General features: G+C 43.3%; 1 long non-coding RNA gene across 2 annotated transcripts; it reads right to left on the reverse strand.

The window, feature by feature from the left end:
- Positions 1–4,946: 4,946 nt before the first annotated feature.
- LOC131998858 (uncharacterized) lies at positions 4,947–23,795 on the reverse strand. Of its 2 annotated transcripts, none has more exons than XR_009398895.1 (3): positions 23,707–23,795; positions 5,406–5,532; positions 4,947–5,031 (listed from the first exon to the last, which is right to left on the reverse strand). It is a non-coding gene; the product is annotated as an uncharacterized LOC131998858 (long non-coding RNA). The 2 variants fall into 2 exon arrangements; XR_009398896.1 differs by lacking the exon at positions 23,707–23,795 and adding an exon at positions 8,559–8,673.
- Between the last annotated feature and the right edge of the window lie 48,294 nt (positions 23,796–72,089).

The raw sequence follows: 72,089 nt of genomic DNA on the forward strand, positions 1-72,089 counted from the left end.
AGCCGCTGCAGTCAATAAAAGCCAGCTGTGACAACATCGTAGGCCTGAAGAAAACTATGTTAAATAATAGACTGGAGTGATGGGAAGTCTCTGATATTTGCTAACAACAAATTTGGGGTTGTCTGGGGTAAATTTCAAAGCTATTTGTGTGTATTTCAGCTGCAAATTATGCAATAACTGCAGATGAGCGGCTTAAGCAATTTAATTATTTAATTATTTCTGTAACAGAAAACTCACAGGTAGGTGGCTCCAACATGGGGGCAGCAGCTGAGGGTCGGCAGAGATGCAGACTCTCTCATCTTTCTGCTCTGGCTTCCTCAGGAGATCAGCCATATCTCCCCTTGTGATGGCAAGATAGAGGCCACAGTTCCAAGAATCTTGTCCTTACAGAACAATATTCCAAGCACATGGGTGAGCGTGCAGAAGAGGACCCCCTTTCTCTTCCTTTTGCTCTCTATTTCATCAGACATGAAAACTTTCCCATGAGTAGCCAGTAGACTTCACCTCAGATCTCACTGGCCAGTCCGGTCACATGCCCATTCTCCCTAGCAGAGAGGAATGGGATACCATAACTGACCTAGACTAATCAGGAGTCATCCCCCTGGGGATGAGCACATTGCCCCTCTGCTAAAACAGAAGAAGGGGACTAGCTGTTGGATTGGCAACCAATGGTGTGTGTCTCAAAAATGTCAGACGCTGTTTATTTTTCAGTGTGCTAATACATAAATAGGTAGATTTCCATTCGGTACAAAGCAAGCTTTTTCTTTAGGTCTGAGATGCTTATCAGACTAATCTTCTCATCAATTGGACCAGAACAATTATGGTTCTAATATACAGAGTTACTCCAAACTTATCTAATTTTGTGTTAAAAATAAACAAAGACATTAAAATTTGTATTCAGAAATAGATTCTGATGCGGTAATCATCCATTACAAGTTTGTTTTTTGGGTTTTTTTTTTTGAGAGAGAGTGAGAGCATGAGCGGAGTGGAGGGGTAGAGGCAGAGGGAGAAGCAAGCTCCCCACTGAGCAGGGAGTCCAACACAGAGCTTGATCTCAGGACCCAGGATCATGACCTGAGCCCAAGGCAGAGAATAGCCAACTGAGCCACCCAGGCATCCCCATTATAAGCAGTTTATTGCATATGTATGATTATCTCTGGCATAGTAGCTAAGGAGTAGGGAACAAAGGGGAGGATGATGTGTTTTGTTATGTTGAAGTTCAGACAAATTTTGGACAGAAATGTAATACAATGTGGCAGGACCACAGCAATTGGTGGTGTGAGAAGAGAGAGAGAATAGAGTCACACCATGAATTTACACTCTCTTTCCAGGACCACGAGGAGTTACATAAGCAGATGTGCCTATCAGAAATCTAGCTGCAGGGTAGAAAATGGGTTAGAGTGGGCCAGTGGTGGATTACATTATTGGCTCCGCTGCTTACTGCTCTTCCCATACTCATGCCTGCATTCACGCCCTTGCCATGACCTCATAGTGAGCAGAGGGTGCTTTTCCAACTTTTCATTTTGGGTCAGGCCATGTGACTTGTTTTGGCCAATGGCATGTGGGCCCAGGCCTTAAGGGGCCTTGGGTGTTTCCCACTGCCCTTTTGTACCTCTACCTTTGCCTTGCAAAGAATGTGCCCTGGCCAGTTCATTGGGCCCAGGAGGATGAGAGGAGACAAGTGCAGCAGACCCACTCCAGCTGCTGCAGCCTAAAGCATTGCTTGCTCAGCTGCCCCACAAACTCACAAGAGAGAAATTAACATTTTTGTTTTTGTTTTTATGGGATATTGAGATTTTTCAATATGCAGCATTACTGTGACAACTGCTAACTAAGAGGGCCACACTACAAATGGAGTGGTGTTTAAGAGACTCTTGTAGCTATAAGGAGAAGGCTTATGGTCACCTGAACAAAGATGATGCCAATAAGGATGGAGAAAAACAGAGCCAAAAGATATGAGAGAACAGATTTGCTATGACTTGGTAGATATAAAGAGGAGTTACTTATGAAAGTCGTCTAGGGTTCTTCCTTGGGTAATTATTGACTGACATGGGGAACACAGAGGGGAGATGGTATTTTGAGTTATGTTGAATTTGAGGCAACTGTGAGGTGTCCCAAGGGAGAGATCCAGTAGACATGGGTCTAGAGCTTGGGAAAGGTCTCACCTGGGCCATAAGTGAACATACAGGTGATCACCGAAGACATAGGTCTGGACAGAGACTCTTAGGGAGAAAGTAAAGAGCAAAAATGTGGAAGATAGAATTCTGAGGAACCTGCATTCAAGGACAAAAGAACAAGAGTCTTCAAAGAAGACCAAGGAAAAGGACTCAAAGAGAAGGAGAAACACCCAGTGACAGTAGTGTCTGGGAGCAAAGAGTTAGAGGGCTCTAAAAAAGAAAGTGTGGTCTATTGTGCAGAAAACTGGCGAGCAAAGAGGCAAAGAATAATAAGGAACCACCAAGAATCTACCTAATTTACAAAGAAAGGAAAGAGATTTTTGGCCAAGAAATTTCAGACATTCCCATGGTAGATGAGTCAACAAAGCCTTAACCCCAACGTCAGAGATTCACTGAGACGTTCAGAAAGTGAGCAAAAGCAAGATTTGGTGCATTTTGCATCATTGTTCTTTCCTGGTCCCTCTGGGTGAGTGGGGCTTTGGAGCAGAACTTTGCTTTTCCTGCAGCAGGTCAAGTGACCCATGCCACTCCTCCCAGAGGCCTTGGCAGCCCTCACCAGTCCACAAGAAGCCTAGTCTGATAGGCTCCAGGGCTGCCTGCTGCCCCTCTGACTCATTTCCCATTGATTGAAGTGAATTTTCTGAATGCCTTGGAGGCCTCTCATCCACCCAGTCTGCCTTCTGCCATCAGGACCCAAAGCGGTTCCTTCTTTTAATAGCATAGTGGGCTCTGTCCCTTTGTGTTCTGGAGTCTAAGCTCTACAGACCTCCTGTGGGCTGAAATATCAACACCCCTCTGAGGGAGGGTGGAGGGGTGCGTTGGAGAAGAGGTGAGAGCGTGCGCATGCTGAGGAGTGCAAGGTTTTCACAGAACCTACACAAATGCCACGGCCACAGTGCCCAGCACAGGATTTGCAGGGGCTCTCAAACAATCACCGCATTTATGACCTCAGTGATTGCTCAGGCTGGGGAACGCCAGACATTTGAAGTCTGTTTTCTTCTTCAATTGGAACTGACATTTCCCCATGATTGGATTACTTTGAAATCGAGGAATAGCAGCTCGAATAGTTCATAAATTTATTTCTGTTCTACCTTGTAGCATTTATTTCAAAGACTGATCAGCCAAAGAATATGGGTTTTCTGCTTTATATTTCCTGCTTTATTGCAGTCACCTTTTAAGACAGGGGGGTGTGGTTATGAGGGTGGGGGAGGCTGGCAGGCCATGGGTAAGCATGGGACTGAGGAGGAGAGAAGCTTCCTGTTGCTCTCAGGGACTCCATCTGTTGCCTATGCCAACCAGCCCCCTGGAGGAAGGGTCTGGAAAAGATATCAAGCATCCTGGGGGAGAAAGGTGTTGAGGGGAATGGGTTAAAAGGTCCCAGAGACCGCACCTCCCCATTATCTCCCACCTCCACTGGCAGCAGCCATCTTGGAGGGCAGGTATGGAAATGGCCATTGGTCAGAGGGTTCTGGAGTGGCATTCTGGGATTTTGGGGAGCCTGAAGGTTTTAAGTCCTTGTGTGCATATGTTGGAGGGATACGAGAGAAAGACTTACTAGTTATATAATTGTTTACCTATGGTTGGCAGACCTTGGGTGAGGGCCTGCTCACCCAACATTGAATTGTCCCTATCCTCCAGAAGCTCCCAGCCATGTGGGGTCCCTGAGCTGAGAGCCAGAACAGGGTGGGCCCAGGGTGCCACAAAAGTAGAGTGCTGGGAAGAGTTTCCTGGGGGAAGCAGAGGCTTCTGCTTGGAGGGCCCCTTCGCTATGAGACCACTGCCTTCTAAGTTATTAGATCCCGGTTGCAGAATAGGAAAGAAGGCAGGGCTGCAGGGTCAAAGCCCATTCTGAGATTAGTTGTGTATTTGATGTTTTAGTCGGGTGGGAGAGTCCTTCTGGGTTGATCTCCTGGCTCTGTCATTTGCTAGCTCTGTGGCTATGCCCTTGTTGTGTCTCTGTTTCTTTCTTTGTAATAACTGCATAAAAGTGACTTGCCTCATAGGGTTGCTGAAGGGACTGAAAGAGAAAACCCAGTTAACATTTGAGGATGGTGCTTGCCCACCTGGAGCTCTCGGGAAGTGCCAGCTTTCCATGGGGTGGGACATGATGTTATGTGTGAGTTTCAGAGGGGACAGGGAAGGCAGGGAACATCAGGGGGCTGCACCTTAATTCCTCGGGCTCCATTTACACAGGTGGCTGACCCCATCAGCATCAACCCGAGAATTAACGCACAACTATTTTAAATGGAAAAGAGAGAGCAAAGATTTTCTTCATTGATCATATGTCTTATTTGGGGTTGAAGCACCAGCCATAATCCTCGTTCATTTCCTCATGAAATAGACAACAAGGAGCACAGTCTATTTCTTCTAATGGGGAGAGCAAAACCTCAAAATTGGTCAAATAACTCATCCCAAATCCCACACTGAGGTTATCGAAGAGTAGGGGCCTGAACTCTGATCCTCTAAACCACCAGCCCAGACCTTCTAATAAATCACAACGCTCCCTGTCATCTACTCCCCGGCCAGATCTGCCCTCCACTGTTATGGAGCTGCTCACACAAGGTGGAAGGATTTCATCGGTCAAATCATGCTCAGAAACAGAAAATGTTGCCTCAGGCATTTTCTTGGATGTTTGATTTTAATATTAAAGCTAGTTCTGACCATAAGGAGCAAATACCAATTGACAGCCTCTCAGGTTTCTCAGACAGCAGAGAATGGGGGCTGAGAAGCAAGCCTGCATTAAAGGGTCAGCAGAAGGGGATGGGGGGGTACCAACTGACTTTTCTTGGGGTGAGTGGGAACTTGACTTTGCAGTCCAACTCTGCTCCGCTGTTCACCCAAAGGAAGACGGTGGCTGGCAATTACAGAAAATCAGTAGCTAGAATTATTAATAATAGCAAAAGAAGCTGTTTGCACAGCAAGTAATTTGCAGTAATGTTTTGTAATTGATAGTCATTTCTATTATTTAAACACTAATTAATTCATGGACTCAGTAATGTATTGACTTTACTTACAGTGTTATGGCAGCCCTCCTCACTTAAAATCATTCATCATCATTTTCTTTAGATCATTAAAATGCACTGTTTGTTTGCTCTATTTGGGAATGTTTATAGGGCTGCACCTTCTGAGAGAGCTTTATGGGCAGTTTATATAAAAATGACCACTCATAAGCTCTGGTTCTTCTAAAGAAGGTCTTCCTAAAGAAGGCGGGCCTGATGTTTTCCTTACCAGTAGGATTCTCAGAACATCCCTTGGTAATTGGTCTGGAAGTCTCCTGTGGTTGGCTCCCTTGTAAAAGGGAACTCTCCTGTGGTTGGTTCTGTTGTAAAAGGGAAGTCTCCTGTGGCTGGTCCATCTGTAAAATGAGAAGGGGGAAATCTGTGAAAGCAGCCACCATCTTCAGCAATGACCTGGCGGGTCTGGCTTCTCTGCGGACAAGTTTCCCAGGCAAGTCCCTTCCCCTCCCCAGGCCTACAGGCCTCCTCTCTGGGCTGCAAAATGAGGGAGAAGGAAGTGGTCATTGTAACAAGTGCTTGAATCTCTAAGTTTGACTCTGCTAAGAGTATCAGTTAATGTGCTTTCTTGCAGGTATATTAAAGGTTCTGACTGCTGGAACCCAGGGAAAAACACTGGGGCAGATGAACAGGCCTGTGTTACTAGAGGATTCACTGTGGACAGACACGAGCTGCCTGTTCCTATTTAGTATCTCGGCGTCTTCCTGAAGGCCGAAATTTACTATGTGACTCCTATTCCTTTAAACCATGGGCTGCACATAAAATAAAATTTACTTAATCTCAACTATGGTTCTCGGCTGATGTTTTGTAGAAGAGGTTCCAAAATATATTTCCAAGTTTATTTACATGATGGGAGTCTTTACACCCCATTTATTGGACATATTAATTTTGGTCTTGTTTTTGTTTTTATCTCAGAAAGACAGAAGAAGGCATTTATAAACATCTAGGCCTCACCTCACAAGGTCAGAGCTGAAAGGCGCAGTTAGGAAAAAAATCAACTCTAGAATGCAAATATGATGTATCCTTACTGCTGGCCTGTGGTGGTGAAAATTAGTTGGTTTCAGCCACCTCCAGAGATCAAGATCATGGATTAGCATTCTTGTGATTGCATTAGCTTTGTTCTGTTCCATGGTTTCATACTGTAGTCCTAACTCCACTCGGCTCTTAACAAATATGGGTTAGTGGTTGTAAGAAGCATTTGCTCCAAACTGAAGATTGGTGCTGGGTTTTGGTTACCTATGGATGGAACTTCTCTATCTTGGACTTACCAACATTGAGCACCTTCCTGAATCACACCTGGAAAGGTTAAAACTCTTGTCATGAGAAGTCTTGCCTGCCTGGTTGAATCCTGCCTTTCAGATGGCATCCTCCTTCTCAACAGCAATCTTACCTCTCTACTAAGCAGATCTACTATTAGGCCTAACCCTTCCCCAACACTTCTTTGCCCAGCCTTGAGTAAGCTATCATGAGCCTTGCCAACTGATTCTGAGATGCAATGATGCAACCATGGACAAGACCTCTTGGGATTTTACATGACATTTGAAAGAGGTCAAACAAGTAGACATGATTACATTTTAAGTAAGGAAATTGTCAGAGAACCAATGGGTTGCCCAAGAAATTAACTTTGGACTTTCACTTTGCTGGAATTCGCTAAGAAATAATGTGGGTGAAAGCAACTAAGCTTGTTTTTTTAATAAAATAAAAATAGTGAGGAGGGACATGTCCTAGACTTTAAAATATACTTTTAAGTTGAAATAAATGAAATAAAAAAATACATAAGCATTTTGGTATAATTACAAAAATAGACATACTAAGAAGATATAGCCTACATATAGACCTTGATATTTATATCTGATCTATACTAAAGGAGAAACTAGAAATTCAACAAATGGATTTGGAGAAATTTGATGTTTGAGGAGGCAAATAATTAATTTAGCTATTCCTCTCATAGTATTTTGTAGAATAATTTCAAATGAGTGAGATGGGGGCACCTGGGTGGCTCAGTCAGTTAACTGTCTGCCTTTGGCTCAGGTCATGATCCCAAGGACCTGAGAGCAAGCCAGCATCATCAGGCTTCCCGTTCAGCAGGGAGCCCGCTTCTCCTTCTCACTCTGCGGCTCCCCCTGCTTGTGCTCACTTGCTCTCTCTTTGTGTCAAATAAATTAAAAAAATCTTTGAAATAGATGAGAGAAGTATATATATACACACTGAAACTTAAAATATCATAAGAAATTGTAAAAAGGTTTTTATGTAACATATAAAGGGCAAAGGACTTTTTACACATAAAAATAACAGTGGAAGATCAAACAGATTTTACTAAAAATGTAAAACATCTGTATGTATGTAAAAAAAATTAATGTCAATATTAAAAGACCAACTATGAAAAATGGTTATCAAATGAGGGATTCTGGGAAGAAAGCAATGACAATGACCTGGTTTTTAAACCTCCCAGAATTCCCACACAAACACAGATGGTGCAGCTAGACAGCAAAAAATTAAGCAGCCATGGACAACATTTACAACAAGTTTAAGTGACAAGTTATCCCCCCCAACCCCAAAACACAAGTAGGCAGGACAAACCACCAATAGCGTCAAGATTTGCCCAGTATTAGCAAGTAAATCAGAGGAAGCTGAAGGAGGAAGGAGGAATCTGACAGAAGTCCAGTAGACCAGCTTGAGGACAGCACTTGAATTTGAATTGCTCAATCCAATAGCGGTGAGTGCAACGGGGTTGGGATGAGATCTCGAGGGGGCCCTAGAACAGTCTTTCCACTGCCAACCCTTGAAAGTGAACAGTCAGAACTCTTCTCTGGGAGATTTCTCTGTAATTATATAGGTTGTGGCAATTTTTGTACTATTATTCTGAGGCTGTTTGTGTGTGAGAGATGAGATAAAGCAAACGAGTAATTATGGAATATTCTATCACGCCCTGCATCCTTGAGAACCAGGATTTGGGCTGGGAGGAAAGGAGATAGCGATGTACCACAGATGATGTTAAGCAAGTAAAAATCTAACAGTCTTGAAACAGAATTGGAATTGTCAGTATGAACTCATGAGGTGTGTGCATGTAGAACATGACATATGTGCTCCAAAGAATTACCGCCGCACGAAAAACCACTCGATGAAAACCACAAGGCTTATGGCAAAAAAAAGGAATAGGGGTACAACCCTCCAAAACCTCAGCAGTGACAATTTTTTAAAAAGGACTGACATTAGCATAATTCTATACATGTTAAATGGGTAAGAAATACATAAATAATGACAATAAATATGGCACTTTGCCTTGGAAAGGACCCGAAGATCGCTTGCGGAATTGGGCAGTGGAAAGGTGTGGCTTGTTATTGTAAAGTGGTGAAAGGACACTTACTGGACATTGGGTAGAAAGTTGGAAAACCTGCTGTGGGCGGCTGTCTCATTATCCTCTGCTGGGCATTGGCGCTGAACACCAGACTTACAAGATCTTTTGTAGCCTTAAATTCTGGGTCATGCTTTCCTGCCTTTGAGACGGAGGCCCTCTGAGACATGCAGAAATGATACCTGTCTCATCACCATCGATAATGTTACCCGGAGCATAGCTTCTTCGGTTAGCTTCTGTGTCATTGCTGGAATTTCTTTTGCTGCTTTCTCATCTGCACCTGACAGCCGAAAACTCTCGAAACTGTAGATATTTGAAACCACCAAACCAGCCACTCACACTTGGCAGAAAAAGGTGCTACTTGGGCTGGATTTGGCAGTTTGGATTTAAGATCTTTGTAGATAGATGTGCTTCCTCTTCAGTTGTTGGAAAGATGATTCCTGAGATTTTTTCCACTGTTTTGTGTATTCTTAAGCAGCTCGGATCGGCTGGGTGCAGTTTTCTGCCTTCACCTCTTTTTTTCTCCTGTATATGAAATCACCCATAGCCAAACACAAAATCTGTATTAGGCTCAAACCATTCCTTAATATACCAATTGTGTTTGAACAAGCTTACATTTTCAGAACAAGCATTATAGAACTGTCTATAGATTCCCCTTTCCCCCTCTTAACTCATTAGGTCTGTCCACTGAAAGGACTAAAAACAATGACTGATATTGTAGCAAATTAGCAATGAGAACCCCCAGCATCATATCCCACTAAAAAGAATCAGGGCTTTTTGGGGGAAGGGCTGGTTTCAGGTCTGGGGCAGAGGAAGATGAGCCTTGTCACCCCAGATAGCAGGGAAGGTATCAGAGACTTAACGGGGCCGTGCTCACAGCACTCGGGAACCAACCGTAGAAGCTCCCACGGCCAAAGATGGCACAATTTATATTTAGTAGGATAAATAATTGTATTAATGTATTTAAATCTATCAAATATGTTTAAAGCCATAGATTCCCAATGATATCTGAAAAAACTTAATTGATCACTATTGAAGGATGAGAAGCATTTATTCAATAGCTTGAAAACTGATACATAAAGACAAAGAATCGATCACTTGCTTTGTCTTTCCTTTGTGAATTACAGCACTGGATAACCAAATTGTAGATGAGAGGAAACATCTCTTTGTGGAAGTATGCCAACAATAAATGACAAAGAAATGATGAAACATCACCATTTTGCCACCCCAGTGAATGAGTGGATCTAGGCATTAACCATCAACAGCTGCCAACATCACATAAAGGCGACGTGCAGATACTATGTGCCCCCCGATGAAAAACGCACCACATCTATAATCTCGCCAAAGAGATCAAACTTAAGCCTAATCAAGCCTTTGGATCCTGCTACTAATTTGCTGGAAATACAGTGCTTGTTGGAACATACTGAACTCTTCCTTGAATATGCAATCAGCAAAATCCAGACTGTGGGAAACTTGACAGGTTAAAAGGCTCAGGTTCTCAAACAGAAAATTTATAAAAATAAGAGAGCGTCTGGGCGGAATTTGCAGGTTAAAATGATCTTAAAGACATGGCAGTTTTAGAAGCTGGCAAGGCTTCCATGGTAGTGTTTTAAAGAATATATATATATATATATATTTTTTTTTTTTTAAAGATTTTATTTATTTATTCGACAGACAGAGATCACAAGTAGGCAGAGAGGCAGGCAGAGAGAGAGGAGGAAGCAGGCTCCCTGCTAAGCAGAGAGCCCGATGTGGGGCTCGATCCCAGGACTCTGGGATCATGACCTGAGCCGAAGGCAGAGGCTTTAAACCACTGAGCCACCCAGGTGCCCCCCTAAAGGATACATTTTTTAGCGAGAGGGCGATCAGAAAAAACACAAGAGTGTGGTTGCTGCAAGAATCAGGAGAATCAGTAATTAAGCTATAAGAAGTAACAGAAACCGTATTCCCTGTGCACCTGGGTGTGTGGACTCAGGTTTGTGCTCAGGTCCTGCCTTCTTGGCTCTGCCTTCCCTCATGGGCCTGGTCTCAGGATCCTGTGTGGGTTTTGCCTCTCGAGCTGGATTGGATTGGCACCCCGGCGGGAGCAGCCTGGGGGCTGCGCACGACTGGGCTTGAATGGTCCTCTCCACGCCGCCGAGCCCTCACCATCCTCCTGTGGGCTGAGGCAGTTCCCTGGGTGGGGGAAATCAGAGCCGCTATGCGATCCCGGATCTCCTCTCTAAGACTGCAAACTCAGCGCTTGCTTTTCTCCTTCATCCATCCAGGAAAACAGCAAACACAAAGGCTGGACCTGTCTGAGTCGCCCTCCCTACCGTCCCTGCAAGAGCCTGTGAGTCCCACTTGGGGGTTTCAGGACAAGCCAATTAGATCGCTACTGTTAATCAGAGTAATGAAGGGAGAAGGAACTTGAGGGAAGGGAAGGCGGGAAGGGACGGGAGGCAGAGGCAGTCATGGAAGACCGCAAGCACTGCCCCCTCCCCGCTCTGATGTTTTATTCAGGCTATTTGCAAACGAGCCCGTGGAAACAGCATTAACAATAAATGAGGCGCAGGATGCTGTGGAGAGGAGGGAGGGAGGTTGGAGCGGCTCTGCTCTGTGCCGCCCTCGGGGCTCAGGGGCACCCTGTCTTACCCACCAATGTGGGCCCTTCTTGCTTCGCACCTGGTGGGCCCTGCTCACCCACCTGCACTCAGGCCTTCTGAAGGCGCTCATATCCCATTCAGCAAATAGTATGAAGATGTTTCTAGCACGCAAGAGCCAACCCAAAAGATAAAGCCAATACAGCAAGTGCCTGAGGACAGGAAGCCTTTCCTCTCAGCCCCAACACTGAAGTTGTCACACCTCAAGGATCTGTTAGGTGGTTGTCCCACTTGATTAAAGTGGCTAATATTTGATTTGTGCTCGACAATTAATGAAGCACTTAGGCATGCATTGTCAAGAGTGTCTCATAATAACCTTGTATGGTAGTGGTTTGACTCGTTGTATAAATAAGGAAACCAAGCAAGGCTACTCAGGGCCCAGCAGCCCTCACTTTAAAGAATTCAGGTGTCTGGGGCACCTGGGTGACTCAGTCGTTGAGCATCTGCCTTTGGCTCAGGTCATGATTCCAGGGTCCTGGGATCGAGCCCGGCATCGGGCTCCCTGTTTGGTGGGAAGCCTGCTTCTCCCTCTCCCACTCCCTCTGCTTGTGTTCCCTCTCTTGCTGTCTCGCTCTCTGTCAAATAAATAAAAATCTAAAAGAAAAAAAGAATCCAGGTGTCTCCGTCATTCTTTCCCTCTGGAAAAGTACCATCAGCTCAGATCCCCCCACCCACTAATTTACCTGGACTTGTGTAATTCTTTCCTTCCATCCAACAAATAGGAACTGATGTCTCTGAGGGCCAGACTCGGAGCTGGGCGGAGAACAGGAAGTCCCAACAGCTAAACAGTCCCTCTGTTTTATTCTATAGGCTATCAGCCTGCTCATTTCCCTCTCATTATGGATTCTGATTCTGACTAGTCCTTCCTGTTAATAACAATACCTGTCATTCATTATGCACTCACTAGCAGCCAAGCACGGGATGAAAATGGTTTACAAATGCTATTTCATTTAAATAACAAAGCCCAGAGCTCTTGCTTTTAAAGGATACCCTGGAACACCCAGTTCTTTTACAAAGGGGAAAATTTTACTTTTCCACACTGACTCCCTACACTTTGTACAGCTTCAGTGAGACCGGACTCCCAGTAGAGAGACTCTGTCCACCTGTCTGAGCTGGCAGCATGATTCTGCCCTTGTGGACATACCCCATCACACTCTGCTTTGCTTTATTGCATTCGTGGACGCTGTGTGTTTTACAGATTCAAAGTTGGTGGCAGTCCTGCGTAAAGCAAGCTTATCAGCACCATTTCCAAGAGCATTTGTTACTTTGTGTCTCTGTGTCACATTTTGGTAATGCTCACAGCATTTCAGAGTTTTCCTCATTCTATTTGTTACATGCATACTTATATTTGTTCAGTAAAAATGACTTGCTGAAAGTTCAGATGATGGTTAGTGTTTTTAAGCAATAAAATATTTTTAAATTAAGGGATGCCTGGGTGGCTCAGTCAGTTAAGCACCTGCCTTCGGCTCAGGTCACGGTCCTGGGGTTCCTGGGATAGAGTCCTCCATCCAGCTTTTGCTCAGTGGGGAGCCTGCATCTATCTCTGCCTGTTGCTCCCTCTGTCTCTCTCTGACAAATAGGCAAAATATTAAATTTTTTTTCATTAAGGCATACACATTGTTTTTTGGTCACTATTATAGCAGATATTTAGTAGACTATAGTATAATGTAAACATAACTTTCATTTGCACTGGGAAAACAAAAAATTTATTTAATTTTTAATTAGCCTAATTGCAATATTCACTTTGTAGTGGCAGCCTGGGAACTGAACCCACACTATCTCGCAAGTATGCCTGTATATCTCTTACGCTGTATTTCCTCTTCCCCGCTGTCAACACTCTGGGGAAGGGTCTTTTCAGCAAAGAGGGATAAAGGAAGGCCAGGTTTGCTTCTGAAGCTGAGATAAACACTCCCTGGCATGCAGACATGGGATTCCTGTTGGCTACCCCAGTGAGACCTTGGAAACTTAGGTGAGAATGACCCTCCCTGGCACCGCCTTCTTTCAAAGTACATGATCCTCACCACACCAGCATGGGTACCAAGCTCTATCCCAACCTACTTGATCAGAGTCTACGCTTCAACAATCACATAATGAGGATACACAGAGAAATCAGAGCGTGTGGGGAGGCAGCGCAGCATAGTGTGGCCATTCTCAAGGTGGGGTCTCCACAGACCAGCAGCATCAACCTCACCTGGAAACTTGATAGAAATGCAGGTTCTCGGGTTCCACCATGACCAACTGAATCAGAAATGTTGGAGGCGGGGCCCAGCCATCCGTGTTTCCTAAGCCTTCCAAGTGACCATGGTGCACACTGGCTTAGACAATTACCTCTCCCAGCCCTGGCTCCCTTCCTCCTCATACACATCATTTCTTAGGCTACAGTCTTGGCTGGCGCTTGGGGGTTAGAAGGAAGATCTTGTGTGCTTGGTTTTCCCTTTTCCATTTTATTACCCTGGGGAGGATTTTGAAAACTCCAACTTCTGAACAAAACCTTTTCTGCTTGTAATTTAATCCATCATTTGCATTGCCAATAATGTGGGAGGAAAGAAGTTCCAAGATAACAACTGGCTTTTAAGTGCTTTATTGTATGTGCTCAGAAGCAGGCTCAGGACTGGCTGGCCCATGTTCCCCGCCCAAGAATAAGCAAGGGCTTGGAGCTACAAGGTTGAGGGGCTCTTATCGTCACAAGCTGGGTGTGTGTGCAGGCATGGACACGCCAACAATAGCACAAGACAGAGCCAGATTTTGGGAGCGTCTCCACAGACAGGAGAGACAAGAGGATATGAATATCCCCCAAGTCAGAGAATTGCTGGCTGTCAGAAAACAATCTAGTCTACCCCCTGACTCTGGAATCGGTGCCATGTCTACCTCTCTCCAGATCCCAGACCTCCATTTCTTCCATCTGGGAAGGTGCTGGCACCACTAGCTGATATTAAAGAAAGAGCATGATAGCATCCATTAATTTTTTCTGCAAATCTTTTTCTTTTTCTTTCTTTCTTTCTTTTTTTTTTTTTTTTTGAGATTGTCCTATATGCTAGGTACACAAAGACAGACTCTACTCCCCATCTCACATGGTATACAATCTAGTGGAAGAAACAGGCATCAATCTCTCAATTAAGTGTATAATTACAGCCCATGAACAGGACATGGGAGTGTGCAACAGCGACTGGCCTTGTCCATGGGTGGGGTTGGTTGGTTGAGTCAGGGTCTAAAGGAGTCTACTAGGCAAAAGTAGGTGTTGGAGTGGGAAAATCAGAGGCAAAGGCACAGGGCATGAGCCGAAATGGAACACGGCAGGTCTGAGGCTCAAAAAGAAGACCCAAGAAAGGGACCCAGATCATGGCTAAGGGAGGCATGGCATCAGATGATACAGGAGGGTTGGGTAGGGACCAGGCTGTGCAGGCTTATAAAGCTTTGGGTCTTTATCCCAAAAGTGAGGGGAAGCCTTTGAAGTGTTTCAAGCAGAAGGGTATCAGGGATAGGATCATAGTTGTAACTCTCACTCTGGCTGTGCCATGGAGAGGGCATGGAGATGGCAGGAGAATATGCCAGTTGTGAAGCGAGTGCAGTGGTCCAGGGGGTCCTGACCAAGTGCTGGGGGTGGAGGTGGGAGAAGAATGCAGAGTGGGGAGACTTAGATGAAATCCACCCTCCTTGGGCATGGCAATACATGGGCCAGAGGAGGAAAAAGCATCAAGGGCGTCTCCTAGGTCACTAGACAAGGGCTGTGTTTTGGGTGAGGGCTGGATGGGGAATTCGGTAGAGTGGATCAGCTACAGGGGCAGAAGTGGTGTGCCCAGAAAGGACAAGCGATCTAACTGGAACAGTCTGCAGTGGATAAGCCTCACTAAGTGTTTAATTAAAGTCGGTGTCCAGTCCGCTGTCAGTATCCATGGTGATCTCAGGTGTTGATTAGGTTCCCTTCCTCGTAATGGAATCTCTGGGCTTTATTCCCTCATGTCTTAGCCAGCCGGTGGAAGGAGAGGGGAAGGGATGGGTTGGGGATCAGGTCATGTGGATCTGGGGGAGAGATGGGCACTAAATGTCCCCACCTACCTGGATTCCCTTTTTATGGTGACTGCATAGCTTATAGAACAGCAATCCTCTCCCTGAAGGGCAGGGCTGCCTAGAAATGCAATAATTTACATCGCTAGCAACTTTCTACAAGCATCCCCCAATGAATTAGTCAAACCATCAAGGCATCCAAATTGGTTCCTGTGATCCTTTCATCTTCCAGGTTGCTTGCCTTTAAAGTTTAAGATGGAATTAAAGAGTATTTACAGCAGTGAGAGTTTTCTATGAGCCTGGAGGAAGGGGTCTTCAATAAATATACACTAGAGAATTACAGAAAATGAACCCCTCTATTGGGGTATAGTAGGCAAGCCTGTAATGACTTGTGCTGTGTCTTGGAAAGGTGTGTGTCTTGGAAAGGCAGCAGCCACCACTGGGCTTGGAGACTGCGAGTGTGGCAAAGGTGTGTTTTATTGTCAAAACAACAATAAAATTTTAATTATACATTTGATCTGCTTCAGGGTGAAGACTCCAGATAGATTTAGATTTCTGCAATAGTCAGGGTTGGGGCAGGGATCAAACAGTACACTCAGAGAGATGATTGAAGAGAAGTTAATGAAGGAATAAAGGAGGCCAACACAGGGTAGTGAAGCACCCAGACTATCTGGAAAGCTCTCACACCCCAAGGCATGAAAGGGGAAGAAGAGAGTGTGGTTAGTCTTTCCTATAGCTGTAGGATTACCCTGAATCTGCAAAGAAATGAAGCTGCTGCCAGCTGCAGCCTGGCAGGGAGGGAGCCTGGGGAATAAATATGCAAACTTCTCTTCCTGCAAGTACTTCTCATCAGTCTATGCAAACCTGAAACCAATGAACAAGGGACTGTGACTCCTCCCACACAGGCAACCTTCCTGGGCATAAAGCAGGGCAGGGAGAGGTAGAGAGTGGATGAGCAGGAACAACAGGGAGAACCCAGCCCATGAGCTGAGAGACTGAGTCAGATTTGCAAATTCATGTGGATCCATAGATTTACGAAAATCTTTGCGTCTCACTGCCAAAGCGCTTCCAGGTTCATGATGGTACAGTTAATCCTACATTGATAGTATGAAACACACAAACAACAGAACACCTGCTAGCCCAGGATATGCCTGGGGTGAAATGGGGTGGGAACTAAACTGAACAGCGCTATCTGTCTGTTGTTTCCTCAGTTTCCCCTCTGAAGGAGCCAGGGCTTGCATTATTGATGGAATCAAAAAGGGGAAGTTTGGGCATTGCATGTTCCATCCTGCCTCATGTTTCAGTAAATAACAATTCCTCTGTAAAACTTGAGCTTTCATCTCAAGTGTGTGGACCAGACTTAAGCAGACATCAAAGCTTGCCTTAGAGAAAACCCTCTGTGATCCCAGCTAACTTTGATCTGTTCTCTCCTAGGTGTGGTCATAACACACAGAGTACACCAGGACACTCTCCCCTTGGCCCTGTTTTATTTCCCGCTGTGTAGCACACTCACAACAGACTTTGCTCCTGGTCTTTTCCCCGACTAGACATATTTTCTTTTCACTGGCACTTGGTAATTTTAGAACAGTTAAAATGTTCCCTTTGGTCAGTCAGGGAACCCAGGAGGGCCCCAATACAGGGAGGCAGACCGGCTCAGACACTGCCCTCTATTGGAAACTGTTACGATTGCTCAAGTCTTCTGTGAGGGTTGAGTTAGCCAGTTCTGAACCATCAGGGCCTGAGCCTCCTGTCTGGGCTGTGGCTACACCTGCCACATAGATAATGTGTTACTTACCTAGAAGACGCCTCTCAGTAACAACCTAGATGCAAGGAAACATTTTAAAATGATGCAGGAAGATTTTTTTCAAGACTTGGTATAGAAAAGGATTTCTAAACAAGGCACAACAACACATAAAAGACTACAAATTTGACTACATCAAAAACCAGAACTTCTGTATGACAGAAGACACCATAAATAAAGCTAAAGAACAAAAGGAGAAAATACTTGTGACAAAGGAGCAGTATCTAGAATACATAAAGAATTTCTACAGATCAAATAAAAGCCAAAAAATAATCCAGTAGAAAAATACTCTAGATATAAAATTCTAATTCATAGAAATATAAATGCTAAATATAACTATAAAATTTTTATGAGATAAAAATGTAAAATATAAATTAAAAGAAATATAAATGGCCCCCAAATGGGTGACCAAAATACTCCATTTTATTGGTAATCAGAAAAATGGAAATTAAAACATGAGGGATTTTTTTTTTTTACCTACTAAATTTGAAAAGGTGAAAGAGGAAAAAAAATTCCATGCTGTATAGGTGGGATTCTAAACAGGTATGATCACTTTGCAGAGCAATTTGACAGTATCTGTTAAAGTGAAAAACATTCATGTACTATAAGTCAGTGATTTGGCTTCTCCATATCTCCCCCAGAAAAACTATTATCCATGTGCTCAAAAGGCAGACCCAGGGATGTTTGTGGCACCTTTGTTTGCAAGAGCAACAAATTGGAGATAACAAATGGCCATCAAAATGGGATTGGCTAAATTAGGCGTAGGTCATCTACACCATACACACATATCCGTATAGCAGTTTTTAAAAAATGTTCTATATGTGCTGACATGGAAAGATCTTCAAGACCTACTCTGGTGTGTACAAAAACCAAGCTATAATATGACACATAATGTAACAGCTTAGGATAAACACACACATGCACATTAAATAATATTATATTTTTTTCTGTGGGCATTCGTTGCATGGTAAAATGTGTAGAAGATGACACAGCAAACTGATGGTAAGAGTTTCCCCTGGGGTGGAGATGAGGGCTGGAGATGGTGTGTGAAGGAGACATCAGCCTTTTCTGGAATGTTTACTTTTTTAAAAAGAGAATATATTCCTGTATTACTTATAAAATTAAAATTAATAAAATCTATTCTTGTATTAAAAAGAAGGAAACTTTCCTTAATCTTCATTCAGAAAGCTCCTGGAAGGGCCAGGGAATCTTTGAGCTATAAGCAAAATGGTGCCTTGGGTGATTTGTCAAGAAACCTGCTAAGTGGAGGTCACTGTGGTTGTCATGGAGATGGCTGTCTTCACTGCAAACCATCCTGTGCTCCGTCTCCCAGTTAGAGTCATGCTTTTAAATCTTGGCTTACAAACTCAAGAGTAACAGTGCAGTCCCTAACACTTACAGAGGGCGTCTGACATTAAAATGTAATATCTTATTTAATCCTTTATTTTCTCCCTCTCTCTTTGTCCAGATGAGTTTACATTCTTTCAGAGATGTAAAAAAGCCTGTCCCAAGTCTGTTGACCAATACGTGGTAGAGTTTGTTCTAAACCCAGGGGCCATACTTCCGACCATTTAACTGTGTTACGAATTCACAAACATCTTTGTAGTTTTGTTAACTTCAGAACATCAACTTCCTGTCAGGAGCTTTCCTGGGTTTCTCTGCCCCACAGGTCATGCCTACCTGACACACTGCTCTGTGACAATGACAGCTGATTCATTCTGGGAGAAAAATCTACCACAGGATGAGGAATTATTCAAGCCAGTGCAACCAAGAAGCTCAAAGACGGAAACACATGAAAGGAATTTCTGAGAGATTAGGAAAAAAAATCATTAATTATATAAGACTACTGCAAATATTTTTAAAGTTGATTTTAGGAACAAACCCAATCAATAATAGCAAAGGTTAAAGTCTGACAATAATGTAAGCCTTGCAAGATTCTCCCAGAATACAATGTGCTCCATCTTCTAAATTCTGGAAATTAAAAAAAAAAGATTTATTTATCTATATTAGAGGGCGGAGGGGCAGAGGGAGAGGGAAGGAGAGAATCCTCAAGCAGACTCCACACTGACCATGGAAACCAATGATGATTTGATGACGGGGGCCTCAATCTCACAACCCTGAGATCATGACCTGAGCCGAAATCACAAGTTGGATGCTTAACCAACTAAGCCACACAAGTGCCCCTGGAAATTTTTTTGTATCAGAATGAAGCAATTTCCAGTGATACAGGCCTGCTCTCATAGCTGAGCCATTCCTGTCAGGCAAAGAACACAACTGAGCAACATTAGGGATTGCAGAGGTATGCCTCTGGGCAGAGGTGCCCCCAAGAGAGCTCTTGGGGGTCCCCTTTGGAGAGGAGGCAGCTTTTTGCTATGGAGTAAAAGGCTTTTGAGAGATGTTTTGGGAGTAGCTTATGGGTGGAGGGGGCAACAGGTATATAAACTAGAGCTGTGATTCCTCATCTTCCAATTAAAAAAAATTAATAAAATAAATTAATCTGTATTTGGTTTCCTTCTTGAGAACAGGTGTGTGTATGAATAATACATAGATGGACAGGCCACACATGGATCTGAAGGCCCAGAAGTCTGAAAGCAAATGAGACCCAGACTGTGAAGATTGCACAGTAGATTTTAAGTAGCATCACGTAGGCAAGAAAAAACCTGGGAGAGCACAAAACACACTCTGGAAATAATAAGCACATCTAAGCCCCTGGCTATGTACGCAAACACATCTCCTCTCAGATAATGGTAATTGCAAGTCACCGGGCTCCCATTTGAGGAGGGGGGAGATCAATCAAGGAACACAATCTAAAAAAAAGATTGAAACATGAGGGTTTTAATGAACGATGTTTCAGGGCAGAGAATTAAGGATATTTAAATCTTCCTATCTGGGTTAGAACTGCAGCTCCTTAAACTCAGCAGGGATGAACATAAGAGAGCAATGGTTAGGGCAGCAGACACAGGATGGAGTGAGAGGCGGCAGAACTCCCAGGACCATTCCAACATCTCACTCCTGGTCTCCAACAGCTTTCCTTGGACAGGTCTGCCCGCCAAGGCCAAGATGTGTTGTTTTCATTTGTTAAACATGAGATAATGCCATGGCATCATATGGATTAGGGAGATTAAACGCCAGAAAAGCCTTGTGATGTAGGATTCCTAACCAGCAGGGTTTCAGCCTAGAGCTCTCTTGGGGAAACAGAAAGAAGATGTTCAAAAATGTGCCCCAGGCCGGCCTCAAGAGCATGAGGAAGGATCTCCTATGGCTTGATTTGGTCCTTCAAAGACCTACAGTGTTCCAGATAAAAAGGAAGCCTTGGGCGCCTGGGTCGCTCAGTGGGTTAAGCCTCTGCCTTTGGCTCAGGTCATGATCTCAGGGTCCTGGGATTGAGTCCCGCATCGGGCGCTCTGCTTGGTGGGGAGCCTGATTTCCCCTTTCTGCCTGCCTCTCTGCCTACTTGTGATTTCTCTATCTGTCAAATAAATAAATAAAATCTTTTAAAAAAAACAAAAAAAAGGAAGCCTTGAGCATCACTGAGATTCATCTCTCCAGTATGGAAGTACTGCTGACCAAGGAGGGGTGGTTTGAAATCTCAACAGCTTGAATGTGCAAACCTGCATAGGCACGTGCATGTGCATGCACACACACACACACAGACACACACACACACACACACACACACACACACACACACACACACACGTGCTTCTTATCAGCTCTGTTGAGCAAAGCATTTTCATAGGTAAAGGATTTGGGTGTTTATCTTGTCCAAATCCCTTCAGGTATTGTCTCGAGATAGGACAAGTCCCTTTAACCTTGCCCCATTTGAAAATGTAACAAGCGACATATTATCTCCTGTCTACCCCCAGCCCTTAAGTAAAATGGCCCGCATTTATGAGCAGAAGATATTTGGAGCTGTGGCAGGAAGCAGATTAATATGGAACTGAAAACAGACAGATCCCTTAAAAGTCTGCCCACAGTGCAGAATTGGAAATAGATGAACCTCTTTCCCATTACAGCAACAATACCACAAGGCAGGATTTGTTTGCAAGAGAATAAATTGGCAAACAAGCTGGGACTAGAAAGCAGGTGGCTCCCACCTCCCTCTGCAGCCTGAGCAGGGCTGAAGACCAAGGGAAGCCCAAGGCAGTGGCAGGCTCCCAGGGGAGGGGAAAAAAGAGGCTGGACAAACGACCACACCCCATTATCTCTCTCCTGACGGCTTGGCCTTACAGATGGAACCCCCAATCCAGTTACTCATGGTTGAGCCAGTAGGGTTGGGTTGGGTCGGCAAGTAGCTTGCCCTTTGTTCTCACCCTGATGGGATCATTTGTCATGGTGACAGAGGCATAGTGGTGGAGGGATAAAGGGCAGACTGCCATACACAGTCCTATACATATGACTTGATACTCTGGTTCCATTGTGCACGAGCTGTGTGACCTTTGACAAGGCAGAATATGGTGTGCCCGGCAGATGGGTGAGAGTAGTAGGTAGGAGCCCCAGAAAGAGCTTCAGAGCCTTGGATGCCAAGGTAGGGGTGGCCCTTCATTCTGGGGGCACATACCATGGGTCCTTGCTGGGAAACCCTCCTTCTGGCTCCCCAGCCCCAGCCTGACGGTCTTTGCCCTGGGGCCTGTGAGTCACTCTCTAACACCTCTCTCCTGACACTTCTCCCAGCCCTCCCACACACCCATTTAGCACTGCCCCAGGCATGCCACCCAGTCACGGTCACACAGGCCTTTAATAGCAAGTGAAACAGTAGCAGGTGTCAGAGCTGAGAGAGGAAAAAAAAATCGCAATCCCCACTGGAGGGCAAAGATCATTTTCTGCATTTCCATTTAAAGGGAGAAGTGAAAAGCATGAAATCACATGCCAACAGGGAGAAAGAGTTTAAACCAGAATAACCTTGACAGGAGCAGGCACCAGCAGCTTCCAGGTCACAGTTCCCAAAACAGAACTCCTGGGGAGAAATGGGACATGCATGCAGGGAAGCACAGGTAGAAGTCACCCAGGCTTCCAACCTAAGCGCCAGCCCTCCACCTGCTGGCCTGCCTGACCTTTCCACTTGGCCATGCCTCAGGCTCTTAAGCTCACTCTGCTCCAAACTCAGCTTGCCATCTGCCTTCCCAATTTGTTCCTCTTAGGGGTCCCTCATCACATAATGACTCCTACCCAAATCAGAAGTCCGAGAGTCTCCCAGAACTGCTCTCTCCTATAACCCCCACCCTCCTGCACCAGCCACTCAGCACCTGAGCCCAGCTAGTCCTGCCCCAGCCTCCTCCATGTCCATGGCCTTTGTCTGGACATATCATCTGCAGCAGCCTCCTGCCAACCCCCAAGCCAACTCTTTCTCCAATTCAGCCTCTGTTTTGTTCCCAATATGTACCCCCATCTTGAAATGCAAATATAATGGTGGAACTTCCCTTCCTAAATTCCTTGAGTAGTTTCCCTCCACTATCAGGATCAATTCTAAGCTCAGGCTAGTGAACATGGCTTTCCAAGCTTTGCCCCTGTCTAGTGGTCCAACTTCATCCACTCATCTACTCACCCATCCCTGACCCCATTCTCAACTCGAGCTCAGTGTGTTGGGCTCTTTTACACATCCATGGCTTAGGAATGCCTGTCTTTGCCTTGCTTCCTGGATGAAGTCTTGCTTGTCCCTCCAGGCCTGTGCACATGTCTCCCCTTGGGCCTTTCCTTCCATCACCTCATGCGTGTCCTCTGTCACACCAGTGCCGCTCAGCCACCTTTTGGCCTCCCTCACTGGTTCCTCAGAGCAGGGATTCTGTATTGTTCATCTTTGGATCCTTAGGCCCAGGACAGAACCTGACACAAAAGTCTAAACAAATGCCCATGGAGAGTGTGAGTCTGTGAATGGTCCCTCCTTATAGAGGGGAAGACTTTGGAGAGAGACTATGAACATATGAGGCGAAAGAGGAAAGAGGCTCTTCCTCATCAAGGGCCTGGAACCCTGCCTGGGACAAGTCCTGGGCCTCCAGGGCAAAGGGGCAAACCAAATGCAGACACCGAAGTCCCTCAGAATAACAGATGAAGTATAAAAATATTACTATCTGTCCCCATGCTGTCACAGGAGAGAAATTATTGCCACTCCTGGGATCAGAAGAAGGCTGATCTTGCATTTTGTGCTATTCTGCAGGAGGGTCCAAATGTGGATGCAGGGCCACCAGGCTTCAGGATCTGTACCAGCCAGGATATAAGGACATGAGAGACACCACTGCTTCTCCAGGGAGCCCTATACCCACAGGAAGCTGAGAGTTGATCTCACTCACTTTTTTTTTTTTTTTTTTTTCATTTGACAGACAGAGATCACAAGCAGGCAGAGAGGCAGGCAGAGAGAGAGGAGAAAGCAGGCTCTCCTCAGAGCAGAGAGCCCAACGCGGGGCTTGATTCCAGGACCTTGGGATCATGACCTGAGCCGAACGAAGGCAGAGGTTTTAACCCACTGAGCCACCCAGGTGCCCCTCACTCACTTTTTTAAAAAATTGAGAAAAATTCATATAACATCAAATTCACCATTTAACTATTTTTAAGGTATACAATTTCATGGCTTTTCTTACATTCACAATGTCGTGTAACTATCACCACTGTCTACGTCCAGGACATGTTCATCAGCCCCAAGGAAATGTGTACCCAATAAGCAGTCACTCCCCCTATGCCCCTCTTCCCAAACCCTGGCAGCAGCTGATCTACTTACAGTCTCCAGATTTTCCTCTTCAGATTATTTCATAGGAATGAAATCATGGAGCACCTGGGTGGCTTAGTCAGTTAAGTGCCTGATTCCTGATACTCAGCATAGGTCTTGACCTCAGGGTCATGAGTCTGAGCCTCACATTGGGCTCCATGCATGGAGCCTTCCTAAAAAAAAAAAAAAAAAAAAAACAAAAAAAAAAAAGGAAAGAAAGAAGAAGAAATGAAATCACATAACAAGTGGTCTTTTGTGTCTGGCTTCATTCACTCCGTATGATCCTTTCAAGGCCATTCACATTATGGTGCGTGTCTGTATTGCCTTCCTGTTTTATGACTGCCGTACTCCGGTCCTGCATTTTTCTATCCATTCATCAGTTGATGGCTATTAGGTTGTTCCCACTTTTTGGCAATGATGAATATTTGGCTGCTTTGAAATTTGTGTACAAGTCTTTGTGTGAACATATGGTTTCATTTCTCTTGGGTATATAGCTAGGAGTGAAATTGCCTCATCAAATGTTTAACATTTTTTGAGGAACTGCCAATATGCTTTCCTCAGCAACTGCACCAAATTTTACATTCCCACCAGTGATGTATAAGGGTTCCAATTCACTCACTTTCTAAAATCTTCGCTGGCTTCTAATTCCTCAGATTGGGACCTTCCTTACCGACCTTGCAAGAAATACAACCAACTGAATAGTAACAGAGTCAAAATCTCAAATCTGAAATGGGGAAACGGGCTCCAGCTGAATGTGAGCTGACGCCTGACACCTCCAGTCACACACCCTCCAATACCGGCTCCCTGTGGCTGTCACCGAGGCAGGGCTCCTGTGACACCTAGAATTGCAAGGACATCGGAAAACGCCCCTGTCCTCGAGGTCTATCAGGTAAGAATGTGCAAGCTTTGCCTTCCGAATCAGATGAGGAAGAAAAGGTGAGTCTAGACCTCACTGGAAGCAGGAAGGAGAGGAAGTGGGCCAGATTCCAGGGGACCATTTTATTAACCAGAAGTTAGAGCTTCCTTCTGCAGAAGCCAGAAGACTCTGGGCCAGGGCAGGTGGGTCAGCAGCTGGGCATGGAGTGGTGGGCTTCGGGGCAGCTGCGGCCCCATCTGAGATCAGGTGATTCACAGAGGTCCAGGGAGGTGGTCCGGCACAGCCCCCAGGCACAGGCCTGAGGAGTGGGGCCAGGCCTCTGTGTGACAGAGAAACACCAGGTGGGGTCCCGGCAGGTCCCAGAGTCTGGGCCACAGGATGGCTGCTCCACCTTTCCTGCTGGGCTCACCTCTCCTGGGCTGTTGTCCCTTCCCCCCTGCATCCCAACAGTAAAAACAATGCTTACCTCTCGATCCCCGGACATGGACACCGCTTCACCCCTTGCCATCACTTACGGCATTTGCTCCCTGAAAATTTACATCCCCACCCCACCTCTAGAAAACTCCTACGTATGCTTCAGGTCTCAGCTCAAGCCTGTGGCTTCTAGGACACTCCCCCGCATACACAGGCTCCATGAGTTCTGAGGGCCGCAGAGCCTCCTTCCCCTACATCCTTTGCCCTGTGGCGCTGCACCACCAGGCTCTCTTCCTGTCCTGATTCATGGCTGTCTCCCAGAAGTGGTGAGCAACGTCAGGGCAGGGACAGACACTTGGCCCATTTGTATGCCCAGTCCAGTGCCCTAGGCAATGACGGGCCATTTTGCGATAAGTCTGCTCCTGGGGAACTGGACACGGAATGACCAGAATTGGTGACAGAGAACCAGGCTAGGGGTTCAGGGCAGGAACAGTCACTGGCTGAGGTGATGACGCCCAACCCAGGGTTGGACAAACTATGGCCCACAGGCCAAATCCAATCCACTTCCTGTTTCAGTATGACCTAAGAGTAAAGATTGGATATCACATTTTTTAATAAAGATCTTATTTATTTATTTATTTATTTGAGAGAAAGAATGTGTGTGCATGCAAGACTGGGGGGTGGGGAAGGGGCTCCCGCTGAGGAGACCAATGTAGGCAGAGCTCAGGACCCTGGGATCATGATCTGAGCCGAAGGCAACGCTTAACCAACTGAGCCACCCAGGTCCCCTGGATTTTGCATTTTTAAAAGCCTGAAAAATCAAAAGAAGAATAATGTTTCATGATGTGAAAATTATATCAAATTCAAACTGGAGTACATAAATAAGATTTTTTTTAAAAGATTTTATTTATTTATTTGACAGGCAGAGATTATAAGTAGACTGAGAGGTTAGGCAGAGAGAGAGAAGGAGGAAGCAGGCTCCCTATTGAGCAGAGAGCCCGACGCGGGGCTCGATCCCAGGACCCTGGGATCATGACCTGAGCCGAAGGCAGAGGCTTTAACCCACTGAGCCACCCAGGTGCCCCCATAAATAAGATCTTTAATTTTCCTAAGAGTTTATGGGAATTTGTCTTCTTATTATATGAGTACCTACATAATAGTCTTATTTATTTATTTATTTATTTGACAGAGAGAGAATATGAGAGAAAGCGCACAAGCCAGGGGAGACGAAGAGGGAGAAGCAGGCTTCCCACCGAACAAGGAGCCCAATTCGGGGCTCAATCCCAGGACCCTGGGATCATGACCTGAGCCGAAAGCAGACGCTTAATGACTGAGCCACCTAGGCACTCCACCTGTAATAAATTTTGCTTCTTGGTCCATAAAGATTAAACTATTTAATATGTGGCCTTTTACAGAAATGGTTTGCTGACCTCTGCTCCAAATGGTTAGCCAAGGACCCTTTAATCCTAACATCCATCCTTGTCCCCACAACCCACCCAAGACCAAGCCTGCCAAATCCCCTTCTGTGAATGGTAGCATTCTCTGTGGAGAAGGATTCCATCCCTCCCCATGCTTAACTCCATGCCCTTACCCACACGTACTCTTATTCTGTTATCATCAAAAGGCTTTGGAAAATACACAGCAATTCTAGCTCACAAAAATATTCACAACCCTCCCTGTGATAGTGACAAATGTGGGGTGGTCCTAACAGCTCATGTTTACTGATCACCTACTACATGCCAGGCACTGCATTCGACATTTTAAAGAACCTGAACTCTACCCACTAGATAAAGGCCAGTAACACCCCTCCTTCAGCTGTGACCACCAAAAATGTCTCCAGACACTGCCAAGTGCCCTTCAGGGGTGAGAGTGAGGACAAACTGTCCCCAGTTGAGAAAAATTATTGTGAATGTTTTACATATAAACTCACAAAAACTATGAAATAGGTCTTGTTATTATCTTCATTTTAGGGATAAGTAATCGATGGTACAGAAAGGCTAAATAACTTCTCTAGAGTCACACAGCTGGTAAGTGATAGAGTGGGAATTAAACCCATTTAGTCTAGCTCTTGTATCCATGCTCTTACTACTGTCGATTTTATCAAGTCTCAGAACCCACTGAGCTGACCCCACCTAGAAAACTAGGTAGGGCCCACCCCTTTTGCCCTGGTAACATAGACTCAGAATGGAGGGTCTCCTTGCCTTGACCACAGGGAGCATCAGCAAGATAAGCCAGAGACTGGGAGAGGGAAAGGGGCTAGAAAAAAGGAAGTAAAGAGAAGGTTAGGCGAACACAAATCTCCCAGGCATCCGTAGAGGCTGACTCTGTGTGGCCTGAGAAAGGACAAGTTCTGTTTTGTACCACACTCTGTGCTATGGGTGTTCATGACCAGCTGGGAGAAATTTCTTCCCCGTCTCTCTCCTCTTTTCCTCTCTTCTTCCTATTCTCCCTGCCTTGCTCCTTCTTCCTCTTTTCCTCCCTCTCTTCCTTGCTTTCTCTTCCTTCCTTTAATGCTGGTAATGGCTGTGCACCTGCTTTTCCAGATATTATGAGATGTAACTTGAGATAAAGAGCAGATAAGTAGATTGAGGCTCCGAGCTTAATGAGGTAACACGCAGACCCTCACTTGAGGGACCTACTAGAACAGCTGGGATTTTCTATCAATTACAATTGCTATGGGCTGCAGGTAAGAGAAACTAGACTTAGAGTGGCTTCACTAAAAGGGGGATAATTATTCTCTTTCCCAGAAGGGTCAGATGTAAGCCCTCCAGGAGTTCTGGACGGTTTTACGATGCTGTTGACATTCCAGGCTCCCTCTTTCAGCTTCTCCATCCTTGACAATATGGCTCTCATCCTTTCGCTTACGAGAAGGCTCCTGTACATGTGGGCATTATAAGCAGGGGGAGGGGACAAGACGGAGGAACCATGAGTGCCAGCCCGGTCTGTCCTTTCGGCTTACATCTCATTGGTCAGACTGTGTCACATGTCCACTCTACATGCCAGAAAGTCCGTGGAGGTGTTTATTTGCAATTGGGCATATCATCATCCTGCAAAAAATACTGGGGTTCAGTGAGTAAGGAAGTAGGGGAGAATGGGTATCAAGGAGGCAGCTAGCAGTATCTGCCACAGATTCCAAAGGCAGCATTCATTCCAGTAAAGAAGGCTGTTTCCTGAGAGCCAGCGGTCTGGGAAGGAAATACAAACTCTGGGGTTGGTGGCTAACCTTAAATCCTGGCTCCCTTACTGTCCGTGTGACCTTGGGCCAATTGCTTTATCTTTTCATATCTCCTTTTCCTCATCCATAAAATTCACGGGGTGGGGGATCCCACTCAATTCACAGTATTGTCATGGGGATAAAATCAGTTAGCACATGCAAAATGCTTAGAATAGTCTTCGGTGCATAATAAGTTCTCGATAAATATTATCTATTTTTAGTTGTTATTGTTTACTGAATATCTACTATATGCCAAATGCATTAAATTATCTTCTCTAATCCTCACAACAAATGCCCGAGGGGAGTCAGTGTCCACCCACATAGTATGCGTTCAGGAGGGGTTCCAGGCCCCAGTACTGTCATCTTGCCATTTCATGGAAGATTTGTAATCCTGGAGAATTTCTTTAATGAAAACATCTCTAAGAATGGTCTCCATGCTCTTTTCAGCAAGAAGCTTAGCAGCTGACACCAGGCCAGAGATCAGTAGCATTAGCCCCTCAGGATGTCATAGAAAGCCTTTCCCTGGCACTTCTGAGAAGGGCTTGCCCTGGGTTTAGTTCCAAGTTCTGAGGCAAGATTTAATCTAATTTCTCTTCTTTTTTGCTTGATCTGCAGATTGACTCGCCCATCCCAGACACTTAAAGATATGTGATAATGGAGCTCTGGGAATCAAGCAGGCACTGACGTCCTCAGAGCTTCTGTGGTCAATTAGGACAGGGAAGCATCTATAGAAATGCTGGAATAGAGAAGTGTGGGGGGAGAGGGGAGGCCAAGGGTCACAGATTTCATCAGTTGGCCCCTGGGTAAGGTCAGGCTAGGCCAGAGAACTCTCAAGTTCTTGCTCCACACCCTGACATTAGGGAGATCCCGGGCTTTGACAGAAGGCCAGCCAGCAGGAGAGAAGGCATCCATTCTGCAGTGAAGGTGAAAACAGACATGACCCCCATCCTGCAGCCCCCAAATCAACCATCACATTGGGGCTGACTCCTTCAAGTTCAGTGTAAATAAAATCGTATGTTCCTGGAAATACTCTGAAAAATTTAAAGACTTCTATCTTCTTAGAATAAACTCTACTTCTAGGAATATTTTCTACAGAGATAATGTGCAGAAGGATTTTGCACTGAGGCACTGTTTATAATAGTGACAAAATTGGGATCAGCCAAAGCATCTATGAGTAAGGGACTAGTTAATTTGTGGAATATATATTTTAAAAAAATGTATGTCAGAATTTATTAACTTGAAAAGTTATTGCTGATATGTAGTTAAGTAGGAAAAAGCATGTTATGAGACATCATGCAAGGTAATACCATATATATGAAAATAAAAATTATATGTATATGTTCATATACATGTATGTATTTAGAAAAATATTACCAAAAAAGCAAGAACATGGAGCAAAACAAAGACAGCAGTCTTTGAAAAAATTTTGCCAAAATGTTAACATTGTTTATCTGTATAAAAGAGTTCCTACAGAACCAGATTTCTCACTGTTGGAGTGGAAATTTACAGACAGGCGAGGGGAGGAGGCTAGAATAATCCATATGGTAATAGATTAGAGTTTGAGGCATCAGTACGAACTCATGTTTAGCTTAATATAGACACAGATGGTGGCACATAGAATATTTATAGATATGTGTATACACACAGGTTAATATATGTACACATGGTTCTTTGTTCTATCAGCTGTAGGGACTAGGAGAAATGACATCCAGTAGCAGCAGAGAACTCACCTCATGCCCAGATATTTATTTATTTATCTGAGAGAAAGAGAGAGAGAGAGAGAGAGAGCAAGAGCTGGGGAGGAGAAGAGGGAGGCAAGCAGACTCCACACTCAGCACAGAGCCCAGTGCGGGGCTCTATCCCATGACCCTGAGATCATGACCTGAGCCCAAATCAAGAGTCAGACACCCAGCTGACTGAGCCACTCAGGTGTGCCTCAGATCTTTATTTCTAATACCATTCTCCAATAAAAGGAACAAAGGTTTTCCTTGAAGAAATGGCTGATTCTAGGAATAGGGTGTGAAATATACAAGATGAGCCTAGAGCATCTTCTAATGTGATACAGTAAGAAGGAACTAAAAATAAATTAAAATAAAGTAACCCACACTGATGGGTATGTCAAAGGAGCACAGAATTCCCAATGGCCAATACTGGGAGTATAGTTTGAGCAACAAAATGAATAAAGCAATACTGTATTATAATCTAAATATTAAATACCTATGAGCCCAAGCTAATATAAATAAATTATTGAATGAATTAATAAATGGTGGGGAAAGGAGACAAAACAATTATCTTATGCAGAAGAATCCCAAATAATTTATGTAGATGCTCTGCCTGAGAGAGGGAGGGCATAACTTCTCACTCAGGAAGTGTGGCTATGCACAGTGGCCTTCTCATGAATCAGACAGCCAGGAAAGAGGAAAAAGAATAGCTTCAGAGTAGAGAAGCCTGGCAAGCTCATCTCAGTCTGGTGGTCAAGGTCAACAGTAACAATCATGAATCACATTAAGTAGTATGTAACCTTAATATGATGTGATAAAAAGACACTTTGCCATCATGATCTTACTCCTCAAACTTCAAAACCCCAGCCTCATCATGAGAAAAACATCAGACAGATTCTAGGAGAGGGACATTCTCCAAAATTTCTGACCAATACCCCTCAAAAAATGCCAAGGTCCTCAAAAATAAGGAGAAACTGACAAATGGTCACAGCCAAGAGGAGCCCAAGGAGACAGGTAAATCTAAAACTGCTTAAAAAAAATTTTTTTTTCTCTTTTTAAAGTTCCCACAGAATGATTTTTCCCTAAACAAAAGAATCAAAGTGAATTTTGATCTCAACCTTTAACAATGCAGAAAAGCATTAAGGGCTTTGAAAATGAAGCTTTTCTTTAAAGGTGTTCCAATACCCTGGATCAAATTCTTACAAGGGGCTTAAGGTCAAAGTTCTTGAGCTTTCTCCAGGAAATTGAAAGATTTTCCCAAATATATTAGTGGCAGGCACAACCCTCATAAGGGGAGGGCCTGAAGAAGGTGGAGGCTTCCTTTCCTGGCCTCTCCATGTCCTCCACATCGCACATGTGTATCTCAGTACACCCTTTGTGAGGTGGCAAAACCCACCAGTTCCAGCGACACTTGTGACACTCTCATCAGCCATCTCCATGGTTGACCACAATTGTCCACAGAACAGACCCAGAGGAGCTTCTCAGAGAGGCCGCAGAGTCTCTGGGTAGAAGTGCATGGGGAGTGGCCAAGTCCTGGCAGTCACATAGCTTCAGGTCCCTGACTCCTGGGGGACCATCTGACACTTTGCCATGAGCACAACTTGAGGACAGACTGGTTTATGAGCTACCCCAAAGATTCCCCCAGCCCCTATTTTAAGTCAGAAAGAAACTCCTGAATCAAGCTGAAAGGGGCAGGCCATTGAATTGTTGTATTTCTTCACATTGGTTTTGTATGTATGCAACTCGACGAAGCAGAATTAGAGCAAATTGCATTCCTGATGACCCAGGAAATATGCTACAAAAATATTTCTTCTGAATAGTCAGAAAAGTCTCTGAAGTTAGCTCTAGGATTTAGTCAGAGAATGACATCTCTGAAAACTGGAAATGACAAAAATCAATATGCAATGAATGGGATTAGTCCCCCCTAGTTTTATTCATCCGCTGTAATTCCTCCAACTCAGAGATGCTTGGCAAACATATCATAGATAAGACTGCAGTGCTCCCAGACCCAGTTAAGGACCCCAGGAGTGTTCTGCACTGCCACCGGAGACTAGTCAATGGACTTTCGCTTATTGAGATAAGCTGTAATTTTGAAAATTGTAACATGCTAATGACAAATGAAAGGAAAGCTCTCCTTGGAATCTAAAGATAGGGGATAAATAGAAAAGTCCTGGTCAGGGTTTTAAAAATAATTCTACAGGAAGAAAAGACACAGCATGGGGAATAGAGTCAATGATACCGTAACTGTTAGATGGTGACAGATGGCAGCGACACTTGTGGGGAATGCAGCATAACATATAGGGATGTTGAATCAGTATGTTGTACATTGGAAAGTAATGTAACACTGTGTGTCAACCATACTCAAAGAGAACACTTTTTAAAAATAGAAATGAGTCTAACCAAGAGTGACCAATTTATGGTTTTTGGTTACTAGAAAAGTATCTTTTCCTGGGACAACTGGGATAACTCTTTAGGTTCTAGTGGAGCTGGTCCTGTGAGACTAGGTAACCCTTCCTTCACTTTCAGTTTTGCAAGGAACTTTAGGATCTCCAGGAAAGACACTGGGAAGGAGGTGATCCAGGTAAGTGTACATGAGTGTCCAGTTAGTAGGAGTCCTGTGTTAATGTGTCTCTAAGTCAGTGTCTCATGGGTCTGGAAAGTGTCCCTCCATACTCCAGAGCTAGCACAAACCTGCATACACTGGGCCGAGGGAGTTCCCCCATCACAAGGCTAAGGACGCAGATGCTGGACTAAAATGTCCTACTAGCGGCTCCTTCATGAAGCCTGTGTAGGCTGTCAGCTGGCCTCATTAAAAAAAAAAAAATATCCTATGTCTTAAATTCTGTAAGACTACCTATTTGCTTACAGAGCCATCTTCCTTGAGGACTGTCTAATGTTACCGTCAGTGAAGATGGATGGGTCTGACTTACCCAGATCTTTCTCTAATTGTTGATTTTTCAAATTCATCCAAGAGCAAGAGGGTTGGGTTCTTTCTTAAATGCACTGAACCACTGGATGTCCCCTACCCAGCAGTTGGGTATCAGTGAAGAAACCATGACAAATCATATCTGGAACTACAAAGCCCGAAGCCTGTACAAGGGTCCTTTGCTCATGCTGGGCACACAGAATTTACCATCCATTTGTACCGCCACCAACTTCCATGGCCTGAAAAACACTACTTTGTGGACTCCACAATTTTCCAGTTACCATTTAAAAAGCAATACTCACAAGAGGGGAAATTGTGCTAGTTGCCTAGATACAGAGCATAGGCGACAGTGTCCTTAAAGAAGTTTTATCCATGGGTTACAGAAAACATATGTTTTAAAATATTTGCCTGTATGCAAATAGAAACAATCTTATTCCCCACTGTATGCTCTTAAAAAACAAAACAAAAACCAAAATCTTAATTCTGCTTTCTGAGACAACAACCATCACTTCTCCTTCCCTGCTTTGCCCTCTCCTTTCTGTCAAATGTCTTTTATCACAAAGAAATTGCAAGGCTCCAGGTCATACTCCGCTTTCCCCTTGGTGTCTGCAGGCCTCCTTGGGGCACACACACCCCGTTATGATTACAAACATTTGCCAGATCAAAATGTCTTCTACAAGCCCCTCTGTAAAAGAATATTAAAATCAAGGCTCGTGCTGTTATGAGTTTCTGGAACAACAGTCCTCAAGGCAACAGCTGCTCTTATTGTTGTAACAGCAACTCTCTCGGCAGCACTGAGATGGGCTTTTACAACTTCCCAGTCCCTGGAGGGAACCCACTAAAGTTCAAAAGTGGCTCCCCCCAATTCCTGCCCTCTGTGTGATCCAGAAGACACTTTGCCAGCCACCAGCAGCTGAGGCGAGGTGCCGCCCACGAGCCCCTCCTCCTATGAACTACACAAGAAGGAAATGAAAGAGAGCATGAGAGAGAGCTCTCCAAGAGCCTGGACGGCATTCTTCTGTGTCTATCGGCCCTACTCTGAGGCAGCTGTTTCCTTCAGGCATGACTTCCCCTCTGGAGTTTCCGGAAGGCCTGAGGTGAGGAGTCAGCCCTTCGCACCCAAGATACTCCTGAGTTTTAACCTCCAGAGGAAGAAGGCAAAGATCCTCTTTGCTGAACAGACTCCAGAAGAGAACAAAAATGGCGCTTGTTGGCAAGGAGCCCGACCTGACAGGTCTCTGGTTTGTTTGCGAAAGAGACAGCAGCAGCTCTCTCAGGGGGAAGAACAGAGAAGGAAGGGGACTCCTGTAGCTGGACAACCTCAGACATCAAAACCAAATCCGAGTATTTGGGGCAGTGCCACTTCAGGCCCACACTTTCCCGTTCAGTTCTGGGTGGACAGACAAGCCTGGCTCTCTTCTCGAATGAGCACAAGGCTATTTTCTCCCCTGCTTCTGTCACCCTTGGAAGCCCAGCAGATAAGCCATTTAATAGGGTACAATAATCATATTAGGTATCATTTATGTTTTATATACATTATATTATTAAATCCTTACAATAAACCAATGAAATGAACATTATTATATTCATTTTATATATGAATAACCTAAAAAATATTAGGGGATAAAAAACTTACTTGAGAATATGCAGCAAGTGAATGACTGAAGGGGGATTTGAACCAGCTCCAAAGCACATGCTCTTTGTCAGGCCGCCTTCCCCCTCCACCTTCCATGCCCTCCCTGCCTAGGATGGCTGCACCTCAAGCCTCAGACAAGTGACCTGGAGTGTGCCAAGCCCTCAGAAGAAAGTGACCTCCACAACACTCCTCGATGTCCCTCATTTGAATACTTACCCTATCTGCTGAAATTAAAACCTGCATTGGTCTGTCACATGAACTGTTCTTTGTAAATGCCAGCCTTTCAGGGTTGCAAGGCTCCCAAAGAGGCACCTGACCTTCACATACATCTCAGGAGTTCTGCAGGTCACGGTGTTGGCCCAAATGTTTTTTGCATGAGGAGCAGATGGACCTGCTCAGAGAAATGGTATAAAACACCGGGGGGACTTCCACTAAAGCCTGGATATTGAAAGCATGTATGGATCTTTGCCTCCCATGGAACTATCTCAAAAATGACAATACAGAAATAAATGTAAAGGAGGGGCAGCTGGCTGGCTCAGTGGGTATAGCCTGAGACTCTTGATCTCAGGGTTGTGAGCTTGAGCCCCACCCTGGGTACAGAGATTACTTAAAAATAAAATCTTAAAAAAAAAAAAGAAAGAAATGTAAAAGAAGAAATCATGTGGACAATAAGAATGGATGACAAGATGACAAGAAACAAGGCAAGGAAAGTGACTGGTTGAATGAAACCTGCAGATCGGAGAAAGTTCAAACCCAGCTGCCTTCAGACGAAGGCCAATGACAAGCAAGCAGATGTGTGGCATGGAGCCCCTACAAGGCTTGGCTTTGAAGGCACCAGGTACCTCTAAAGGCAGGGATGGAGAGTGGGTCTGGAAACAACCTGATGGACAAAAGCCTTCACTAGGAGCATCTATGCATCTATCCTTTCCCACACCCATGGAGCAAAATGGCCGACTTTCCTCCACTTTCCATGGGAGACAAGAGACATATTCCCTGGAAAAACTGTCCAGTTTCTCCAGAAACAGAAATGTTTCCAGACATGGAGACACCAAGTTCAATAAAGGGTAAAATACTAAATGGATGAATGTCTACATACGGGGCAGTGGGGCTCCAAGCCCTATGTCCACCACTCTCCAGAGGCTGGGAGACAGGCGCTTGGGAGAAAATGAACAACAGCAGCTCAAGACTTAACTGTGATGGCATTTCAGGGGTGCCTAACAGAAAGGCACAGGCTCTGATTTACTTATTTTACTAAAAATATTTAAGTTTTTCTCTTTGAAATAATTTGACTTATCAAATTGCAAATACGGTGCATAGAGTTACAAGTCTCTTTGCTCACCCTTCCCAAATGGTAATGTTTTACCTAAGTATAGTACAAAGATCAAAATCAGAAAATGAACATCGATACGATACTGTTAATTAATGTAGAGGCCCTTATCAAGCCTCACTAACTTTTCTTCTCTGATCTGGGCTCTAACCCAGGGCCATGCATTACACTTAGATGTCTCGTGTCTGAGACTCCTCCTACCATTTAGGACAAATGATTATTATTTCTTGGCTTTGAATGACTTTGACATTTTGAAGAGGACTGGTCAGTTACCTTCTAGAAAGTTCATTCTAAGTGGATCATAATAGGAAACACATGATATCAGTATATCTCATTACTGGCTATGTCAACTTTGATCATTTGCTTAGGGTGGTGTCTGCTTGGCTTCTCCACTCTATTGTTACTTTTCTAATTAATAACTATGGGTGGGGAACAAACTATCCTGTTTCCCAAATATATTTTGACCTGCTAATTTTATCATCCACTGATGCTCTTGCCCGTAACAATGATTACTCTGGTGTTTGCCAAATGGTGATTTTTCAAAAATTTTTATCATTCCTTCTATATTTTTAATTAAAATTCTATAGTTAGAGCTGATCTTCTCCCCAAATAATTTATTTATCTACTAAAGTGTTTATTTATATCAGTATAGATTCATGGATATTTATCTTATTCTATTCTTTTTTCTTTCATTGAAGTGTAGTTGCCACATGAGGTTACATGAATTTCAGGTGTACCACATAGTGATTCAACAAGTTTATATGTTATGCTATGCTCACTGCAAGTGTAGCTACCATCTTCTATCTTATCTTATTCTACTCTTACCATCTATTTTGTTGTTCCAATTGTCCCACATTTGTACAGTGAAAGCTTTTTTCAGTTGGCTCCTCCCTACTTTCAATACGTCCCTACCATTTTTTGAGTACTTTCTTAGTTGTTGTTGTTTTTAAAATTTATTTGTTTCTTTTAGAGAGTGAGAGAGTGTGAGCAGGAGGAAGGACAGAGGGAGAGAGAGGGAGAAGAGCAGACTTTCTGCTGAACATGGAGCCTGATGGGGGGGCTTGACCTCATGACCCTGAGATCATTACATGAGCTGAAACCAAGAGCTGGATGCTTAACTGACTGAGCCACCCAGGCAACCCAAGTACTTTCTGACTTTCTGAAACCACAAGATATTCCAGGCTCATCCTGTACTTTTCCTAACCTAGCCTGGAATGACCTAGTTCTCCAAGGAGCATTAGTTGTTTTTACTAGAGAATGACATCTCAAAACCAGGGCAGCCCCTAGATGTACTTGTTGCTTTTGGGGTGCATCTCTTCTAGACCCTGTCAGCAGACAGAGCTAGAAAATAAATGTATAGACACACATGCAAGCACATACACCTATATCCTATAGTTGTTTTAAAAATAGAGATTCAAATTTTAGTTTAAGATTGACATATACTAAAATCTGCTTCCAAGAGGAAGAATGGAGAAGCACAACACAACTCTCCAGTGCTCTCAGTTCACGAAGTTGTAAATGTTCTTTCATATTCCTTCACATGGAACAAATATGCAAAAATATATCAGTACCTTGAGCAAGCTGCCAAGGGTTTCTTCCTAATAAGTATTTCTCTTTATAGTTTCTACTTATACTATTTATATGGTTTACAGAATGTTTACATAGGTTCGAAACTCCTTCCCATAAAGTACTTATTAATTACAAAGGCAAAGTCAGCTTTGCAGAGAAGCCTAGAAGACACCTCCTTCATCAAATGATCAAAGAGAACATCACCAGTTATAAGACAAGTTAAAACCCTGCATTGGATACAGTAAGAAGCATGTAGTGCCCCTTCTGGGATATTCTTACCAAAGATGCATGACTTGAGTCTAATCAAGAGGAGACATCAGACAAACCCAAGTTGAGGAAAAGTCCACCAAGTAACTGACCTTTAATCTTCAAAAGTCTCAAGGTCACAAAGGAAACACTGAGAAATTGTTCTAGATTAAGAGACTAAAGAGAAACAAATAAATGTAACATATGAATCAGAACTGGATCTTTTTGCTATAAAGGGTGTCCTAAAGGAAACTGGAAAAACATGACTGGGGTTTGAAAATTAGATGGTATGGGGCCCCTGGGTGGTTCAGTGGGTTAAGCCTCTGCCCGAGGCTCGGGTCATGATCTCAGGGTCCTGGGATCAAGCCCCACATCAGGTTCTCTGCTCAGCGAGGAGCCTGCTTCCCTCTCATTCTCTGCCTGCCTCTCTGCCTACTTGTGATCTCTCTCTCTCTCTCTCTGTCAAATAAATAAATAAAATCTTAAAAAAAAAGAAAAGAAAATTAGATGGTAGTAATGTAGCAGCATTAGTTTTTCTGAGTTTGATGTTGTATTGTGGTTGTATGGGAGAATGACCTTATGTAGGAAACACCACTAAAGCATTTGGACATCATGGAATTATGTCCACAGTTTGCTTTCAAGTGGCTTAAGAAAAAATGTTTTTTCTGCTATATCCTGAACTTTTTAAAAAAAGATTTTATTTATTTGAGAAGAGAGAGAGTGCATGTGCAAGCAGGGAGAGGGGCAGAGAGAGAGGGAGAAGCAGACTCCCCACTGAGCAGGGAGCCCCATGTGTGGGGCTTGGGGCTCGATCCCAGGATGCTGGGATCATGACCTGAGCCGAAGGCAGACAGTTAACTGACTGAGCCACCCGGGTGCCCCATCTGCAACTTTTATATAAGCTTGGGTTTGTTTTACATTTTTAAAAAATTAGTTAACAAACTGAGAGAGAAAAATCATGGGAGAAACATTTGTGAAAAAATTAGATGTTTAATCCAGGAAATTCAACATCCAAATACTAGAGCTTGAGAAAGACAAACAGGGTAAACAGAGGGGGACAAAGTTATCAAAGAAGTGTAATAGAAGCAAATGTCTGAGGCATTTTTCCTACGGGAAACCATTCCTCAGATTAAAGGCCCCACCAAGCACTCAGCACAATAAGTGGAAAAAGCAAGGCGTATCATCATGAGAGTTTAGACATAAAAGAAGATGCAAAGAACTTCTGGGGGGAAAAAAGTCACATACTCTTTATAAGACCATTTTTGAAAACTAGATCATTTCTCTTTGCCAAGCCTCAAACCAGTAAAATTCTTTTTATAAGACAGTGACTGAAATGTTCAGAACTAGAAGAGACACACATCAGTCAAAAAGGGGCTTTTCAACAAAATCCTGCAATTTTCTACTCAAGAAAATGTTAAATTATAATCAGAAAATACTCAAACGATTTTCTCAGTCCTTTCTTTTAATGAGATTGCTTCTTGAATGGTGTCAAACGTCAGAGCAGGGGTTTGAGACCCACCTGCCACTTGTCCTGGGAAGGCTGAATGAAAGAGGATAAGGCTGTCCTCCGAAGGATGTAAGAGGAAACAGCAGATAAAAGTCCAAGGACAAGGTGTGTGGACACTCGTTGCTCACTGCTTCTCTCCTGGAGGTGAACAGCCTCATTCTGTTCTACCCAAAGCTGTCTAACAGGGATGCCATCCAATTACAACTTGTTCTTTGCACAAAACACCCAACATAGGTGGCAGCCCTGGGCATTTGGCCTGAGCTGGTCCTTCGCTGGCGAGCTGGCCTGGGAGCAGGTCAGGTGACCCTGCTGGCTTCTTCCCCAAGACTTTATATCCCGATTGAAGCCTCATATTCTGGCTGCTGTGCTGGTGAGAAGCATGAGACACACACAGGAAAAGAGGGTATTTCTCTCATAGGCCTTGGACAGCTGGTCCAAACCTGTTCATATTTTCCTCTTGTCTTCTGCCCTGCTGTTATCCCTGCTGCTGTACACGAGTAGGGGGCCCGCCTTCCAAACAAGAGGCAGTCCCAGGCCCACAGTGTCTGGAAAGAAAGTCAGAGGAGCTTTCTCTGAAATTGATCCAATGAAGAAGAGGAAGATGACAGCAGGAAGAAGGGAGCCCAAAAGTGTCACCAAGGAAAATATTGCAAAAGAAAGATAATCTCCCAGAAAACAGAACTTGTCATTTCTTTCCTTTCCCCCCACCCCAGATCCTACCCACTCTTTAAGCCAAATCAGTGGCCCTCAAACCAGTCAAACCAAGGTACTGGGCTGGTAGTCGAGATTCTGCCTTCCCTAGAAGCCGGAATGGGATCCCACAGCCACAGAGAGCCAACTACGCATTGGTGGCAGCAGGAGGACCTAAATGGTGCCAGGTAGAACCCAGAGGCCACCAGGAACTGTGTCAGGGAAGAGAGAAACTTGGGGTCTCTCTGTCTGAGAACTCGTTGTCGAACATGGTTTCTGTTATCATTCTAATGACACTTTTGAATGTCCTTCCTAACATTAGTGTAGCCCGGGGAAGCTCGGTTACAGTATAGAAGGCTCCAGACACATCAGCCCCATCAGAATGGAAGGAAGCCTTTGAGTCACAGCCCCTGTAGCTCCCCGGGGCCACGGGAAGTGCACAAGATTTGTCAAACTGTGTCTTTCCCTTTGGACAGCTCCAGGGTCTTCTCTTCATCAATGTGACAGAACATCCATTAAATTTATCTGTACACCCAGAGAATTTAGACCCAGCATTCATGAAGCCTCTGCTCTTTCTATCTGCCCTCAAGCAATCAGCATCATTGAAAAGAAATCCTTCCTGACTCCAGCAAGTACATTTTGAAAATTTCTACCCATCTTCAGTTATTCTTACTGCTCTCCTTCTTGCCCTGTGACTTGACAAGGAGCCACCTTGAAGGCCCACACCCCCAGATAACCCACCAGCCACCAGGAATACATTCAGTTTTTGTTTTGACCTAATTTCACTCCAAATTTGAGAGCCCTTTGGTATCTTGGGAAATTTTCAATCACTTATCAGGAGTCTCAGATGTAGGTCCCCATTGCAGAGAAATATAGCTTCTCTAGTTACAATAAAACCCTTCCAAATGGCCAGCATCTAATTAGGCACTAATTAGAGTGAATTCTCACCTACCAACTATAGGAATCAGTCAGATCCCCTTCCTTCTCTGTGGCTATGAGCTAAGGAGCCAGACTACCTGTTCAAATCTTGTTCCCTTGGGCAAACTCGCTATGCCTCAGTTTCCACATCTGTAAAAGGAAAGTAATAATGGTTCCTAATTCATGATTTTATTGTGAGGAGTAAATGAGCCCATATATGCTGGACACTTAGCACAGCCTGTGGTACCATTAAGTACTTGATAAATAATAGCTGCCGTTGTTATTATTATTCCATAACTTTGGCCCAATTTGATAAAAAGTCTTCCTCTCAAAGTGCCATCACAGCATTTATATCATCCCTAAAAACAATAACAAATATCACATTATCCCCCACACCAGAACAACAGATTGCCTTCTAATATGGGTACTTCATAGGGAAGTTACTCTGATAAACCACTGCCCCCCTGCTTACTGGTCCTTATGAGCCCAAAGAAGCCTTCGAGTCAACAGGAACATTCAGAAACAAAGAAATTTTTTCCTTTCGCTGGACCAGCTTCTCCAATTCTGACTCCTCTCTGACATCTCCATCTGAGCTCAGCCTCCAAGGAAATAAGCTTCGTCTGACCTGGTGGAGACTAATGGCAAGAGTCAGCCCTGATGTGCAGGAAGAATGGACTGGGGCGTTAGTGGTGGATCCTGGTGGATCCCTCCCAAAAAGACCCCATCCAGTCCCATCTAAGCTCCCCTTGGTGCTGCTCTTAAAGAGACAGCTGGTCCCAAAGGGGCTTCTGATTTAGTGTTATATTCTTTGTGGCACTGGTTTCTAGGGGTTTGCGAGCACATGGTGAGAAGCAGAGTTGGGCCTTATTCTCAAAGAAAGGATTAATTTGAGATCTAGTTTTTGCACTGGTTTGAGACAGGGATTGTTTCCCTATCCTGCCAAACCGGGATAAGGGAGATAAAGAAAACGACGCTCTAAGAAAGCTAATCTTCCATTTCTGAGAGAGGTGGGCTGGAAGAGATCGATCTGAAGACAGGGAGATGGTCCAGGAGGGAGACAAACAGGCCTGGGCCAGGTGGTGCCAGCCATACACATGTGAAGGCAAGAATAGATATGTCTCAGTGCACTCAGCTTGCTATAATGACATATCACAGACTGGGTGGCTTATAAACAATGAATGTTTGTTGGGGACAGTTCTGGGGGCTAGAAATCCAAGGTCAGGATGCCAGCCAGGTCAGGTTCTAGTGAGGGCCCTCTTCCAAGTCACAGACCTCTCACTGTATCTTGTGTGGCACAGGGGCTTGGAAGCCCTGTGGGATCTCTTTTATAAGAGCACTGACTTCAGCCATGAGGACTAAATCCTAATGACCTAAGTACCTCCAAAAGTCCTCGCCTGCTAATATCATCGTCTTTGGGGTTAGGATTTCATCATATGATTTTTGTGGGACACAAACATTCAGACCAAAGCAAGATGAAAGGTGGTTCCAAGGAAGAGCTATTTGAACCACTGGGTGGCCAGTTGAATATGGGGAAGGGGAAAAGGACCAGTTAAGAAAATCTAGGTTTGGGACACCTGGGTGGCTCAGTTGGGCATCTGCCTATGGCTCAGGCCATGATCCCAGGCCCACATTGGCTCCTTGCTCAGCGGGGAAGTCTGCATCTCCATCTGCCTCTCTCCTTGCTCATGCTCTCTCTTGCTCAGTCTCTGGCCCTCAAATAAATAAATAAAATCCTTAAAAAGAGAAGAAAAGGAGAATGAGGAGGAGGAGAAGAAGGATGAGAAAGAGGAGGAGGAGGAGGAGAAGAAGAAACAACTCTAGGTTTAAGTCTGAGTGTTAAAAGACTAACTAGGATGAGTGTCGGGTGATGTGGGAGCTGAATGATTAACTGGTGTTTGGTGACGTCCTCCTGTAAAGATTTAGGCAGCTCCAAACTGGGGGTAAAGAAAGCAGTCAGGGGTAGGAGCCAAGATTTCAGAGTAACACATATCCATCATGAAGCTGTGAGAATAGGTGTCTTCTCAAAGGGAAAAGACATAAGGAGAAAAGAACAAGAAGTTGCCATCTAACACTGAGGAAGCCTCTCTTATCAGGGCAGAAGGGGGGATGAGGACTAGAAGTAGATGGAAAAGGAGAAGTCCAAGAAGGAAAAGTGTTAGTTAGGGTTTTTCAGGGAAACAAAACCAACAGGATGTGTACCTTATAGAAAGAAATTTACTTTAAGGGATGGGCTCACATGATTATGGAGGGTGACAAGTCTGAAATCTGCAAAGTCACCTGGCAGTCTAGGGTCCTGGGGAAGAGCTATGTTGCAGTTCAAGTTCAAAGGCCATCTGCTGGCACAATTCCTTCTTGCTCAGGGACTCTTAGTCTCAGAGTCCTTCAACGGATTAGGCAAGGCCCACTCAAATTGGGTGTGTGGGGGTGTAATCTGCTTCACTCAAAGTCCACCAGTTTAAACGTTAATCTAATTCACAAAATAACCTTATAGAAATATCCAGAATAATGTCTGACTAAATATCTGGGCACTGAGGCCCTGCCAGTTGACACATAGAATTAATGATCCCAGAAGATGAGAACATAAGTTTGGAAGATGAGGACATAAGTCCAAGGACAGGATTTTAAGATTGATAATGATGGCTGAACATGAGGACTACCTAAGAAGCCTAAGATTACAAAGGAAACGTCCTTTGGATTCTGCATCTGTGGTTCGTTGCTAACCACCTTTCTCCTCCTTTTAGGTGTATGATAATGGTTAAGAGCATGGCTTTGTGTTAAAAACAAAAAACAAAAAACAAAAACAAAAAAAACAACTCTGGGAGCACATGCCAATTCAGCCATTACTTTCTGTTACCCCAGCACAAATCACTCTCCCTCTTGGGGCCTCAGTGTTCCCATCTCTAAAATAAGGATAATTGTATCTATTTCTTCAGATTACTTTGAGCATTAAATGAAATCGTATTTTTTAGTATCTCCTACATACTAAGTATTTGATAAAAAGTAGTTCATAATCCTTAAATTAAATTAATTAGATTCTTACTAGATTAATAGTATCATTATCTTGATCATTATTGCTTTCATCTATCCCATATTCTGAGGACACAGTTTAGAGTACAAGGATTAAAGAGGAATACATTTAGGATGAAAGGAGTCATTAGAGATGGTAGGAGGAGTAAGGAAAGATGTGTGTGTGCACTGGCTTGCAGACCTGGCTTTCTACCCTGCAACACAATCCTGAGACTTGGACACTTCTAATTCATTCCCTCCCCTTTACAAGCAAGGAAACATTTTCCACACTAATGCACCTCTCTCTGTCTTCTCCCAACCCTTAGTTCAGTAGTAGTCAGAACTAGAAAGCAGAACTTTTCCTTCCACTCTGTGCCAAATAGGTTAGATGTTCCTTCCACTTTGTCACCAAATAATTGTGTTCCAAATTCCCATGGGTTAGCCCTTGATTTTGATGCTGCATTTCCTAAAAAACTTCCAGAGAGAATGAGGGTCATAGTGGACCACATCCCTCCCTTCCCCCAGCAGTGCTGAGGCATATGAGGAGTGAGCAGGTGTGACATTCACACTACACAAGGCAGGCATGAATTCTGACTCTTATATTTTACTCAGGGTTCCCTGACAGTCAAAACTATCTTTCATTTCTTCTTCCAGCCCAGTGAAACAGGGGTTAATGACTTTGTCCAAAGAAACAAAACAAAAGACTCAAATCCAATTAAAAAGATCTCAGAAACAAGTCAGGCATAAAGAGTGTTCCAGAAACTCTACAATTGAATTTTTTTCATTGACAAATGATCCTGCCATCATTGGTAGATAGGGTAACATATCTAATTCCTATAATTCTATATCCGTAACCGAAGCCTGCAGGAGATGCTTTGATGGAAAGAAAGATCAATGGCACTGAAAGGAACATATTCCACTTCGTTCCCTCTCTCTGAATTCAATTTCTCACCAGGTACTCTGATAGCTTCCCTCTTCCACCCCTGCCTGAAGCCAATTCTCATTTATCCAACCCTAATGAAGAACGTGAAGCTGGCGGATTCACCAAACATCTAACCTAGTGAAGACCTCAGCCCTCTCCCCCAAGCAATCCTATTCCTCTTGGCGATTTTGTCTGATGTTCTCGATCCAGAAGAGAAAAAAACAAAACCAAAACAAAACTGGAAAATGACCAGAAAGAGAAGAGGATTGAATGGCTTAGGGAGCTCGCATACAAGAGAATCTGCTTCCATATTATGAAGCATCAATCACACTTGCGTTATCTTTAAATTAGACCAAACTGACTATTTTCAGAAAGCACTAGCATCCAGATCACTCACTTGGAGGCATATCTGTGGCCTGCTCTATGACACACAAAGCTACACATTGTCAGTATACAAGAAGGCATTATCCTATACGTGACAGTGCTCTGTGTGTTATCTTAGACAAGTGATTTAATTTCCCTGTGACTTAGTTGTCTCCTCCATAAAACAGGTAGAGGAACATACTTGACCTCAAAGGATGCGATGAGAATTAAATGAGTTATTATGTATAAAGCACTATTTTAGAGATGTCACCAAAGGAGCACAGAAGACCTGAGACTAATAATTCCACCAGGACCTTCACAAAGAAAATGATGCTTGGGTTTGGCCTTGAAAAAATATGGAGCAGGGGTGTAAGGAGAATGGAAAAGTGGAGAAGCTAGCATAAAAATGTCACAGAAGTGAACATACCCAGGAATTGTTGGCTAACGGGAGGCTGGAGTGGGAGAGAACGGGGAGGGGAGGCTGCTGGATCCCTGGGCCTCCTCTCCTGGCTCTGATGGTCATGTGTGTGCAGGGAGGAGGATGTCCAGGTGATCTGGAGAGCTTCTACTGCAGGGAGCAAGCGGTCCTTGCCTAGGTACAAAAGGAGTGGTCCTGGGAGAGAAGGGGGGCATCTCTGATCTGCGCCCATCAGTGCGCTCAGCATCTGTTCTCATTACTTCCCCATGGTAGGAGGCAGGAAGGACGAAGGGATGTCTGGCCTGGGATGGAATGGCTTCCCAGTTAAATTTAAATAGAGCTAATCCTTGGCAAGTTTCTGAGTGGAGCTTCAGTTCTAGAATTTTCCCTCCTGAGCACCACCTTCATAAGCAGCCCCTATGCACAGGCTCCCTTCTGCCCCTGACTCCCCAGAGCCCCCCCCCCCCCCCCCGCCCAAGCACTCTGAAAAGGAGCAGCCCAGGTGAGGCAGACCTGCGAGAACATGTGTGGAGGAAAAACATCAGCAGTCACAGCCTTAGTCCCCTGAGAAGGGGATCAGACTGTCAGGGGACAGAGAGAGGCCGAGAGCATGGAGAAAGCCCGGGACAGACACAGAGAGGGAGGAGGAGGGATGGACAGAGACAGAGTCAGAAACCACAAAGGGAAGGAGGGTCTGAGGGCATGGAACACCTTTGCTGCCTTGGCCCTTGCTTTGCAAAGGTATAACCTGAGTAGATGTGCATGTGGTCCTCTCTCCACCATCACTGTCAGTGGCCCCCTGTGGAATCGGTGCTCTTGTCTCATGACCCCAGACTCTGCGGGATCAGAGGCCCTGGGTCCCAAGGCAGGCATGCAGCTGGAGTTCTACTAGCTGTAGCTGCCATCTGTTCATCTGAGGCTTCTCATGCCAGTGGACAAGCAGGCAAAGAAAGGGCATTGATGGGGTAACTGGACCAGATGACTCACTCTACAGTGAGCGGCAGGAAGGAGTATGTCTGGAACCTAGAAGAGCCCCTGAGGTGTGTCTTGGGGCTTTCTGTACCCAGTAAGGACTATACAGGGGCCCTTTGTACAATCACAGTCTGGAAAGGCCCAAAGCCCTTGGAGAGGAAGGTCCGAGCCATCCCACCAGGCTAGCAGCCTTGACCAACTGAAGTGTTCCCTGAGGTAGGGAAACAGAAGGTGTGGTATGGGAAGTGGCCTGTGAGATCATAAACCATGGTATGTTCCACTCACCCTACTGTCCGAAGTCTTTGGTGGAGATAATGTTTGGCAACAGCTTGAAGTCCTTGTGACAAATAGGGCTTAACACAGGCATCACTAGATCGGCGCAGGGCAAGGGAGGACTAGTCCTTGAGTCTTGCTGCACTTCTTCCTGGCCCATATCCCATCCTGCCATTGCCATGGTAACCAGCTTTGCACAGGGATAAGCTGAGAGCTTCGTGCCTCAGCTGTGCTGTGCCCTCAGGCTTCTTGGACACGACAGCGTGGAGCCCAGCCTGGATCTGCAAGGAACCTGATGACTCACAGGGCGATTGTGAAGTACTTGATGGACGTCCCTTCCTTCTGTCACTACATAGACAATTCTGGGCATGGGGGTGCTGAGCCCCAGTGGCCTGCAGGCATGACTCAGGCAAGAACACCCCCTCATGGGGCCTTCCCACCTTCTCCTTTGCAAACTTTCCAGTCTCCATCCCCATACCCCAGGCAGCATTTCCCCAAATAGGCTGCCCATGCTCAAGGTTTGGCTCTGCCCTTCTCTGGGGATAGCAGGCTAAGACACACACTTGGGGGAGGCTGAGGAGGAGGTGTAGAGAGCCACAAAGAGGAATATGCAGGTAAGCAGAGCTTGCAAAAATCACAAAGGAGAAAGGTCAGAGGAGAGACGCTTCATTTTCTCAGACCAACCAAATCCTAGGACAGTTTCTGGCACAGAGAGGCAGCATGGAGTTTGAAGTGGGAAGGGGAGGTCAGTGAGGAATGTGAGCTCTCACATGTGACCTCTCACACCCCTACCTTGTCCCCCCAACCCCCACCGTCCAGATCACAGCCATATCTCAGAGCATCCCTGCCACAGAAAGGACCTTGTGGGGCAGAGCCAAGGACCCCTCCAGGGTAAAAAATCCTCCTCAAGGAGGCAGTCTGAAAGGCCAGGGCACAGAGGTGGATGGACTGAGCCACCAACTTCAGGGAGAACTGAAATCCAAGCTTGGGAGGCCAGGCCAGCTTTAAGGCAGGAGCAGAGTCATAAATAAGAGACCAAGTCAGGGATTGTGAGCCAGGAAAAAGTGGGAGTAGAATGGGAACAGGAAGGAAAAATACCTGTGTCCTGCCAGGGATAACTGTCCCTAACTGTGAATCTCCTTTGCCTGTATATGGCTCCCTGAAGGGAACAGAGAAGAGTGGCTCAGGGTCAGTTGACAAGAAGGAAAAGCAGTCACTCCTGCCAGGGCGGTAAGGACGGAAAACAGCTCAGTGCACTGCACCAAAGGTATTTACGCTTTAACACAGTATCCCTTGAAGAACATTTATCCAAGCAATATTTATGGAGCTCCCGCTACGTGCTGCATGCCGATATAAGCACAGCAGTGAACAGATTTAACTGAACATGGTCTTGTAGGGGTGACAGGATGACTGAGTGCAAATAATTGACTCTGAGAGAATTCTAAGCAGAGGTAGGGACATGGAGAGCTTTCCTGGTGCCCCTCAAACCATACCCCACCAACCACTGTTTAGCTACTGGTTTATACTGGCCCAACTTTCAGCCCTGTAAATAGGAAAGAATCCAGCAGCATCACTGAAACATCACAGTGAAAAGTGAAGTGTCTCAGAAACAGCCCAAAGAGAGGCGTTGTCCTGAGGAAGGATGACAGAAGTAGGGTGAGACTGAAATAGGCCCACCCATGAGCTCACGAAGAGTAGATGTGTTGTTCGAAGTCCACGGACCCACTCAAGAAGCCTGCACCTGGCCCTTCCCTGCAGATGAAGGGGAGTTTCTTGACGCGGATGAGTCAGGATTCACAGACAAGGAGACTATGGTGTGTCTCACCCACTCTGGTTCAGCTCCTTTCCTACATCATGAGTCTTCATCCATGACAGGAATAGATGGGAGGGAATGGGGAGAAGTAGATGCAGCCTCAGGGTCCCCCCCTCTGAGGCACCAAACCCCATCCCTTCCTTGGTATGGGTCAGCCCCTCCCCTCCCTACATCTGCTTGGCTCTGGCATTGACACCAGCCCTGCATATTTGCCTCCATCGCTCCTAAGTCACAAACGGCACAGCTGCATAGGGCGTTCTGTGCCTGCCCTGCTCTCAGGGTTGGATTCACTTGCTGCCCTGAGCCTGTGCCCCAGGGACAAGCACCAGGTGCCTCCTCTGAGCTGTGACCTTTCCCCAGCTTCCTTTATGTTTACCTGCTCCCTAGTTTCGCTAGTTCCTAGTTGTTCTGCTGGAAACAGAGCCCTTACATGAGCCCAAGCTCCCTCAGCTGCATGAGGAAACCATACCTGTCCCCTGCTTCTCAGTACCTCCGCTGCCACCTGACATCCTCTTCCAAAGAGAGGAAGACTTGGAAGAACAATGGTGCCACTGCAGACCCCAAGTTCCATCCCAGGTAACTGGCTCCTTCTGATGCCACACCTCATTCCTCAAAATCACTCTGAGTGACCTGAGTGGCAAGGCTGGTTCAGATGCTCTCATTTCAGTGACCTATTCCTGACCCTTCCCCCCTATCTGCCAGCTCACTCCCAGCCTGACTCATGGCTGAGCAGCAGGGATTTAGATAGCCAATGACAATTCTGACCAGGAACTGAATATATTTATTTGTATATTATATATATATATATATATATATATATATATATATATATATATTATGAGATGTAGATATAAGCAAGTGAAACCTTTCTCTAATGTAAAGATTCCAGGCTTTGTAATGGTTTTAAATTGCCCCATTTTCTATAGCAAAATTACACACACACACACACACACACACACACACACACACCCCATATCTTAAATATAAGTTGACAGGGTGTGAAACTGCATCTCATTTACTATATAATGAAACACCTTAATGATACTCTCAGAAATAATACCTTTTCTCTGAACCATTTTTATTTTTAGTATTTAATGTTTGTTATCACCACAGTTTTCACCTGTTTTTCAGAAATACTCCATTTTCCTTCTTGTGAAACTAAACCCAAAGAGCAGGGATTCCTTCTCAAGTATTTTGAGATTTCTTTAGAAATGCATAACTCCACAGAATTAAGCTTACAGACCTACAAGATGTTGAAAAGGTGTCACATCAGTAAGGATATCTTGTGGGCTAATTTTAAATTAGCACTGTGGGTGGGTGGGGGGGCATGTCATACCCTCGGAAGTCTTTTCTGGTTGTCTGAAACCAAACAAGTTATAAAGGCAAAGTCAATAACAGAGCAAATGACCAATAAGCTATTTTTACGTCAATCAGGACTTGTTTTTCAGTTGAAGTGACCAAAATACAACTTGAGCGAGAAAAACATGGGGTGAGTGGAAAGTTGCAGAGAGTGGCTCCAACACAGCCATGTTCAGGAATTCAAAGGGAAGGAATCGGACCTATATCCCTGTTGGGGCTACTTCTTTCAGTGGATAGCCTCATTCTCTCTGACTGAAGGAAGATCTTAGTTGCAGAAAATTCTAACCATCATCTCAGCACAACCAGAAAATCCCAGAGAAGAATTCTGAGTAGTCCTGCTTCAGTCACATGTCCACCCATGTTCACTAACTGTGGCCTGAGGACGGGGCACTGACTGGCCAGACTCTGGTCACATGTCCACACCCAAGGCTTAGCAGAGCAGAGCGCCAAGAGTAACAGTTCCCTCAGAATCATGTAGTATAGAAAAATGGGCATTTCTATAAGGAAAGGGAATACCAGGGTGAAAGGGAAACCAAGCAGACAAAACAATAGATACCTACCTCAAAATTGAATGCACTGGTTTTCTTTTACACTTAACCTCTTAACAGTTTCTCCTGGTCCCATAAATGTGGAAAAGAGGATTTATCTCTCTTCATATGTACACACAGAAGAATGAAGAGAGACCCAGAGAAGGCTCTACAATCTACCAGTCAGCATTACACAGAGAAATCTGTTTCCAGAGAATGAGCCAATTCAAGTCAGAGGTGATGACTTCAAGCAGGAAAGCTCATATCATCCATGACCATTCTGGGTAAATGGAGGAAACATTAGTCAACACTGTGAAACCACAGCAGAGTCAGGCAGGGCTCAGGGTGAGAGCTGCCATTACTGCCCAGTCTGACCAATCCAGTGCCGACACCTGTCTCTCACAGCCCAGCATGACCATATCTACCTGCCTCCACTAGGCACTGTGAGCCAAGCACAGACTGTAGCTCCCTTGGCCATCTTCTTCCCATCATCTGTTAACCAAGATTTAACTGCTCTTATAGATTCTGCTTTTTTGTTTTTCTTTCACCAGTCTATGGGAACTTAAATCTCATAATCTGGCTCATGCCCTACTCAAGTAGCTCCATGCTTCTAGCTCCTTCAGCTCCCCAAGTCCAATCCCCAAGACAGACCGAGCTTAATCACCCTTTCTGGTCTTATCTCCACTATTTTCATCATAAATACGTCTTTCAAAGAACTATACTTTAAATTACTGTTCTTCAACTAGGTTTTTGCATCTCAGCCTCTGAGCTTTTGCCTGGGTTATTCTCATTCCTCGGTGGTTATTTTCTTCATCAAAATTCCAGTCATTCTTCAAATGTTACCTCAAAAACAACATTCCTCACAGAGACACCTACTGCCACCTCAGTGGGAAATGATTGCCATCACTAGTATTAGAATTTGATGCTGGAATCAAGCGATTTTAAATAGCTTTCAAGTATGAGACTCCTCTACTTGTCTCTCTGATATTCTGTCACCACTTTTTGAAAGCGATTTCATTCAATTCCAGCCTGAAAAATTAAAACATGTTCTGGGTCTAAAGAAAGTATTGCTTTTTGGATTTTTCTAAGAATTTGGGATGGAGAGAGGATGGTGATTGTGCCATGCAAAATATAAGCCCTCGTCTCATGAGCTCCGGGAAGCAGATTTATGAGAATCTATGACTCTCAAAACAACACACAAAATGTGAGAATCTGAGACTTCACGGGTTACTCATTTGAAATTTGGAGATTTTTCTACCAGACTCCATGAACTATAGTACCTACTGACAAATACATTCATTAGTTTAGCCTACAAAAAGACATAAGCTGTGTCCCAAGAGAATTCAGTACACAAATAAGTTCCTAGAAATTATAAGTCTTCTAATAGAGCACACTAGCAGTCAGAGCTTATGAAACATGTAAACAGCTTCTAAAATATTCTTTTCCATTATAAAATTATTGCCTGAACGTAACATAGATACGTTTTGAAATTGTCTCTACACAAGAATTTCCTACTTGTTAATATTCTGTTCTTTATCACAGCAAGCCGTTTCAGAGATTTCCCTGTTGGCCACTATAGATTTAGAGATAGCTTTTAAAAATATGTTTCAAAAAACAGCAATTCCTCCCTGCAATCAGACTTCTAAAAGGCGTCCCTGCCCTGTTTTCACCCTGGCACCTACTGCAGTCTGGCTGCTGGTCTCATCACCGAAATGCCTCTCACCAAGTTTAGAAACACCACCTGCTAGCAAACCTAACGAGAGACCTTGGGGTCCTCTGTTACTTGACTTGGCCGTGGCGTTGACATTAGGGGCTAATTTCTTGCTCTTGAAATGTATCCCCTGGAGCTTGCTCTTTGCTTCTCCTTCCTCGACATTCTCCTGAGGAACCTCAGCTGCCAATGGTTTCAGTCCCCCAGTGCTCCTCTTCACCTCAACACCTACCTCCCTCATCCTCCCCCAGTTTCCCCATCTTGGGATGGGCACCGCCTCATCTACCCGTTGTTGGGAACCGTTCAAGAATCCTCTTCTCTCAGCCCTTCCATCCGATCAGGCACAGATTCTTACTAGTTTTGCCTCCCCGAATCTCTTCGTAGGTTGCTTCTCTCCTTGTCTTTGCTGGTGCTGGTGCTCAGCTCTCTCGAACTTGCCAGTGCCTGGTGGCCTTCTGGCTGGTCTCTCTGTTTCTTTTTCTATCCTTCTCATCTATCCTCCCACTGCTGCCAGGGTGATCTGAGAACAGCATTGTGTTATCCCTGTACAGAATCACTCAATGACATTAAGTTCCCTATAGGACAGATCCCAAACCTCATCATGTCACACAAATGGGTCCTTGCTTCCCTGTCCTGTCTCCTCTCCAGCCTCTCCCCATCGTGCTCTATGGCCATGACACTGCAAACCACAACTGGTCCTGCAAATATGCCTCTTTGCTCTAGCATATGTTGTCTTTTCTGCCTGGAATGTCTTCATTTTGCTGGCCTTCCTGGCAATCTCATGCTCCCTCTTCAAGTCTTGACTGAATGCTACCTTCTTGGAAACATTTCTGACCCTGTGAGCAGTCCTAGGTTCTCTTTCACCTTTGTATTCACTGTACTCAATATACAATGACACTAATTTTCATTCAATAAGCACTGAGTAATCAATAAAAAAATCAATAACTAATCTTTATTGAGCACCTACAATGTATGAGACATCTTTCAAGCACTTTTACAATTTAAATAATCACAACTCTATGAGGTAGGTACATTGATCATTATTCCTATTTTAGCACGAGGGCACTGAAGGGCATTGATTAAATAGCTTGCTCAAGCTCACACAGATAGTGACGATGCCAAGATTTGAAGCCTGAAGCCTGTGTTCAAAAAGCTTTCCACTCTCCAGCCTTCATTACAACAATCACATTCTTATATGGCAACCCTTCCTTGGCATGGTCATGTTTCCCAACAATGCTTTTATTATCTTTGTTTTCCCAGGACCTACACTAGGCCAGGCATGCTGGACAACTTGATACATGTCTGCTAAAGAAATGTATGAATGAGTAAGTGAATGAATGAATAAGAGAGACAAGTGTCCACAATACCCCTTACAGGCATATCTAATTAGTGCCTCCCAAGTCTCCGATCTGTTCTTTCCTCCACATGAGTGGTGAATCCTGGTGATTGCTGGTGAATCCTGCAAAACCTGACAGTCCATTCAGGGCAAACAGCCTTTAATGAATAGCACGAGGCAAAAATCATTCATCAAGCACTACCTGCACAAGAACCAGCTGTGGAGAGTTCTGCTGAAATATGTCCCAGCCACTGCCACTCAAATGAACCAAAGACTGACCCCACGGGCCGCAGGCAGCCGCAGACCTACCCTCCAGGGACAAAAGTGAACTGAACTGAAAGACTCACAGCCTGGCCTTTTGATCCAGTATTTCGTTGCTTTCTCTTTTACAATTTTTGTTTTGTTTTTAACCCTGGGGAAGGATGGAGAAACGAGGTTGTCCAGGGAAGAGCATACTTGCTGCCATCTCATTCCCCAAGTCCTATTTTTCCTTCCAAAACAGTTGTTGGCTTTGCTGATTCTACTTCAGATTCTTTCCATAGGAGCTCCATACCTATTATCCGTATCTGCTTCCTTCCTGCCTTGCAGAGAACCCTAAAGCACTGAGTTCACTGGGCTTGATCCTTTCTCTACTCTAAAGGGTTTTCAAGTGGACTACAGTACCAAGCATGTGAAATCATGTGACTAAATGGTCACACACCCAGACTCCAGAGCCCAGCAACAAATCTCAATGCCACCACTTAACTAATTCTAATTCTGTGTATAAGATTTTTAGACACCTGATGCCCTAGTTCAAAAATCTGTAAAGTAGAGATGGTTTTAGTACACATTTCATAGGGTTATTGAGGGATTAGAACAATAGGATAAATATAAAATGCTTAGAAAATTGCCTGACACATAATAAGCGCTCAATAAATTCTTTTATGATTACCATTAGTAAGTGCTAAGTAAGTACATTAGTAAGCAATTTTAAGATTACCATTAGTAATGTATCTAGTATTTGAGGAGATATAAAAATAATGAAGAGTCCACAAGATTTCATTTTCGTCCCCACAAGGAGGGGCAGGGACAAGAACAAGAGTTCATGAACAAAAAAGAAGACAAAACATAAAAGCGGGAAGCTTCCCAAGGCTAAGGAAGCCAATGACATTCTGGCCAAGAGGAATAGCATGGTTTTTTCAGCAGCATAGCCCATGCTTAGAGTACAACTCTTTTCAAGGGAACTCAGAAAACTTGGGAGACATTTCTCGCTCATCTTTGACAAAGTTATATTTGTGTCTATTGCCGTTTCTTAAGTTTGGCACTGTTGACATTTTGGCAGGATAATTCTTTGTTGTAGGAGCTGTCCTATACATTGTAGAATGCGTAAAGTCATCCCTGACCTCCACCCACTAGATGCCAGGAGCACTTTACCCTGCAGCATAACAGCTATAAATATCTCTGGGTAATGGCAAATGTCACCTGGGGGGACAAAATCACCCCAGTTGAGAACCACTGGTCTATCAGGATTTCAGTAACAATACCTAATAGGAGTTTGCTATGACAAAAAGTCCCCATTTCACTACCCTGGACAGGAGAGGAGACCTTGGTCTTATCATTTCATCCCACCCAGGCTACCTTTCTGATGGTAGAATTAAGTAATGGGAAATAGCCTCTCAGGGTTGTGGTAGGGATCGGGATTAACCAGATTTTGTAAACCCAGTTTAACCACAAACCATCATTCCCACATAAAAAATATATATATTTTAAACACCCAAAGGACCATTGCTTCACTGTGATTGTGCCTCTGTGTGGATAAGTAAATTCAAATTGAAACATTGCCACATTAGAATCTAAGGTTATAAACCCAGATGATTCTGAAATTAATTCATAGTCACTTAGGACCTCCTCAACTGTAGACATGAGGCCGTGCCTTCTAGAGACCTATAGGTGGATTAGGGCAGCTTTTACCTCAAGGAGCTTTGGTCAGCAGGTATGTTTTCTGTTCTAGTATCACCCATGTCTGGGACTGCACAAATCAGCCCTTTATGTTCACAAAATAAATACATAAATAAACAAATAAATATTTAGTTGCAAGGTCCTATCTAGTAATACTGCCCTGTGTGGCTATCTGGCATTGAAATTTCATGGAGACTCTAACTTATACCTTAAAAATCTCTCAGAGGACAGAAAATAAATATTCATGGAGTCTTCATCATGTGCCAGACTCTGCTCAGGTTCATTCAGACTGTGAGGAAAGTATTATTATCCTGAATATCATAAAAAGTAGAGTCATTTTCCCAGTGTCAAAGGTAAGTAGCAAAACTGGGATTTGAACCAACCACATTGGTTTTAATCCAAAGCTTTTGCTACCATACCATGCAAATGGAGGTATATTTGGAAATGACACTATAGATAGTAGGACATTGTATGCATTACTCAGACCATCTATCCCATGGATGTGGATGTCAAAGAAGACATTCTGCTCTCCTGTATAAATGCGTTATTTTGAAAATGCTAGGTAAATGGCTATCACAGTGACCTGCAATCCCTCTGTTAAAGAATATCATCTAGGTGAGCCAGTAGAATATGGATACAGAGTACAAAGGAGGGGACTCCTAGCCAAAAGAAGCAATAGCAATGGATGTGCCAGTCTGTAGTGTCTTGGATCCCAGCTGTCCCCACAGCCTTACAGGATATGAGGAATAGATCATCTCTCTGAAGCCAGCTCTGTGGGAATTAACCAGCTGAGAACAGACCAGTAGAACCAATACAGAGGCACGGAGTGGAAGACATGTTGTCCATAAGGCCAGATCCATAAGAATCATTCTTATGGTCATCCTTGACAAGTAAGTAACAACAGTGTTACGATTTTGCAACACTGTAATTTCCATTACAATACATGAATATTCTTGGGGACCAGAGAAAGGCAGATTGATAACTTCGTTTAGACAAATCAACTGGGTTCCACTGACAGATTCATGAATCATCCAGGAGACAAACAAGGGTATCGAGGAACACTGAGTCTTCTCTCCTGGTGATTTTTACAAGCCTCATCAGTTTCTGTCTAAAAAAACCCCCAAAAAACAAAAAAATGAAAAAACTGCCATGAAACTAAACCACTTCCCCTTGAGTTCAAAGTTCTAGAATTCATGAAGTTGAATCTTATCTAGAGTTCTGACACCTTGGCCAGCAAAACTTTGCCGTTGCACATTTGATTTCATTGGCATGAGTAAAGGAAAACTATACCTACACAAATGTGGGCTGTAGCCATGACACTTAGAAGAAAAGCCATATAGGCAAATGTTGTCAGTGTCCATAAAATCAGTGTCCTAGAAAGAACAAGACTTAAGTGGTCTAGATGTCCTTGTCAAAAGGTCTTAGCCTCACACCATTATCCACTTGAGCAAACATTCCTTGTTCTGATCCCATATGGACTGAATGAGTTGGAACTGGCTGAGTTAGGTTATCCCACAACCTCCCACCCATATATCCATTTGTATAAAGGATATATTCTATGATTTGCATAAAGGGTGAAAAGTTCCTAGGGTGAAGTCTCAAATTCTGGAGTTTAGTTATAAACAACACAGCTGATGAACTAGACAATAATGAGGCTTAGTACAGTGGTAAGAAGGGGGTATAAAATGTCCAAGGTCATCTTGTTTTCCACAGTGGTTGGACCAGTTTACATTCCACCAAAGATCTTATTCATATGATCTAGATTCCATTTCTCAGTATATACCCAAAGGAAATGAAAACAGGATTTTGAAAAGATATAATCACTCCCATATTTATTGTAGCATTAGGCACAATAGCCAAGATATGAAAACAACCTAAACATCCATCAATAGATGAGTGGATTAAAAGGATGTGTTACATACACACAATGGAATATTTTCAGCCATGAGAAAGGAGGGTATCTTACCATTTGCAACAACATGGACAGACCTTGAGCACATTATAAGATAATATCAGATAAGTCAGACAGAGAAATATTTTACCAGTTTTATGTGAAGTATAAAAAATCAAACTCAGAAAAAAAAAAAAAAACCAGAGAGTAAAATGGTGGTTACCAGGAAATGGGGTGGGGAAATAAAATTAATGTTGTTTAAGGGTGTAAACTTGCAATCAGCAGTAAGTAAGCCATGGAGATCTAATGCACAATACAATAAACACAGACAACAATATGGTACTATAATTACATAATATGATAAATATTGCTGTAACAGAAATCATATTAAAATATAGAAATGTATCAAATAACATGTTGTACATCTTAAATTTACACAATGTTATATGTCAAATTTACTCAACAAATAAATAAAGCCTTTTCTACCTATAGCAAAAAAAAAAAAAAAAAAAAGACACCCAGGTACTATACAGTGTGTGTGCATGTGTGTGTTTATGCATGTGTGTGTGTGTGTGTGTGTGTCCTCCCTCTCTATACTCTGCTGCCACAATACTGAAGTTAGCAGTTAGTGAGTTTCTGGTGCCCACATAGGCAGATACCTGGAGACATTGGTCCTTCTCTGCCCCTTGCCATTTCCTTGCCATTTGGTGGAGAGCGGGGAACTAGTAAGACCCAACTGAAAGGAGGCAATAATGGGAGTGTTGAGAGCTAACTCAGCATAAGGGAAGAAGAACTGTGCAATGATGAGCTAAACCCAATGCTGGGGCCTGATGTCAGAAGAGGTTAGAGATTCTCGGTGATGTACAACAACTTACATGAGAATCTGTCCTGTATCATGTGCCTGTCTTGTGAGAAAGAGGTTGTGCAAGCAACCTTTCTCTGGGGACTTTGCATAACTAAGAAGAAATATTTCTTTAGAGCAAGGATAAAAGATACTTGGCCCTGAGTCCTGTAGAACTGTCAGAGTTTGAGTGTGTGATTTTTTTAAGTTCATCTAGCTCTGATAGCTATTAATAAACAGGACTCCCATCTGTACAAATATAAGAATCACCTCTGGGTCTCTAAACTTATTTGGAGAAAATAAATCTGGAAAAAACTGATATTCCAGCAGCAAACAGAGGGACTCAGAGTCATGGAGATTTGGATCTTATTGAAACTACATCTGTATTCTCAAGATGACAAAGCCAAAGATACCTGGAGTATACATGCTTACCAATCTCGCCCACCACAAAAATTTTCTGTCTGTAAGGCATTGATTTCTCGTGTCTTTGTTGATCTCTTTTTCCTATCTGAAGCCAGTTCCTCTGCATGTAACTACTTGTGATTGGACCTCAAACTCTTCACTTACCCACAGATTTTGCTCCAAAAACTCTTCCTTCTCTTGCATCATCAGGTTTTTTTATTTCTCCCACTGAGTCATTACCATGAGCACACAATCATGCTATTGTTTCTCTCCCCTTCCAAACAAACAAACATTCTTATAATCCTACTTTCCCCAGGAGCTCTGGCCCCATTTTTTTGCTCTCCTTTGAATCAGACTCCTCAAAAGTGTTATGTATTCTGGTCAAGCACTTTCCTCCATTGTCTCAAATACTCTAATCAGGTTCTTGCTCCCCAAATTGCTCTTATTAAGGCTACTGGTTACCTACACATTCCCAAATCTAATGATTTTTAGTTCTCATCTAACTTGATGGACCAGTAGCTCTTGGCATGACTTGTCATGCCTTCTCCTGGATTCACTGTTCACTAGTTTCCTGGAAGGAACATTCTCTGTTTCTTTCTTCTCCTACCCTGGTGGTTCCACTTGTACCCTCCTTTGCTCTTCTTTCTTTTCTCCCCAACATTTTAATGTTGGAATCAGCCTTTTGTCTAGGACACTTATTCCATTGATGATCTGAACCAGTTTCATCTATTTCAGTCCCATCTATTCCTTGGTGACTCCCAAGCTTATGTCTTCAACACAGACCTTTCTTCTTACCTCTAGACCCATATGTCCAACTCCAAGGGGCAGCTGGACATATGACTTTTCACTAGACATATCCAAATCTTAACCCCTGATCTGCAGCCCCAAAGTTGTTTCATGCACGTTCTTTCCTATTTCAGTTGATGCCAACTCTGTTTTTCCAGTTACCCCACCCCTAAACCTTGAGTTCATTATTGACTCAGGGTTTTCTTCACACTCTCCATGTAAAATGTGTCTGAAAATCGTATATTTCAAAACATATCTGGAATTTGACAGCTCCTAACAACTTCTATTTCTACCACCATTCTCTCTCTTCTGGATGACTATTACAACCCCTTAACAGTTCTCCCTGATTCCATCTGTGGCCTCTCCCAGTCTATTTTCAACATAGTAATCAGAGTAATTCTTTTAAAAATTGAGAAAATTGCTTTATATTTGAAAATCTGTCAATGTAATTTATCAGTTTAACAGAATGAGAAAAACCACAGGATCTTTTCAATAGACGCCAAAAAATCATATGATAAAATCCAAAACCAGTTCTTGATCTTAAAAAAAGTTTAAGAAAAACTAGGAATAGAAAGAAACTTCCTTAAAATATCTACAAAACCAAGATTATCTTCAAGAAACACCATACTCAATGGTGTTATATTGAAATCTTTCTCCCCTAAAGTCTGGAACAATATAAGGATTCTCTACTTCCATCATTTCTTCTCAACACGGTGCCAGAGGTCCTAGCCAATGCAGTGAGGCAAGAATGAGATATACAGTGTTTAATGATAAGAAAGGAATAAGTAAAACTCTTTGATCCACATATGACATAACAGTATGTTAAAATTCCAAAAGAATCTATAAACTGTTAGAATTAAAAAGTGAATTGGCAAGATTTCATTCTTTTTTATGGATGAATAACTTCCTATTATATATATACATATGCTTAAGTATAAAGAACAAACTGAGGGGATTTACTAGATGGGAGGTGGGTGATGAGATGGGTGAAACAGGTAAAGAGGATTAAGAGTACACTTATCTTCATGAACAATGAGTAATATAGAATTGTTGAATTGCTATATTGTACACCTAAAACTAATATAACATGGTTAACTATGCTGGAATTAAAATAAAATAAGATAAAAAATAATCAAATTCATAGAAAAAGAAAAAAGAAAAAAGTGAATTGAACAAGGTCACTAGATACAAAGTGAACATATAAAAAATATAGTTCTATATACTTGCAAAAAAACAACTGTACAATTAAATGAAAAAATGCCATTTGCAATAGCATCAAAATGATAAAATACCTAATAAAAATATAACAAAAAATGTGCAAGACCTCACACTAAAAACCACTAGATATGGCTGAGAGAAATCAGAGATCTAAATTAAGAGATAAATATTACATGTATATTAATGGAAGGAGTCAATGTTGTTAAGATGTCAATTTTTGCCAAATTGATCAAATTTTACCAAATTGAATTGATCAGTTCATTCCCAATCAAAATTACAGCAAGATTGTCTTCTGGAAAATGAAAAGGTCATTCTAAAATTTATGAAAATGCAAAGAACACAGAATAACCAAGATAATGTTGGAGAAGGATAACCAAGTTGGAAAACTGCACACTATTTGATTTCAAAATACAGCAATAAGGGGCAGTGTGGTGTGGGTGTAAATGCTGACAAATATATCAGTAGAAAATAGATCAGGATAAACACACACACCTATGTGGCAGTCGCTTGATTACAAACAAACAAACTTCTACCTCCCACCATACACATAAAATTATTCAAAGTAGATCACATACTTAAAGTGGAAGCCAGAACCATAATGTAAAAGGAAAAACATGATGAATTATATTTCAGTAAAATTAAGAATGATCAAATCTCATCATGAAGAAAGTTAACAGGAAATCTATAGACTGGAAGGTGATACTGATAATACAAATACCAACAAAGATCCTGTGTTCTTCCAATAAATTGGATTTGTTCTTCTACAAATCCAATAAATAAGGATTTGTAGAAATAATAAGAAAACCGCTTTTTAAGTGAGCAAAAATTCAAAAAGATACTTTGTTCCAAAAGGACAAGTGTATGAAAAATGTGCTCAATAATATAACTCATTAGGAAATTGGAAATTCCCATACCCACCACAATGGTTAAACTTTTCAAACTGACAGTGCAAGTATTGGTGAGGATCTGGAGCAACTGGAACTCTTATACATTACAGGACACAGTGAGATCACTTCAACCATATTGGAAACATCTGCTAAAGTTAAATATTTGCCTACTCCATGAATTGCACTCCTGAATACAATACTCTTAGGTGTATATCCAACAGAAATAAGTTCATGTGTCCACAAAAAGCACACACAAGAATGTTCACAGTAGCCAAAAATTAAAAACATACCAAATGTGAACAGGAGAATTGATAAATTGTGGTATGTCCATATAAAGAAATATCATATATCAATTAAAAATAACAACCATCTCTCTAAAAACAAACAAACAAAAAAACAACCTTCTACTACACACAATCACATCAATGAATATTGTAAATTTTTAAAATGGTAAGCTAAAAAAGCTGGACACGACAGACTACATATTGTATGATTCTTTCTATAGGAAAGCAAAACAAATCTGTGATAATGGAAGTCAGAATAGTGGCTACCCTAAATGGTGGTAGTGGGGTTATGGATTTGGAAGATGACAAGGGAATCTGAGTGGTAGAAATATTTTATACCTAGATCTGGATGGTGGCTACAAGGGTGTATATATACATGAAAATAATCATGCAGCTATGTCTTACTATAAATTATTCCTCAAAAATACATTACGTAACTGAAATATTTACTAGTTAAATGATATTATATCTGGATTGAGAGAGGAGGGGAAGTGAATGGGGTATATAAAAGATTGACAACTGGTTAAATGATATTATATTTGGGTTGAGAGAGGAGGGGAAGTGGACGGGATTATATAAAAGATTGACAAATTGATAATTTAAAAATTGGGTGATGGCCATAGGGTCTGCTTTTATTTAACATTTCCATAATGAAAAGTTTAAAGCAAACAAAAATATGTCAAATCATGTCTTCTCTCTCCTTATAATCTTGCCTTGACTTCTGTCTTATTCAGAGAAAAATGCCAGTGTTTTTGTAACGGCTTTAAGGCCCAGTATGCTGTGTCCTTAGAGCCTCTGCTTCTACTGTGTCCTCACACACCCATCCCAGTGACACTGACATTCTCTCTCCTCAGGGCCTTTGCTTAGACTGTGTTCTCTGCTTAGACTGCTTATTCTCTGCACATCTACAACTCCTTCAGTCTTGGCTCCAATGTCATCTCAGATCATACTGACCACCATATTTGAAGTTGCAACCCACTTCCTTGGTTTTCTTGACCTTCTTTACTCTGACATATTTTCCCCCTTTCCCTTCATAAAACTAATGCCTTTCTAACACACTGCATAATTTATTTAGTGAATTTTTGTTTAATACCTATCTTCTTCTCTATCCTAAAATGTAAGCTCCTCAAAAACAAGTAGCTTTGCCTCTTTTGCTCACCAAACTATCCCAAGCATTTAAAGTAGTAAAAAGTCCCAAAAGAGTACCTGGAACATAATATATGCTCAATAAATATCTGTTTAATGAATTAATGAAGAATTCTGTCTTGACTTCCATGCATCTTGATTACAGAAAAAGAATGTGCCACCATAATTGCTTCTGGACCATGTATGAGCTGTGTTTTTGTTAAAATGGCATTTGTCAGTCTTTGGTGGTATAATGAATGTTAAACAGTGTGCCTGTTTTCTCACCATCCTATTTATCTTAACAAGGAAGACCTTCAGAGCCCTGAAGGGGGATGTTAAGGGCCCGTCCCGGTCAGTTTGGGCTACTGTAACAAAATAGCACAGACTGAGTGGCCTGTAAACAATTTATTTCTCACAATTCTAGAGGCTGGAAGTCCAAGACGAGGGTGTCATCATGGTCAACTGAAGTCCTCTTCTGGGTCACAGACTTTCTGTTGTATTCTCACATGGTGGTAGGAGCAAGGGATCTCTCTGGGGTCTCTTTATAAGGACACTAAATCTATTTATGAGGATCCATCTTAATGACCCAATCACCTCCCAAAGCCCCATCTTCTACTACCATCATCTTGAGCGCTAGGATTTCAACATGTGAATTTAGGGGGAGCATATTCCAAGCACAGCTGAGCCTGACTAACCTAGTTTCCTCAGCTCCAGTCAGTTTGCCTGATAGTGAACTCAGGATACAGGAGAAGCCATACCATTTGGGAGACCTGTGGCAAATCTTACCAGTCAACTTTCATCTCTCAAGAATTTGGACCATGAAACAAGAAACTGGTCAGTGTAGTAGATACCTGCACAGGCAGAGAGTAAGGCATTTGAGGAACAACAGAGCAACCTCTGTCTTGACTCTACTCCCACTTCTGGTCCCTGTCTCCACATAGCCCAGCAGGACTCTCTGTCCTGGCCTCAGATATCCTGTTGAATTCTTAAAATAAACCCTCTTCACTCAAATTTCAGTGGCTTTTTGTTCATGGAAAAGGGATCCTCAGACCAGGGCACCCAACCCCTGATATGCCTTGTCCTTGGGTATTCAAAGAGCATCAGTGCATTCTAGAATACCGGTCCAATGTGATCAATATAGACTCCTGGGCTGAATTCTCAGAAATATGGGCTCACATGCAAATGGTAGGAGATAAGGACTGATAACAAGTGTTTTTAACATCTCCCTAGAATATTCTACTTTGCAAATCAGTTTGAGAAATCACTATAGGCTACCATTTCCAGATACAGACATTTCTACCATGTACATGTAGCTCTTTTTACCATTTTGGACAAAATTTGCATTGTAAATGCAGTAAGAAAGGTCTTATTACACATACCTACACTATCTCCTATCCTCATTTAAGATATACTAAGGCACAAAAACCAACCCCAGTAACCCTTAGGTTTCCCTGAGAAGAAAGCTCCCTTCTTTAGCAGCATTACCTTGGTCTGTATGTGCAAGTTTATACAAATGAAAAAGAATGAAGTGCCTCACTCAGTAAGCGGCCAACCCTGTTCTTGTTTCCTGGAGGTCGCTGAGTCCTACATCAGGGTCACACTGACAGAGGGGTGGACAGGGCAGGACACAGTAAATTTTATGATCTGTAATAACAGTCCAAGTGATGCAGTGGAGATAAAAGCCCTAATCAAATTTCATGCTTCAGGGCGTGAGCTGATTACTGCCAGGCAGAGAAGGGATTTATTCCCAGCAGTTCTGACAGGTGCATGGGGCCAGGTGCACTCTCTGAGGCTTCAGACACTACTGACCACTTCCAAAATGGAGAACCCATGAGTCAGGCAGCCTGATGCCCAATGGCTGGGTTTCTGGGGCTTCACAGATCAGAGACAGTAGGATGTCGTAAGAGAAACTTCACAAGCAAAATATTTGCAGAGAAAAAAGGACAGAAAGAGCTACAGTATGGCATGAACCTGGGGAAGCCCTGGAGTCCAGAACATGTGTACTAGGTTCCAGTCTAACCTAGAAAGAAAGGAGAATCCTAATGACCTCTCTCTTTTTAATTTGGTGTCTTCTGTAAGAATCAGTCTCACCCTCTGTGCAATCAGGATAATAACAGTACTACCTCTTGAGATGATTGTAAAGATGAAAGTGGACAAGACTGGATTATGGGATATGATTACAGGTGGTACCCCAAAACTAGTAAGCTGACAACCTCGGAGACATCATAGCGCAGGCCCTTGACTGCCAGACAGTAATTCTTATGCCCAAGAGCTCTTAAGTTAAGATCTTAAGATCTTTGGTTCTGGATCAAAAGCATACAGAGAGACTAAAAGTCTAAAATGTTTTTGGTAAAGCCAGAGAAACTGTAAACCTAGTAATCAACTGCTAATGCAATTTTCAGGCCCCAGAACTTGCACCAACAGAAAGTAGGCTGCCCATACTGTTTGACTTCCAAAACCTTTGTGTTCATCTAGAATATGGTCTTGGAGGACAACCAACTGGGAAGATCCTTCCAGGAGCAGACCCTGGCACTGAGTGGGAACCCAACCACTGGGATAACAGTCATAATTCTATCCTGTCCCAGGACTTTTGCAGCTCAGAGGAAGCTCTCGGTTGAAACTGAGAAAACACTAAGCTGCATCTCCAAGTGTACCCCTCAAGTCCACTCCAGGATGCTAGGTCTCAAGCCAGTCCCCCTACAGGTAGGCTGGTCCCTCTCTCCTCTTCCTAAGTCCCACTCTTTCTTCAGATCTTAGATAAAATCTGCTCACCTCTACCCAGAGCCTTCTTTAACCAACCATGTCATAGAACTTTCCTTCTTTCAGAATTCCTTATAAATCTTTCTACCAAGCATCAGAATTATGCATAGCAATAATATCTATCCTAAACAAACAAAGGTAATATATACCAGAGGAAAGAGCTCTGGCTTTGGACACAGGCTCTGGTTCTACCTCCGTTAACTGAGTGAGCCGTGGAAAGTTCCTTACCTTCTCTGACCCAGGGTTCTCATTTGTCAAATGCAGATAATCATACTTCATAGGGTAATTTCAAAGAGTAAAATGATATACATATAAATTACCTGGCCTACAGTAGGCATTTAGTACTTGTATCACTTACTTGATCACTTCCTTGTATTAATATAAGTAATTATTATCTGTACCATTTATTTTTTCATGTTTTTTTAATACATATAACTAAAATAGAAGCTATTTAAGGATAGAATTGAGTCTTGCACATTTTCATGTTCTTGATAGGTTGATGCCCACAATTAATGTCATGAAATATCTATTACTAAGGACTAAAGTGACTTTTGAGTTTAGGCCCTTTTGTTTCCCTTTGGTGTTTCTAAACTACTAGCCTACAGAGATGGAGGCTAATTTTGGGTCCCTAGCAGATGTGGTGTCCTTTTTCTAACAGTTCTGGAAGCAGATGATCAGTGGAACAACTGAAAATACCAGTTGAGAATCTGGACCTAAACAACCAGATATTGAGAATCTAGGGATAGAGTCCATGTGGTAAGATAAAAAATGTGCTAAAAATAGATATATGGAATAGAAATCTTGCTATTTCCCAATGGAAATGAGAGGACAGTGGGTGAAAGTTCCCGAAAAAGGAATCTGGACAATAGGTTCAAGAATCAAAGACCCATAAAAGGACTTTACAACAGAATTGGGTCTTCCTACTCAGGCTCCAAGTTTTTATATGTTGTCTGTAGAGAAGGCATCAATTCTGGCCTGATGCTAGGTCTAGCAGGAACCCAGAGGCACCTAACTGAGATATGTTCCCAAAGCTCCCTCCAGGCAGATGATGACACACATTCTCTCTTTAAGACTAAACAAGAAAACGTTTTTTTCAAAGAATATAGTCTGATTTATTTTTGATCTTCTCCAAGAGTAACCATGTTCTCTTTATACATTCCTAAAAGAGGCAGAGAAAAGTATTGAGCTTCCAAAACATAAACAGAAGAAAGGGACTGCTGCTAGTGGGTGGTGTCTAGAAATCCAGGCAACTTGATTGTTCCATATTTGCATTCCAGAAAAAAAAAATACAACCACCTCCCATTCACCATCAATATCCACATGATCCTTGGGCATTCCCTTCTTGTTCTCAGTGGTTTAATGATCTTCCTTGAAAGACTTCTGGGTGTACCAGGGGAAAACATTCCTTTCCAGGCCAAGCCCAGCTGTCCCATGTCTGGGGTGGTCTCCCTGATTTACCATTGGAGCTCCTCACAATTCCCCTCCTCAACATCCTCCTCTGCCATAGGCATTGCACCACCATCAGCCTTGGAAAAGCTTCATAACTCAGGATGACAATATAGAGACCATTAAGCCTACATACATCAGCAAAACTGCCTCACTGCTGTCTGTGCTGCAGGTTATAAAGATATGTCACAACACACATGGGCCCCTCGAGCCCTGGACTTGATGGGCTGTGCTCAGAAGGCCACTTCTAAGACCAAAGCCATTTTTCACTCAAGGACTCTGTCCAAGGGGGGGCTCCAAATGCTGCACAGTAATGTTGATGGTGATAGCTCTGGGGTATTACCCATGCATGGCCCATTGCTCAGATCTCAAAACTGGTGATCAGATCAAGATATATACTCATTCATACACATACACTGAAACATGAGTATCAATTCCTTTTACTCCTGACTGGGGGAAAACCAAGAGCCTACAGTGTAAGAATCCACTCAATCAGGTTAATGAATGAAACAATCAGGTAGAAAGTCAAGATCCCCAAATCAAGTCTAATACTCCCCCAAATTTCCATAACCAGTAAAACATCTGGAGCTTCATGGAGAAGAGATTTTTCTCCTTAGTACCCATAAAGTATGAGCTCTATTAAAACTACTGACTTTCAATAGTCCTGGGCCAAGAAGCTATCTTCTGAGACTCCTTAGCATCCTCTTCTCAGCCCCAGGTCCCAATTTGACCTCCAGGCAGATTAGCAAAAGTTGATGGGTGACAATGTCAAAAACCTAGTGATGATTTAAAAGCAAGTGACAAAGTCAAGAGCACACATATCAAAATTCACAAATGTATATGACATTTGCCAAGATATCTGTCCATTTTCTATGACACTATGACCAGAGGCTACAAGATGGTACAATCTTGTCTCTCGTCCCTCTCTAGGGGCTTGATGATGACATCTTACTTGTAAAATGTTATATAGCTTGTATAAACTAAACTTGAAGATCTTAATTTAACATACACTGGCATTTATTTAGAATTAGGGCTCCCCTTCATTTTCATATTAGATCCCTACCAGTTTAAGCTTCTCATGGCCCTGTCCATCCAAATCAATACTGTCCAATGCAACTTTGACAATGATGTAAATGTTTGGTCCAATAAAGAAGACACTAGCCACACGTGGCTATTTCACTAGCCACGTGTAGCTACTAAGCACCAGGGTACAAAAACTCAAACTATGGCCAATTTCCAGCTACCAGTCTGTAGTTTATGAATACACAGGCAGGGAAGACTTTGCACAATCAGCTTCCTGAGGTGGTTCATGCCAGCTCCAGCACACTCCGGGGTGGGGGGACCACCAGTGAGCCAGGGACTACTGGGAAGTGGCTTACATAGGGAATGGAGGGTATTCCCCACAGTGCAAGACTTGTGGGTAAGAGATCCCCAGTGATGACTGTGTCTGCAGAATCTGGGAGAATGAGTTTGACTACTTTCCATACAGAGAGCAAACATCACCCAGTCAAGGTAGAGCTTGCCTTTCCTCTTACATCTCTTCCCTCGCCTCTGCCCCTTCACCCTTTCCAGATATAAAACAGCAGCTGGGGAGTCTGTGAGCTTAAATTTAAAACAGAATGATATCTCTTGGCCCTAAAGAGACTGCCTCAATGCCACCAAAATCCAGCCTGTGACCAGGGGAGAGTGTCATAACTTTCACATCCAAGTCAATGACCGTCTCTCTTGAAAACCCCTTTCTTCATTCAGTGTCTTTGCATGAAGTTTTCCGTCCAGATTTCCTGTGGTGAAACAAATGAGGGAAAGGAGAATGTAGGCATCTTCCTGCTATAACATGATATAAACATGAATAGACATCCATTGTTTTCCATCAGTCACAGATGCTTACTCTAGAAGTTTTTCCTTGTTTGCCAGCTAGGTCCATTTAGGGTATGCCTGTTGTTTGGTGAAAATTCTGTGCAGGAGCCAATTGTCAAGTTGAGAGCCCAGGAAGAATAGCAAGATTTGCTAATATTTGGTGAGTACCCCAAGGTGCCACTTTGGAGAGAATGGCACGGTTGGGTCTAAAATAAAGAGCCTTTCTCTCCCTCCCTGAAGGACAGAGGTCATAGAAGGAGTCACACAGAACACTGTTGCTTCGTCTTCTACATTCATGAACCCTCTACTTTCTCCCTCTAGCTTCCTGGTGTGAAGCAGAAGCTCAGATGATTCCTCACCCCTTCTGGGTCCTGGGACTAATTAAGAATTGCCAAAGTACTGGCATCCCCAGAATAATGCACATTCTCCGAAGCCTGCCTATGACTCTCAGGGGGCTTATGGACAACACTCACCCCTCACCCAGAGTCAGAGGACCCAGATTCTGGGGATTTGAGGCTCGGAAGCTCTGTTTGAAGGCTGGTGCTCTGGTACTTGTGCCCTCTGAGAGCACCACTGCAAATGATCCTTCCCTCTTCCCCCCAGCCCCTTCCCACTTTCTCCAGCTGGCCAGGCCACAGCCCAAGATCGCTTGCCAGTTGAACTGGCACCATGAACGGTTCAGCAGTGGTTTCCCTGGTCTAGAGGAAACAGCCAAATTCCTTTAAGCAAATCATGTCTTTGTTATTGATTTTCTCCACTTGAAGGCTTGAGAATCCCTGATTAAATCATAAACTGCTGCATCAGCCATGCACTGTTTCAGTCTCTTGAACCAAACTTCAGTTTCTTTGGGGCCCTTCAACTCAAATGCAGTAAGTTCTGGATCTATATCCATCATTCTTTGACTCATTTAAACTCTAACATTTATTGAGTATATTTCAAGAGCCAGACACTATTTGAGGCAGGGGGTAGTATAGTGAACAAAACCAATCTTATCTTAATTCACCCTCTTCAAAAATGGCAATTCTAACTATTGTTGCTTTCAAAACAATGGTAATAATTATTATAACAACTACGCAAGCCACAGTCTCTGTTCTAAATATTTTATATGCATCACCTCATTATTTCTCAGAAAACTTGGTGACATAGGTGTTATCATAATCCCCTGGTAATTTGCTTAAGCTAAGGAGAGGCAGAAACAAGATGTAACATCAGGCACTAAACTACCTTTAGATTGGTTGTGGTTACAAAACTAAGTTAGATCATGCACCATTACTGAAATGTGAACAGACATCTCACCTAAAATTAGTCTGCAATGTGCATATATTTAAGTAGACCTGGGGTTACCTGTGGTTGCCAAGGGTACTGAAGTCAGCATGGATATAATCAGAGGATACCGACAACTTTGCTAACCATAGATGGTTTGGCCACCCTAGAAAAAAGTAGGATGTGCATGACAGGGAACACAGGGCAAAGGATGACTAGAGTTGAATTGGCAGCCAAAGGACAAACCAGCCAAAAGTTATTTTTAAAAAGTCATCTTAAAAAAAAAAACCATGATGGGGGTGTCTTGGTGGCTCAGTTGTTAAGCAACTGCTTTCAGCTCAGGTTATGAACCCAGGGTCTTGGGATCGGGCCCCGCATTTGGGCTTCCTGCTCAGCGGAGAGCCTGCGTCTCCCTCACCTACTCCCCCTGCTTGTGTGTGCTCTCTGTCAAACCAATAAAATCTTTTAAAAATGATAAATAAATAAATAAATAAAATTTTAAAGCCATGATGGACAGAGGAAATTATTATAATCCTAAGGGAATACTGGTGAAAGTACAGAGTCAGTACTAAAAGGGCATACTCGTCTGAAGGATATATTTTTAAATAGCAGTTTCCTATATCCATGGCTTCTAAAGATCCCAGTTAATGCTAAAAGACATTCAAATGAAATTTGAGGTTGGGACTCTAGGGAGAGCAGTAGTCCCTATGCAGGGTGAGGCCATATTTTGCAGTGTCTGATGGCTATACAACTTGGGTGACTGTAAATAAAAACTGCTAAATACCAAATTAGGTCCAGAGCCTTGGAAGGGACCCTAAAGCTTTGGCACATTAGCATCATGGCAAATCCATCTCGGCCCAAGTGATTATGAGAAAAATTCTACCTTAGTATTTGGATCACAGTGACTAAGGGAAGATTAAAAGTCCAATTTGGAGCACTGTGCGATCAGAGAATAATTACTTGAAGATGCTTGATAAGAAGATGCAATATAATGGTGGAGGGGTTTGAAGGGAGGCTTTTGGCAATGCAAACCACTGAAAGAGACAACCGATATAAATCTGAGTTACATACCATTCTTTGCCTATCAACATTGCTAACTTAAAAAAACCCATACTGTTAAATCAGCCTCTAGCTAGCACATATAGCACCTATGTACAATTTACAAGAAGACCCCACATAGGCAGACAAGGACAAGTCCTCTTTGGTCAGGCAGAGCCCCTGTAGGTGAATGGTATAACAATCATTGGAGCTTTGGGGCTAGGTAAAAAGCATTACCAGCTATGTGGTGCCCCACTTGCAGAGTGCCAGGCTTGGCAAGAGAAATGCAATCTGGATTTCAGCCCTAATTCATCCTCTTAGCTGGGCATCTTTGTGCAGTGTTCCAACTGCACAGCCAAACATGGCGGTCCTGATTCTAGAAATGTACTGATTTAAAACATATGCCTAGGGGCACCTGGGTGGCTCAGTGGTTAAAGCCTCTGCCTTTGGCTCAGGTCATGATCCCATGGTCCTGGGATCGAGCCCCACATCAGGCTCTCTGCTAGGCAGGGAGCCTGCTTCCCTTCCTCTCTCTCTGCCTCTCTCTCTGCCTACTTGTGATCTCTCTCTGTCAAATAAATAAATAAAATCTTTAAAAAAATAAATAAAACATATGCCTAAAGAACTTAAAATGTGTATTTCTCTGGCTCAGGAATGTTCACTTCTTGGAATTTGTCTTAAGAAAATTATCAGTAAAAAGGACAAAGGTTTATGTAAAATAAAGCATGTAGATGTAATATTTGTGTAGCAAAAAGTTAAAAACAACCTGTATATCTAATAAATAGAAAACTGGTTAATTAACTAGTGATTCTAATGTACAAGAGAATACTCACTACCCATTAAATGACTTTTCTTTTTTTTTTTTTAAAGACTATTTATTTATTTGACAGACAGAGATCACAAGTAGGCAGAGA

The sequence above is a fragment of the Mustela nigripes genome, chromosome 13, assembly GCF_022355385.1.
Source record: "Mustela nigripes isolate SB6536 chromosome 13, MUSNIG.SB6536, whole genome shotgun sequence".
NCBI lineage: Eukaryota > Metazoa > Chordata > Mammalia > Carnivora > Mustelidae > Mustela > Mustela nigripes.